General features: G+C 37.3%; 3 protein-coding genes across 4 annotated transcripts; 1 reads left to right on the forward strand and 2 right to left on the reverse strand.

Annotated features, from left to right (window-relative positions):
* Window positions 1-4,792: 4,792 nt before the first annotated feature.
* LOC139898069 (uncharacterized) lies at window positions 4,793-7,542 on the reverse strand. Its single transcript, XM_071880775.1, has 8 exons — window positions 7,508-7,542; window positions 7,317-7,365; window positions 6,633-6,784; window positions 6,048-6,196; window positions 5,795-5,903; window positions 5,575-5,667; window positions 5,306-5,454; window positions 4,793-5,124 (listed from the first exon to the last, which is right to left on the reverse strand). Exons 1-8 carry the CDS (start codon window positions 7,514-7,516, stop codon window positions 5,016-5,018), a joined length of 819 nt encoding a protein of 272 aa, XP_071736876.1. The 5' UTR covers window positions 7,517-7,542; the 3' UTR covers window positions 4,793-5,015.
* A 2,101-nt stretch (window positions 7,543-9,643) lies between these two features.
* Window positions 9,644-14,718, reverse strand: LOC139898070 (leucine--tRNA ligase, cytoplasmic-like). 2 transcript variants are annotated; one of them, XM_071880776.1, is made up of 4 exons: window positions 14,606-14,718; window positions 12,835-14,080; window positions 10,538-12,039; window positions 9,644-10,435 (listed from the first exon to the last, which is right to left on the reverse strand). In XM_071880776.1, the coding sequence occupies exons 2-4, from the start codon at window positions 14,056-14,058 to the stop codon at window positions 9,955-9,957; spliced, it is 3,207 nt and encodes a 1,068-aa protein (XP_071736877.1). In that variant the 5' UTR covers window positions 14,059-14,080; window positions 14,606-14,718; the 3' UTR covers window positions 9,644-9,954. The 2 variants fall into 2 exon arrangements, with proteins under 2 accessions (XP_071736877.1, XP_071736878.1); XM_071880777.1 differs by having other exon boundaries at window positions 12,835-14,065; window positions 14,606-14,703.
* A 13,996-nt stretch (window positions 14,719-28,714) lies between these two features.
* LOC139898071 (transmembrane emp24 domain-containing protein p24delta4-like) lies at window positions 28,715-32,570 on the forward strand. Its single transcript, XM_071880778.1, has 4 exons — window positions 28,715-29,057; window positions 30,152-30,361; window positions 31,847-31,923; window positions 32,250-32,570. Exons 1-4 carry the CDS (start codon window positions 28,851-28,853, stop codon window positions 32,392-32,394), a joined length of 639 nt encoding a protein of 212 aa, XP_071736879.1. The 5' UTR covers window positions 28,715-28,850; the 3' UTR covers window positions 32,395-32,570.
* Window positions 32,571-72,089: the final 39,519 nt, after the last annotated feature.

A 72,089-nucleotide genomic window follows, 5' to 3' on the forward strand; every position in this document is an offset into this window, starting at 1 on the left:
TTACCATAACATAAAAGCTTCTTACTTACTTTGCTTTTGCTCAACATTAACTCAGCATTAATCCATGATAAAATTACCATACAAGCTTCTTCTTATTTCTTTTTACTTCAAATTATTTTATTATTATTATTATTATTTTATATTTTATTTTTGGTTAATCTTACAAATAATCACAAGTACCAAGATCTTCTTAAAATTAGTAAACTAATCAGACTATAATAATTTTTTAAGAGTAAGATGACAGCATTAACCCTAGATAACAAGACTAAGTGACCAAAACTCAGTCACATACTATTATACTAGCACACTTACATAATAACATTACCTTGTAACAACTGTATAAAAATCACATAATAACAGTCACTGATTAAATTAAAAAACACACCGGTGGCAGTAGTATTCTTAACGGCCTCCGAAACCTTTTTGTTGACCTAATAAAATAGTTGAAAATTCGAGATAATATTAACATATGACATCGATTTGAACAGTGATAATTAAACAAATACAAGTGGGGATCAGATTAAAAGAATAATTGGAGTATTAAATGAATAAAACAAGAGAGAATTTACCTTTGACATTCCGAGAATTTGGATTTGTATTTGGGGAAAGTGACAAGTGTAAGGATTAGGACAGCGATATCATATTTTGTAGTTAAAGATACGGAGTACATAAACCCTAGAATTTAGTGAAACCGTATTGGACCAAGCCCACGATAGAATTTGGGCCTAACTTAATACGGAGTATAATATTTTAAAGGCCTTAAATTGCCGAAAGTTTCGACCGGAAGAAACATTAATTGTCAAAAGATAAATAAGACCAGTTATGTCATTTGTTGTATGAATTGGATTGATGTTTCCCGTATAAAGTTGGATATTGTTTCGACTTTTTCCTTTTTGTAACGACGTGTCTTGAAAAGCAAAGAATTTTTTCATATTTTTCATAACGTGGTTGCGACTTGCTTTGCCTAAGTATTGAGCATTACTTTAATAAGCAATTTTGTCAACGGTAATATTATTCTTCAACGCTATAAAAATAGTTCTAAGGATCTTTTTATTTTCTTTGGGGTTTTGAACCTACTTATAATCAAGACTGTAAAAGACACGGGACCTGGTCGAGACGGTAGGAACCTTGGAGCTTCTTGTCTAGGGGGATTTAAGGGTCATTTGAGTTTAACTCTCCAATTTGAAACACCGCGAATAACCCCGATACGAGATGATGATCTCTTAATTAAACGTCGACTCACCATCGTCAGGTTAGCCGGTAAGTGATGGCTCTAGGACAATACTAGGCTTTATGTTCGAGGAACGTTACCTATGATTAATTATGTAGCCCTAAGCTTCCGGTGGCGAGCGTGTAGCTTCAGGATTCCGGTGGCGCAATTATTGCTGAAAATAGTATATGTGTGTCCGGGGTGTTATACCTCTCCTTGAACTGGGAGCTCGAGACCTTATTTATAGACAAGCATCTTTGTATTTTAGTGACACGTGGAGGGACAAAAGGTACATCATCCTTTCTGAGTTATACTATCCTGCCTGTAAGGCCGCAAAAACAAAGATGGTCCTTGGTACGACCTGTCGGCTATCTGCACCACTAGCTAGCCTGAGGGTCGTGCCGACCATTTGCAGCTTATTCGGTGTAGGGGTCCGTTTGATCAAATTGTCTCCATGGCACGTCGTTTGTACAGTCGGGTCACTAGCTTTCACCTATCTAACTATCTTTGCCTACCTTTGGGTACCAAAATGAATAAGTCTCTCGTTTGGCAACTGGTAATTGACAAGTTCCAAAAACGTCTTTCGAAATGGAAAGCAAATCCATGCCCTTTGGTGGTCGTTTGACTCGTGTTAAATTGGTACTTAGTAGTTTGCCATTGTACCATTTCTCTCTTTTCCGGACTCCTTCGTGTGTGATCAAACTCTTTGAATCTGTAAGGTGCGCTTTCTTTTGGGGGGTTCGATTCGGGAAAAAACTTTGTTAGTTAAAATGGGAAAACATGTTGTTACCATACATGATAGGGGCTTTAAACATTGGCTCACTATTTGTTAAAAATCGTGCTCTCTTGAGCTAATGATGGTGTCGGTTTAAAAACGACCAAAATGCTTTATGTGTTAAGATTGTCACTAGCATCTATGGGGCGGGGGGTGATTTAGATATCACTGCTAACAATTTCAGGCTTCTCAAAGGCGGCTCAACATGGCCAGATATCATCAAGGCCGGGAACGTAATTGACAATATTGGTAATGGATTTTCAAATTCATTCATCAAAGATATTGGAAATGGCAGCAAGACCAAGTTCTGGAGTGATCAATGGCTTGGGACACATTGATTTAAAGATGATTTTGCACAATTGCAAGTCTCTATGATTTGGAAACAGAACAAGATGCTACAGTTAAGGAGAGATTCAAAGTCTGTGATGGTCGTTATACGTTCGAGGGGTGTTGGTCAAGACCTCATAGAGGTCGGTCACAAGGGGATCTCGAAAACTGAAGTACTTTGCTGTCTCAGGTGTTTTTATATGAAGAAAAAAGTGATGTGCAGAGATGGATTTTAGAACCAAATGGGACTCTTTACAACAAAAAATTTGTCTCTGCTCATTAACTCGGTCGTATGTCCTCTTTGTATCGATGAAATTGAAAGCGTAGATCACATTATAATCAATTGCAAATTCGCAATGGTGGTTTGGGCACTGTTTCTAAAATGGTGGGCGTTGGAAGACCATGTCCCATCTTCTTTGGAAGAAGCTATACAAGTACGTGAACTTGAATATTGCAAAATCCGAAGTTGGAAAGCGCATATGGCAAGGTACTAAATGGATTTGTAGCTACTCGGTTTGGAAGAGCAGATATAGCAAGCATTTCAAGAACCTGTTGTGGTGTGTTCCTCTACAATTCTAACATGCAGTCGTTGAGTTTTGCGTGTATTTCTAAACGTCTAGCGAAGGCTTCGATTGAATCGCAACAATGGTTGATAAATTCTAGTTATTATGTCACGGATATAAACAATCGAATGGGTATCGATTAATCAATGTCCCTGCTAAAGATTTTTCCCTTTTATATTTTGTTCATAGTTTGTAAATTTTCGGCTGCGAAAGGTCTGTAGCATTTGCTTCTATAGAAACATATACATGTACTATTTTTCCTTGTATAGCATAATTAGTACTCTGTTTTTTTTTTTTTTTTTTTTATATATTTTTTTTTTATGTATATGCATAAATGAATTTGAACACAGCTAAGCTTATCTATCATGACTCATGAGGTATGTGTATAAATTCTGTTAACTTTAATATAAGTAAGATTTAGGTATTTTGTGGCCTATTTTTGTATGGTATTACAATGTTTTGGACTTTCATAAACAAGATTATGTAACAATGTTAATTCTTATGAGATACATTCTGGATATATGTATGTTTTAGTATTGAGGTATATGTAAAATTGTTTATTAGTATCGGGTTATATTTATATACGTTTCTAAATATCTTAGTTGCTATGGCAGGTTAAATTTTTGTTTGATAAATGAGTAATTTCGATTTGACTGTAAACTCATAGTGGGGCAATTGCTCACATTACCACTGATGCTAAAGAAAACAACTGTAACCTTAGACTATTGAGCTCCATAATTGGTTTCAAGAACTACGACCCACAAATGGACAAGCGTCTCGGTTGAAGGTTTGTGTAATTGGAGATGCCCAACACGTTTAAGAGGTTTGTATTATTATTTCAACTTATCTATTAGCCTCATTAGAACTACATTATCGCCCATAAAAATCACAATACTTTTTGTAGATATGATTATAACGCTTTGACTTGAATTCAACTATTTTTAATTGCTTTTGCTAAAATAAAGTGTTCTTTATTTTATACAATGTTAACTGTTGGTTTTTCTTGATTTACAATGCTTTATGGAAAAACTATGTGCTTGCAAGAAGAGTTAGGAAGAATATTCTTATAAAAAAAAAAAAAGGTCACATATGAATAAAGAGAATAATATCAATGCCAACTAAAGCAAACCGGTAACTGGGACGGTACGATTACATATATAATAATCGTTACTTTACATAGCTACTTACAGTTAAATTCTAATTGTATGAACAATTGATTGGTATATTGTAATTGTGTTCATTAATAACGTTCATTAATAACGTTTACAATACTAATAATCTCAATACATAAGTGATTTTTCATTGTAATTGTATCTTAATCAATTTTAATACTAACGTTTTCGAATGTTATTATATAGAGCTGCCGTACAACGCACGGGCTCTTAAATCTAGTATATTATAAATAGGAAACAATATTAACATCTTACGCGTGTGAACTTTTAGCCAAAAACTATTCCAAGCTTGTTTAGTGGAAAAACTCACTTTATTATTCTCAACATTCATTCATTTGTGAGTTGTGACCCATAACACTCTGTTTCATGTTATCAGTCAAGTTGGGACTTTTTAATCTATGCAGCCTTGGAAACATATTAACTCAGTTTTCAGGCCACTGCCATTGATTTTGCACAATGTCAGCTACTTTCATCAATAAATAAAATGATCAGAATGATTAAAGTTATAGCTATACACTTTAAAAAAGAACAATTATAGTAATACATTTTAAGTTGTCATATTCTATATACGAACCTTTGGTGTTGTATTCTATATGCCTGCCATAATTTGACACAAGTATTTTATACAACACTGAGTTTGGCACATATGTAAAGAAGTTGTATCTATCAAGTGTTTCCTTGATAAAGACGCGACGAGAAGCAAAACAATCAAGTATTAGCCTGTAAAATATGCGGTAGACAAAAACCGGTATGGTTGACCGACTTGTCATAATCATACTCTAATTAGTTAGTTAACAAACAATTAAAGGTGAAATTTTAACCGACTTAATACAACAAAGTATCACTTAACTAGCTAGGGAGGGATGGGAACCAAACCAAATCCTCTTAAATCTTATAAACATTACACTAATTAAAATCCACCTGAACCTAATTAATAAGAAAGTAGCAATCCTTCTAAAACACCTTCACTACATCATTTTTTTCATAACATATGCCAACATCACCATCAGTACATCTTCCCGGTAATTAAGTGTTGCAACTTCAGTAGCTGTTTTCCCCTCCGAGTTTTTTAGTTCTCTGCAGAACCAAAAAAAGAGCAATCAAAACCAAACCAGATATTAAATATTTACCTAGGTGGCCGCCCAACACGCCTATAATAATGCCACCAAAGTTTTGACAGTAATGCTTTAGTTTGAACTTTTGTAGAATCGAGACACGTAGGGGAATGTATGATAATTAATATGGTTATAAAACTTACCCAATCAAAACATCACCGTATTCGAACAAAAGTGGAACACATTCTTTCCTACCATAAGCAGCAGCATAATGGAGGGCTGTGTTCTTGTTCTTATCTAAAGCATAAACATTGGCTCTTCCTGCCTCAAGAAGAACTTTAGCACATTCCACCTGTTGTTGGATTATTATAATTTATAATATTAGATAACCAAAAATTAATATATCCCGATTCACATGGCTAATAAGAAAATTTGAGAAAAAAGTTTATTAAAATACATAAAATCTTCTTACCTGCCCTTTTGCACATGCATAATGCAACGATGTCATCCCTGAAGAATCTTTTTTATTTACATCGGCACCGGAAGCTATTGCTTTCTTCAAACTCTATTCATTTAAAAAAGAAAAAAATATAAAAATTTAACTTGTTCCTTTGAACAGCATATGTAAGTATTATTATTTTCATAAGTGAATGAATGAATGGGTTAAGTATCACATGAAGATGATTAAGTACCTTGATTAAACCCAATCTAGCAGCATCATGAATAAAGCCGTCTTCGTTAACTTGAAGCACCCCAGACGCGTCAACAACTTTTGCAAATAAATCTTTGTCATTCAAGTACCTAAAGTTTAGTCAAACACAAGAAAATGCAAAATGTGAAGAACAGTTACCTATAAAAAACTGCAACAACAACATTCAAATTAGAATAAAATCGAACTGGACCAAATAAGCATACAAACAGTGATATAAAAAAGCTTATACCTACCTCTTTATCGCATCCCGACCACCTATTTTTAACTCTTGTAAAACAGGCTTTAGAGATGGTACTTGTCTGATGCGGTCCACTCCCTCTTTAAGCAGTTTCTTTTCATCTTTAGACAAACTCTTGACGATCTGATCATATACTGATGGATCCTGCCATTCATATTCATACATACACACAATAAAACATTCATTTAGCAGTCAGTTTTGTACTTGTAGCACATTATTATGTATTTATGTAATAAGATACTAGTCAACATGAGTTACCTAGGCAATTATATTATATATATATAAATAAATATGATAGCCAGACAGACAGGTAACATTAAAAGATAAACATTAGCTAAAAAGAAAAGAAAATAGGTTAAAAAAGGCTCGTAAATTATTTGTCATTCAAATGATACACTACTGATTATTTGATTTATACTTTTAAACAAGTAATAATGTCTTAGCAAAACACAACCCGTTTCGGATTGTACAAAAACATTATCCGTGTTAACCTGTTACAACTCAACTTCAACCATATAATAAGATACAGATATATGGATATAGATATATATGTTTGGCGAAGAAAGGGGAAGTACGATACATAGTCTTTGAGTGAACCAGCAAAGGCTGAAAAGTCAAAAGGATTCCCGGATAATCGTTCATATGGCTCAGTTGGTGTTGTTCCAGATGGACCACTTCCTGTCGATTTCGATTCAGAAGACGTTTTCTTAACAACTGGATCAGTCGTTTTTCCTGAATAATAGATTAAACATAGATATATGTAAGGAATTATTGAACAATCAAGATAGTGTAGTACTGTAAGTTATAGTGAAGATGCATCATGAATGATCAAAAAGTATCATACACAGCTACATAAATTTCTCAACATAATATTACCATAACATAAAAGCTTCTTACTTACTTTGCTTCTTTTCAGCATTAACTCAGAATTAATCCATGATAAAATAACCATACAAGCTTCTTCTTATTTCTTTTTTACTTCAAATTATTTTATTATTATACAAATTATTAATTATTAATTATTAATATTAATATTAATTATAATTATTATTTTATTTTTAGTTATTCTTACAGATAATCACAAGTACCAAGATCTTCTTAAAAATAGTAAACTAATCAAACTATAATACAGATTTACGAAGAACTTAGGATTAACCCTAGCTAGATAACAGGATTATGTGACCAAAATTCAGAGTCACATACTAACACACACATACATACATAATAACATAATACCAGTCGCTAATTAAATTAGAAAACACACCGGTGGTGGTAGTACTACTCTTGACGACCTCCGAAACCTTTTTGTTGACCTAAATTAGTTGAAAATTCGAGATAATATTAACATTAACATATGACATCGAGTTGAACAGTGATAATTAAATAAATAAAAGTGGGGATGAGATTGAAAGAATAAATTAGAGTATTAAATGATTGAAACAGTAGAGGATTTACCTTTGACATTCCGAGAATTTGGATTTTGGATTTGGGGAAAGTGACAAGTGGTGTTATGACAGTGAAATCTTATTTGTATATTACTGAGTGATACACAAACCCTAGATTCTAGTGAAAACGTATTGGACCAAGCCCACGTTAAATTTTTGGGCCAAACATAATAGTAATAGTATAATATATATAAGTTGAAGGCCTATGTTGCACACTGATCCGCAGTACACGTTCATTATCAAAAGATAAATAAAATCACTTAACGTTATTTGTTGTATGAATTAGACTTATATTCGTTTATAAAGTTGTATATTGTTTCGACTATATCCTTTTTGTAATGACGTTGCGGCATGCATAGCCTAAGAATTTTTTTCATAATGTAGTTGTGACTTGCTTTGTTTGAGTATTGAGCATTACTATAATAAACAATTTTTTCAACGATAATATTATTCTTCAACACTACAAAATAGTTTTGTGAATCTTTTTTTTCTTCGGGGCTTTAAACCTGCTTATAATCAAGGCTCTCGCGGAAGCGATCTCTGTATCATGAAGTAGAGATAGTGATGACTTTTTCTTCCCGTAAGTGGAAAATGATTTTCTCTACACGTGGATGGAAGAACGAGTTCTCTTTTATTATAGGGTAGATAAAAGATTGTTTACATTTCACTTCCCACATACCTCGCAAATGCGGGATTGAGTATTGTTGTTGTTTTTATATAATCAAGGTTGTAAAATACCCGAGACGGGGTCGAGTCGATTGTGACCTTGGAGCGTCACAACGGTCAAGACGGGTTCGAGACAAGTGTTGACCAACATTGACTTTTAATATGTATTTCAATTCAAACATAAACATTTTAAACGTAGATTTGTAAAATTATAAGCAAATATATATGTTTAATTTCAAATATTTGCCTTTAATTTGAAATCATGTTTATGTTTAAAATATATATTAAAAGTCATAGTTGGTCAAAATCCGTCTCAACACCGTCTCGGCCCCTTCTCAGCCGTTTTTTTTTAGTTTTTGACCTTTTTTTACCGTTGTTTAATCGTTGACTGTTTTTTACGTGTGTTTACATCCGTTGCTACAGTGCACAAGTAAATCAGTTGCGACGGCTGTTCCGGGGATTTTTCCAATACTACTTATGATAGATGACCCACCCACACCGATTAATAGTACAATATAAAATAACTAGAACAAAAATATGTAAAAATAAAGGACATTCCATGCCGCCACTCCTGAGTTTCGAATGTCCGGGCGTTTTTTTACAACACTGCTTATAATAGATGACCTACCCACACCGATTAATAGTACAATATAAAATAACTATAAACAAAATTACGTAAAAATAAATGACATATTTCATGTCGCCACTCCTGAGTTCCGATTTTCCGAGGTTTACCTGCTGTGGAGAGCCAATTCGTTACCAAAAAAAAGTAACCAATATTATGGTGAATGATTGTTACAAACGTCAAGTAAGTACTCTTGAAATATGATAAACAATGACCCTAAACCTTTAGTATTTCGTGTACAGTGTTTTTTGGTAAAATGGTAATGGATGTATAATATTGTCTCGAGGTTTTAGAATTACAAACAAGGAAAAAGTCATAACCATCTCGCGACCGCGAAATGATCCTCAAGGTCGCGAACCTCATAAAATCTTGCAGTGGCGACATTATTTCTCCCTTTGGAACTCAAGACAGAGCCGATATTGCGACCACAAAAGTGACCCTCGCTGTGTGAGGGATTATTGTTTGTACTTCGTGACGTGGACTCCATTGTAGTGGGTGTGAGACCTCGTTTTTAGATTCTCGCAATTGCGCCCCCTTCTTCGCATGCGTGAGATTGGAATTTTGTAAGCACCAAGTTTTTTTGTAGGTAAGGCTATCTTGATTTGGTTTTATGCCTAGAATTTTAGGCTCCGTTTCATAGTATGAAATATGTTACATAATTGAAATTGAAATTTTCCTGATTTCTCTTGAAACGAACATCGGCCTTGAAATACGTCCTGTTGGTTACAAGAAGCACGGTTACAGATAAGCAGAGGTTCAACCATTTTACACTATGATTTTTCGATCAAATAGCACTATAAAGATTAAGTTCAAAACATTTGTACGATACTCTAAACGTATAAAGAACTTGTCATATATGTTTATCCTTATTAATTTTGCAAGTACACACACATAAGGAGAGGTTCAACCATTTACATGTAAATGAACTGATGCACACCACGATTGGCATACGTAAAAGCACCCATATATCTAACACAAAAACATCGAAAAATGATAAACTTTAGTGATCAATGGGTAAATAAAATTAAAAAGGATCAAATTATGCTTTAACAAAATAATAATAACTAAACCTTCAACTCTATAGAAAACAAAAACTGGATAAAAGATGACAAGTTTCATCATTCATGCATTAAACTGTTTGACCCATCGCCCACCCATTTTGCCACCTATAAAAATATCGCAGTAGGAGATCCAGGTGAAGGTGGAGCTTGGTTCAACAAATTAGCATGGCGGCCAGCCTTAATGACAGCATCTGGATCGGTAACCGACAATATTTCAACCTTTTCAAGGCCCAACTGTTTCTTTATCAACTCTAGATTCTCCTGAAAAACCTCAATCTCACCAAACGGTAACCTTAGATCCAATGCTTGAACGCCAAGTGTCAACGTCTCGTCCTTCTTAAACTTCAAAAACGGCATGCATTTCTTCAGAGTCTGCTTAAAATTATTATTTTCTTTCTGGACTACTTCACTCTTCTGCAACACTTGTATCATCTCAGCATCAGATGCAAACTTACGGTTTTGAGTATCGAATTTATTTCTTAAAATGTTCAGACATTCTCTTTTCCAACCATCATATTGTTCATTCACATATATCAAACCTGTTGTTGGTTGGGACCCACCAGAAGCCTGCTTCTTAAGAAGCTTCCTGAAACAAGTTAATAACAAGACAAAAAAATCAAAGATTTATCATAAAACAGATAAACAAACAAAATAATAAAAATTTATCAAACATTGAATTGAGGTGAACCTGAAATTAGATATAGAGTCCTGCAAGTATCGATTGGCCTTTTGAAGGGTAACATCAGGGTTTTGAGCTTCAGGCCAACCAGCTTTAATAACAAACCCTTGTTTCTTTACAATCTTCCTCCATACATATTCAGAATAATGCGGGCAAATTGGAGCAATCAAACGTGTTTGAACATCCATAAACCGCAATACAAGATCACGATTCATCCCGCTCGTGTCACCACACGAAGACCTATACTCATCCCTAGCATTTTGTAAATCAAAAAACCCTGTTTTAAGAGCCTCACGAAACATATACTCACTGTAATTTTTCTCAGTGATTTTTACAGCAATGTTCATCTCATTATCAAACACACGATCAGCATAATTACAAGGCGGGCCCACTCTTAAACCTGCTGACTCAGCAGCAGCAACAACTTCCTCCATCCACCCTAACTCTTTAGTTAGCCTCAAAATTGCAGTATTAGCAGTTAGAGACACAAAATTAGCATCATCCATACCATCACCAGCATCAGCAAGTGAGAATCTAATGGCATCAGCTGAAAATTCATCAATCGCTTGTTTCAATGTCAAGAAATTCCCTTTTCCCTTTGCCATTTTTTCACCATTCAACATAATATGACCGTTGCATCTGAACCCGCGTGGCCAATATTTCTCAGGAAATAATGCAACGTGGTTATAAATACAAAACGTAAGATGGTTCTGTATTAGATCTTTACCAGAAACACGAAGATCAACCGGGTACCAGTATTCAAACTCGTTCTTCATCTTTTTCAAAAGTGACAGATCAATTTCTGAACATTTAGGTTCGGGCCCAGATATAAACATGTAATCCCAGACATCATCTGTCAAATGATCAGGTTTTATCAATTCCTTGTTGTTTTCTAACAAGTGACAGACCGTATAGTAAGCCATATAAATGGTGGAATCAGATAATGATTCAACAAGAAACTCGTTGTCCCATGGAATGCGGGTCCCGAGACCAAAGCTTCTAGAGCATGCCCATTGGTTCAACCAGCTCAATGTATGTTCAAACCCATGACGGGTCTCATCAGAGTACAAATTCATATCAGCTAAGCATTTTTCTGCAGCTTTTCGCCAGGTGGATTCACCGTATGTAATATACCATTGATCGGTTAAAGCAACTACACACTCGTCACCTGATCGTGACATGACTTTCTTCTCGGGTTCGCTGTACACGACAGCTTGACCCTGTTCTAATAAATTGTTTCGGATTATGTTTTTGACATCTTGAACCCGCATTCCTGTATATTCACCGGCAATCATTGTACCTTCATAGAAACCACCTTTGTAGATGACTTTTTTAGCTGCATCGAGCTTTTCTCTCTCGTTTTGGCTCTTGATTTTCATATCAGTGCATACTTTTTCAGCAGACTTGTCACCAAATTCGGGATGTTCGATAACTGGGATGATCTCAAAGGGTAATACCCATTCGTCTTTTACTCCGTACTTGGCCCTGAAAGGAGCTTTTGATTTCAAATCCTACAATTTTTATGTGAAAGGTGTTAGACTTGTAACAATATCAAAATCAAATTATAATCTTTCTTACTCCTATTCATACAAAGTTTCTAAATTTGGTTATATATGAGGAAAAGGACCTATTTGACCAAATTTTACTAATAACAATTCACATGTTTCCAATCTTCATTTTCCCCAATTAATTCTTGGTTTCTCATATTAATTTCATTTCTTCATACATAGTTTCTACCTTTAATAAAAAGATTACTTATGATCTGATCAAGGTTGTCAAAGTCGCTAGTCAGGGGTAACCGCTTGGGACCTTGTAGGAACTAAAGGGTGAAGTCAGGACTAACCGGCTTGGACCCATTTTGACCAAATAAGTCAGACTTCGGCATAGTAGTAAACTTTTGACCGATTTGGACCCGTTGACCATCGTTGACTGCGACTCTTGACCTAATTGGCCTAGTCATGCCGGTGAACTACAAAATCCCAATTAGTCTTATAAAGCCTAAGACAATTTGCACCACTTTGTGGTGAATAATCCTATTTTGTTGAGCTTATAAGCTAAAATGTGAGAAGATATGCTAGAAAATAACTAGGCTTCAATTTTTTAAACATATTATTAGGTTTATAAGTTATATATAAGCCATTAAAATCCAAAACATTTGCAAATACAAACACCCCATAAAACTCAAGAGGGCAAAAGTTAAGTTCCAACTGCAACATTAGTCAACTGTATGAAGCAAACAGCATTATTACACAGCAAACCATATATCATTATCATCTACTTACTATTATGTATGCAAGAATAAGTACCTGCAACGCCATAAAATCATCCGGTGAATCACTGGGGACGCTGGTAACAATCCCAGTACCTTTGTCAGTCATAACCGAGAGCATTGGAAGACAGTAAATAATTTCATTAAACGATAATGGTGATCGAACTGGTAACCCTATAAGATCTTGACAAGTCAACTCCACTACACGAGTAACCTTTTCATGAACAATAGATAAACGCTGATAAGCCAAATTACGTGCTGCACGTTCAGTCAAAATAAACACCTCATTCTCATTTATTTCAAACGCCCCATACTTCCCATCTGGTAACACCCAACAATTCGTCTGCCCATACATTGTCTCAGGTCTTAAGGTTGCTGCAGCTAGATAAACCTTCTTTTTTCCTTCTAAATGCGCAAACTTGGTAGGGTACGGTGGGACCACCTCCATTTTGATCAAAGTATACTCTTGAGGTATAACACCTTCACCTGATGAACGATCATGATCAGCACACGGTTGACCATCCAACGGTGAGTAAATCGTGTATCTTAAGTCTTTAACAATCTTCCCTAATTGTTTCAACTTCCTCATCTGCCACCTAACAAACTTGTCAAAAAAAGGGTTAACTTCTGTTGTAATAAATGACCTTCTCCAATCAGCACCCAATCCAAAAGCTTTTAGATCTTCAACTGCCAATGGAGGAAAAAACCTAAGCCACTGTTTGGGATCTTGAAATTTAGCAATCTCAGTGTCTGATAACTCGTAACCGCGCATTATCTCCCATTGATACTTTTCTCTACCAACTTTTGAAGCCGCCTTTGCTTTCTTCCCCTTGAACTTACTTGGTTCATTAGATTTGACTTCAGGTTGACTAACAACAATCTCCTCTTCATCCAAAAAAGGAGGAAAAACGGGGGGATTACCGAATTTTTCAATCTCCCGTTTGAGTTTATCGGCAGACGCTTTAATTGGCATCCCAGTACAATGGAAACCAAACGGTAAAAGCACATTAGCACCCCTAATTCTGTGATAAGCTGCAGCAAACTCCAGTTTCGAAAGAGAAAACGCATGCCCTAAATGCAAGTACCCGTTCATATAAGGAAACGGAAATGTCCCGAAAAACTTATCTCCTTCCTTAGGGAACTGTTCGCTAGCTTCTGCCTCGAAAACACGGCCTTCATCCCACCATTTTTGTACTTCGTGTTCCATCTCCAAAAGCTTGTCCCTCCTCTTGAAACTCCTCTCAATCTCAGTCTCTGCCATTTTATCACTGTTTGTACAAATACTGCATTACATAATATATACAAGGTCATAATATGGATAATAACACCAATATATGAATCACTACGTCAGAAACACAATATACACATTATAAAACGAATGACAACCTAATTGAGTATCTATGATTAGTTAAAAAACGACTTTATTTAAATTAAATTACTAAAACGTGAACATACAAGATCAGTATATATACATGTATAGCAATAAATCAAACGACTATAGGTAGTGAAATTAGCTGATATTAACTGGATGTGAAGAAATTAACCTCATGAATGTACATGTTGATAACGATTTAAAGTTGTGGATAAAACGCCACAATTGTTGTAGAATTAGGAATTTGGAATTAGGGTTTACTATGTGCGGTATATGGTTTATTTACTTCATTTATTTAAATATCGACAATAGACAATGTGAAAAAACTAAAACTGGCACGTCTAGGGTTTTAGAAGCATACGTAATCAGTTACCTAAACAAACGATTTCTTCATCGAATTATAGAGTAAAAGATAGAAGCATATGTAATCAGTTACCTTCAAATCTAAGATTGGAATTGTATTTGCATGCCCTCAATCAAACTGGTTGTAAGATGCAGTTCCGAATGAAATCCTTAAACCCTAAAAATTAAGATGATGTATTTATTTACTCCGTATTTATGTACGATATAGGATTAGGAGATCGAATAAGGGGTATATTTTGGTCACATGGCCTCCAAATAAATAAATATAAATATTTATTAGTAAACAAAATATATTAATGGATTGCGTTTTAAATATTCTTATTGAAATTCAATTTCAATTCTGTTTTGATTTTGAATTCAATTTTTAGTTTTGCTCTTAAAATTTTCAAAATTAAACAAACAAAATTGAAAAAAATCAAAAACTGAACCAATGAACACCCTTGATTCTAATACAAATAAAATAATGATCGAATTTTTCATTTGCATAATTCAGTCTTAACCATAAAAAACGAAAATCATGGCTTCATTATATCAAAAGAGGAGGAATTTTGATGGAACAAATACTAATGTACTATTTTTCAATTTTAAATAAAATGACAACCTCAAAGAGTAGACTAGTGGTTATACACTTGAAATCTTCAAAGGTGGTTAAAGTTTAATCTCACTAATTACTCTTTACGGGCTTTGTCTTTCAATTTTTACTTAATAACACGACTCAATTTTCATTGTGGTGTAATGATACCGCAACCCGCAGGCGCACCGCGAATGTATGCGGACAATCACTATTGTGCGTATGCGTGTTCTTGTGTGCGGTATGCGGCGTGCGTATGCCTTTGTTCCCGGTACGGCGGTTGCTTAGCTGTCAAGTAAATATCTTTTCCATAATTATATCCGTGATTCGGGGGAGTCAGTTATGGATGAGATTATCATGATCTGGGACGGTTCTAGAATTAGGGTTTGCCTATAAATACAAACCCTAATCATCGTTTACAGGACACAGCACATTACGTAACCATCGCATACGATACACATTACGTAAAACAGCATCATTCAGCATCTTTTCAAGGTTAACAGGTTAGTCTTTTGTAAGCTAGTACCTACGACCTTATTTGGGGCCTTCCGATCAGCGACCGCTATCGAAGGTGGACTTAATCACTTGGCCACCCCGCCGACATCATCATGTCGGCCAGGGTTATTCACGGTAGCCGGACCGGAGAGCCACGTTCTAAGATCCTTAAACCCCTCTTTACGTATTGAGCAGGCATATTAAACCCCACGGTTAAAATATGCATGATCAAGTGGTGCTTTCATTGAGAGTCGAATTAATTCAAGACTGTTTAATTGCTTTTTCTTTTAAGGTTTTGAATTGTATGACTCGTTATTTACAAAATTTTTGAATTTTTTCTTTAACAGTATCATGACTTCCGAGGAATCATCGGAACATACCCAAACAGATGTTCTGAACGCACCGTCTGGTAGTCAACATACACCGGTTATGACTACGGGGGCCGCTACTCAGGCGGGATACACGATATACCCTCCACCTATATCCGGCGAACCCTTTCAGAGGTACAAGCCGATATATTCGGACGGGGTCACACCGCCAAGAGCAAACTCACCAGTCACAACCACGCGGCTGGACTTTTCGTCAGTGGATCCAAGGGTCATCTTTGCAAGCACTGGCGGTGGAACAACGGGGCCGCATGTGGTTTGCTGCGGCCAGGTACCTATTTACAGTACCACTGTTTCAATACCTCTGCATACGCAGAGCATTCAGCAGAATTCGTCATTTACACCGTTGCAACCTTGGCAACCACCGCGCCCAGTTTCACAATTTTTAACTCCTGCAGATGCGCAGGCGTTACTTAATAGTTGGGGATTTGGGGTCATCCCAGATGCGAACTCTCATTGGGCGCCGATAACAGCGCAGCAGCAAAGCACAGCGCATACAGTTGGGCTTTTAAGTGTGTATCCTCAAGTTTCGCAGATATCTGCGCCACAGGTTTCGCTTCCTTTACAGCCACCTGTGTACTCTGCGTCTTCAAGTTATCCCTCTTTTCCATCGCAGCAGCCTTGGTTATATCCGCAGACGCAGGGTCAACCTTGGCAAAATGTTCAAGGGCAGGCAAATCTTGCAAGTCAATTCATGCAGGCCGCACCTCCCGATATGGTTCACTTATTTTCACAACCTGACTTTGTTCAGGACATGATGAAGCGTTTCTTTGCAAATTTGAAAGGGGATCCTGTTAAACCACCCTTCGAGCTACCGACTACCTTTGACAAGTTTCCTCCGCATATATCCGCATACCCGTTTCCATCAGCACCAAAGATACCTAGCACGTTGGGTACTTACAATGGCCTGACCGATCCAGATGATTTTTTACAGCGCTTTGAAGGCGCAATGCGCACTCAAGGCTGGGTGGATCCGGTTGCGTGTCAGATATTTCCTATGACACTACAGGGTATTGCTCGTGAGTGGTTTAATAAGTTGCCGGCGGGTAGTATTGCTGGGTTTATGGATCTGCGGACGAAGTTTTTACTGCAATATCAGAATCAGAGACCACGCAAGCGCACTCACATTGAATGCCATGACATCGTGCAGAAGCCCAAGGAATCTTTGGGCGAATTTCTCACAAGGTATACTAATGAGTGCCTGCGTATACCAGATCTCAAACCAGAGCAACAGATTTCCGGACTCATACATGGTATAAACTCAGAACGTCATCCAACACTGGTAAGGCGTCTGCGCCATACAGTCCCAACAACTTATGATGAGGCACTTAATGAATGCCACGACTATATGCGGAGTGGCGAAGATAATGACATTCCAACAGCTAGCTCACGCAACGAGAGAAAGGACGATGATGATCGTTCGCGCGATCAAAGTCGCGGTAACAACTCTCGTGGAAGGTATCCTAGCGGTGGTCCCATCAGGAATGATAAAGGGAAATCAAATGGCAATTATCGAAACAATAATCAGCGCGACATCAATAATCAGAACTATGCGCTACTCAAAAGTTTGTCCAAAACGCCCAAGGAAATTTTGGCAACGGAGCCAGTATGCGCGACCTTCGCGGTTCCAACTCCGCTTACAGAATTTGGAAAGCGGGACAAAACAAAGTATTGTGAATTTCATGACGATTATGGTCACGACACCAATCGGTGTAAAAATTTGATGGAACGGGTTCTGGAAGCGCTTCGCGCAGGCAAATTGGATCATCTAAAACCACCTAAAAAGGACAAGGGAAAGGCCGCAGAAGAGGCTCCGAAGTCTAAGACTTCCGCGTGGCAGAAAGTTGACAAAGCGAAAAATGCCGACTTAACCATTAACATGGTTGACGCAGAGAAAATCATCCATCGGAGAAAGTACAACGATCACCAGGATTGGGAGCTTCTCCCGATCACTTTCCCTCCTGTAATGTCAATTGATTCTATTAATGAGCCCATTATCATCAAGTGTCGCATCCCCGATTGCGGAATCCAGGTTAAGCGCATGCATGTTGACACTGGCAGCGGTGTCGATATTATGTATGAGCATTGTTATCGTTTCCTTCCGGCAGAAGTCAAAGCGCAGTTACGTCAGCCTGATATTACGCTATCAGGGTTTTTGGAGAAAACTCGTGGCCGCTAGGCCGAATAGAATTAATGATAGAGCTTGCGGATGACAGGAACCCGCAGATGATCAGGCGTGAATTGGTCGATTTTTATGTGGTTCGTTCAACTTCACGATATAACGCACTGCTAGGGAGAAACTTCATACGGCGTTTTAACATTATCCCATCGGTAGTGCATGGTTTGATTAAGTTTCCCACAGTAGGAGGCGTTGCCACAGTTGCGTCACATCAAGCAACCGAGCTGTGTGGCTCTGTCGCGTCTGTAAGCGCTCCTAGCGTAGGAGAGCAACTTGCAAACTGTGCAGTAATAGCAAATCGCTTGCATCCGGATAAGCGAATTAAAATCGGCGCAGGCTTGTCAGCCGAAACGAAGGGCAAGTTGCAGGGAATACTGTCAGCTAACGCAGATATTTTCGCATGGCACGAGTCAGACATGACAGGGGTTCCGCGGGATATTGCGGAACATAAGTTAAACGTTAATCCATCATTGACACCCGTTAGGCAAAAGAAGCGGCATATGGCCCTAGACCGCAGTGATTGGTTGTGCGCAGAGGTGGACAACCTTGTCAAAGCAGGCATTCTGCGGGAAGTGCGTTATCAGACATGGGTTGCAAATCCTGTATTGGTAAAAAAGGCTGACGGTAACTGGAGGATGTGCGTTGATTTCAAAGATATCAATAAGGCATGTCCCAAGGACAATTACCCTCTCCCGGAGATAGACTGGAAGGTAGAATCACTATCGGGATTTAGGTACAAGTGTTTTCTGGACGCGTACAAGGGTTATCACCAAATCTTAATGGCTGCGGAAGATGAGGACAAGACTGCTTTTCATACGCCGCAGGGTATTTATTGTTACACGAAGATGCCTTTCGGTTTAAAGAATGCTGGCGCGACCTATCAGCGTGTAATTGACGCAGCATTCAAGCACCAAATCGGTAGAAATCTTGAAGCGTACATCGACGACTTGGTAATTAAAAGTAACACCGAGGAAGACATGCTCGCGGACATCCTGGAAACGTTTGCATCTCTGCGCAGGATCAACATGAAGCTTAACCCGCTAAAATGTAGTTTTGGGGAAGAGGAAGGCAAGTTTTTAGGTCATGTGGTGACAGCGCGGGGTATCAAGGCCAATCCCAAAAAGATTGAAGCCATTGATAATTTGCCATCTCCGAAGACAAAGAAAGATGTGCAGAGTCTAACAGGGAAGCTTGCGGCTATCACACGGTTTCTGTCGAAAGCCGCAGAACGACAGTTGCCATTCTTCAATACTTTGAAAAATTGTTTGAAGAAAAAAGACTTCGTATGGACTCAGGAAGCGGAATCAGCCTTTCAGGAGATGAAAAAGGTGCTTGCAGAATTACCAACACTTACTGCGCCAGTATCAGGAGAAACGCTAACGCTGTACCTCGCGGCATCGAAGGAAGCTGTCAGCTCAGTCCTCATCGCGGATCGCGGAAAGGTAATCCATTAATTTACATGCTTTATTTATATCGCAGAAATTTAACGACTGAGGTTTTTCTCAGACACAAATGCCGGTCTACTTCGTAAGCAAAACGCTGACATCAAGCGAAGTAAACTATTCACCAATAGAAAAGCTTGTATATGCGCTGGTCCATACGGCGCGGCGTTTGCGCCGATATTTTCAAGCACATCCAATCGTGGTTCTAACTGATCAACCAATCAAACAGGTCGGTAAACGCCTACTTTGCGGCAATGACCGGGGTTACCGCATTGACTAACGCAATCATTTTTCTTTCAGGTGTTGTACAAGCCTGAGACTTCTGGCCGAATGGCTAAGTGGGCAGTTGAATTGGGTGAACATGAAATAAATTTTTCTTCGCGCAGTGCGGTTAAGGGTCAAATACTTGCTGATTACCTAGCAGAATTACCTGCGGAGGTCGAGGCATCAGCAGAACATCAGGATCCACCTGCACCAACTTTGTCACCATGGGAATTGTACACCGATGGTGCATGCAGCGCATCTGGTGCAGGTGCGGGTGTAATTTTAACAGGCCCGGATGGCGAAGAGCATACATACGCACTGCGGTTTAATTTTGCTGTTACAAACAACGAAGCAGAGTATGAGGCTCTGTTAGCAGGTATGTGCATTGCGCATAGATTAAATGTTAAAATTTTGCACGCTTATGTGGATTCAAAGCTAGTATGCAGTCAAGTCAGCGGAGATTTTGAAGCGCATGACATAGCCATGCAGCAATATCTATCGCTTGTTCACAACCTCGCTGACCAGTTTGAAGCTTTTCAAATCTCCCACATAATGCGGGGGCAAAATAAGAAAGCGGATGCGCTAAGCAAACTGGCTGCCTTGGCTTTTGATCATATGGGGAAAAAAGTTCTAATAGAAGAACTCAATGCGAAATCCATTGTTATGATGCCTTTAGTGGCACCAGTTGAGGAATCAAGCTCAACATGGATGACGCCCATCGTGGCTTTTCTGCGGGATGGCACTTCTCCTGCAGATTCCGCTGATGCAAAGAAAGTCCGCGTTAAGGCACCGCTGTATGCCCTTGAGGGTAACGTCCTATATCGAAAGAATTATTTGGGACCGCACTTAAGGTGCATTGGCCCGAAAGAGGCGGAGGAAGTTGTACGCGAGGTGCATGAGGGTGCATGCGCACTCCATTCGGGGCACAGGTCCATTGTGTCAAAAATAATGCGGCTAGGATATTATTGGCCCACCATGTACGCGGATACTGCGCGCATAGTTAAGCAATGTGAATCATGCCAAATACATGCACCTATTAGCAGAGCACCTGCGCATCCAATGATACCAGTCTCCTCACCGTGGCCATTCTGCAAATGGGCAATCGACATAGTCGGACCATTCCCAAAAGGCCGAGGTAATTTTATCATTTATTTTCTTAACATGTTACTCACATCAGTACCTTACGCACATTCTGCACACGCAGGAAACATCAAATTCTTGATTGTTGCAATCGACTATTTCACAAAGTGGGTCGAAGCGAGACCGCTGGCAGCAATCTCAGGAAAAAGGGTGCGAAATTTTGTGTGGGAAGACATCGTCTGTCGATTTGGTATACCAAACGAAATTGTTAGTGATAACGGTACGCAGTTCGCGGGTGACCCTTTCCGCAGCTGGTGCGCGGAGCTTAATATTAAGCAAACTTTTACATCTGTCGCGCATCCGCAGGCCAATGGCCAGTACGAAGTCACCAACCGGGATATAGTAGCTGGAATCAAAGCTAGGTTGGGTCATGGTCGCGTTGGTTGGGTGGATGAACTACCGAAGGTTTTATGGGCGCATAGAACAACACCCAAAGCAAGCACTGGTGAGACCCCGTTCAGTTTGGTCTATGGATCAGAAGCTGTTGTACCCGTAGAAATTGGGGTACCAACGTTCCGCATACAAAATTTTGATGAGCAAAATAACTCTGAAGTTTTGCGGGAAAATCTTAATTTGCTGGAAGAGCGCAGACTCTCTGCGGCTGTCAACGAAGCAAATAACAAGCAAAAAATCGCAAAGTACTATAATCAGCGTGTGCGTTCGCGCTCTTACAAGTGCGGTGACTTGGTTTGGCGTCAAAACGACGCAAGTCATACGGAGGATACTGGGAAACTGGGCCCCCGTTGGGAAGGTCCATACAGGGTAGCGAAGGCAAACAATACCGGGGCGTACCATCTCGAGACACTAGATGGAAAACCTGTGAAACGCACTTGGCATGCGACGTTATTGAAAAAATGTTATATGTAGCTAGGCGGACCTGATCACTCCAGTTTATTGTAGCACATTATTTTTTCTATGTATTTTTCGTCCGTTTGGATGTGTCGCGGTTGTAATTGTGATTAATGCCAATTAAATATTTACTCGCGCATACTTTTGTTGTTTAAATCTTTTTTTTTTTGTATGCGGTTCCTGCCTACTTAAGGGGTGTCCTCTAGCCCCCGTGCGGCAGAAGCCTGTTTGGTTACAAGGCTAGATGTTAACGGCAGGCAAAGGGAATTGGTTTTCCCCCAGCCAAGCGCCACGCAGACTAGATGGCTGCAAAGTCGACTTAAAAAATTACAAGCATTGGTTTGCTTGTCCGTAATTACTCTCGCATTGGTTTGCTTGAGGAACTCAAAGCATAAAAACATTGGCTTGTTTTTAGTTGCGTTGCTTACCATACAGCTATAGTGCACCTCTAGTACATGACAAAGCGATAACGCAGTAGCTTTCGAGTCTAAATTATTAAAGGGTAATTGTTTGGTTTATTTTACGCAGTAATACCCGCATACGCATGAGTTTTGGTTAACTATGCGCATGGGCATGCGGTTCATGTTTTGTTTTGATTCGCGATATATAAACAAATAAACACACTACGCATGCATATCAGGAATATATATACATCAAATTAAGTTGTTGCATAAGAGGTAATTGTTTGTAACGCCTGCCCAACACGGGACTTAGGGCTGCAAAAATACACATACCTGCCTAAGCATAGGACTTACGGCGCAATCCAACACTAATAATCCTCCTTTAAAAACCCAATGATCGATATGTTCAGGTCCGCAGCAAATGCGTTGATTAGGGGGATAGGGATGGACTTGATGGCTTCTTCCGCCTCCATTAACGCTGCAGCCGTTCCCTCTTTTAGCTTCTTTTGAACGATGTCGGGGAACGGCGGTGTTAGACCGCAAGCTTGGATTACCTCCTGCACAGCCTTGTTGATTTCATGGTCCCTGACCGCATCAACGTAGGCATTGAACTTGTCGGACACAGGCTTTGAGTCCATCACCTTTTGCGCAATGGTAGGGAGTGCGGTGCGCAGCTTCGCTAGATCCGCCTCTGCCAGCTCGCGGTTGGTTACCGCGTCATCCATTTCCCTCGTAACTTTCTCAAGCTCCGACTGCAAACGTTCTGCATCCCCCTTCGCCTGCTCAACCGCACCAACCAGCTCACGGCTCTTTTTTCTTTCCTCAATCAGCGCGGCTTTAGTTTCATTCGCGGTCGACTCAACCGCCTTACGCGCCTCCTCAGCAGCATCCCTATCCTTCTTGACCTGATCTACACCCGCCTGCAGAAGTCCTAGCTCTACCTCTTTGCGCAAAGCTAGCTGGTATATGCTGGAAGAGCGGTGGGCCTGATCCGCAAACATGCCGAAAAATACAAGGCCGTTCTGAATGAAGGCATTGTGTGCCTGGTTAAACGGTAGAGCGGCCAGTTGCTCGCGGAATTCGTCCGGAAAGATTTGCTGCAGGAAAGCAGACTGCTCTGCGGCATTTTCTGCGGAAGACTGTGTGAGTTGGCTGAGGTTGGCAATGCGGAAGCTACCTTGCGGAGGAGTTGGTGTGGAGTCGGAATCCACGTGTATTGTCTTATCCTTTGATGTGGCGGTAGCTTGGAGATCTGGGTTGACCCGCGGGGTGGACGGCTGCGTCTCCTCCACATGCTCTGCATATCAGTAAATAGTTATAACGTGAACTTTATTATGCGGTGAAGACGCAAGGAATGGACGCTTACCAGTGATGGGGGGAAGTAGTTCTGCGGAGCGTGGCTCGATTGGAACAAAGTTATCGTTCCGCATGTCCTCCCTTTGTTTGGGAGTCATCTTCTTCTTCTTCTTCTGCTGAGCCGCAGAGGTCTCAGCTGCTTTGCGTTTGTTTCCAGATGCCGCCGGCGATTGCTCCACGTTTTCGCTAGCTTTCTCCTGCTCTAGCTGTACGTTCACATCTTGCTTGCGGAAGGAGATTCCCGCAATCTCTTCCGCAGTCAGCACCTTCTTCATCCTCATTTCTGCAAAGATACGCGCATGCGTTAGATAATATTCATACAAAAACAGTTTAGTACGCGATTATACTATTCCTACCCTTTCCATCAGGTCCGACTATGGCTAGGCGCACATCCTCCCATGGCCAGTGTGCGGATATCTTCCCTAGCCGTAGCATTACGTTCCCATATGATCGATGCACTAGCTGTGCGTTTGCACACTCCGCTAATAGTTTCCTTTCATCCTCATCCAGGGCGGGGGTCTTGTTTACATCCTTCTCCACCTTCTCGAACCATATCAGCGTTTGCGGGAAGTTTGCACTCACCACAGTTTGGTCGACGAAAAAGAATGTCTCTTTCCAATTCCCCGCATTCGATTTTGGGGTCTTGGTGAAGTTTTGACGAGCGAAGAAGGTGAACCACGATTTGTGGTGGTGGGCTAGTCGGTATAAATGGCAAAACACCTTCACCAGGGGCACTTTCTTGAGTGCAACGCACCACATCTCGAACAAGACTATTTTTCCCATAGCGTAAGGGTGTAACTGACCTAATCCGACCTTAAAGTGATCTAGCACGCCCAGGAAGAAATCAGTGGGAGGGACCCTAAAGTTGCCATGCTTAAAAGCATGTTCGTAAATAGCCACCTTTTTCTCCGGTGGCTCGTGGGCTCGCTGATTGGGCAAAGGGGGCACCGGATTGTACTTGGCTAAGGGAGGATACTGTTTCACTAAGTAATCTATGTGCTTCTGCTCTATAACAGACTCTACGCTATCTACATACGTCTCGTTAGCTTTAGTCATTTTCTAGGAGTAATCAGATGAATACTAACCTTTAAATGGTGGCCGGAATGTTCGATTTTTGATCGGAATTCAAATTGGCAGCGTAACAAGGAAGCTTGAAGCAGGAAAGTGGAAATGAGCTGCGAAATGGAGTATTTATAGGGCAGATTGGATGGAGTGGTGTGATCGTGGCTGTACACGTGTTACGCAATCGACGGCCAGCACTTTATTTATGCGCGTGGATGCCAGTTGGGTATGATTACATGTACGCGCGTGGTTGGCACGCACCTGACACACTGCCACTTTATGTCATGTCCGCCGAATGGGCTTCTGCGATTGTGACAGGCATTTAATGGCATCGAGGCGCACGCGGAATATTAAATGCTAGCCGTTTTCTTGTTTTTTTCTTTCGCTTAATAGTTTGATATCATACGCCTCGCGCCATATAACATCAAACTGGGGGGACATAATGATACCGCAACCCGCAGGCGCACCGCGAATGTATGCGGACAATCACTATTGTGCGTATGCGTGTTCTTGTGTGCGGTATGCGGCGTGCGTATGCCTTTGTTCCAGGTACGGCGGTTGCTTAGCTGTCAAGTAAATATCTTTTCCATAATTATATCTGTGATTCGGGGGAGTCAGTTATGGATGAGATTATCATGATCTGGGACGGTTCTAGAATTAGGGTTTGCCTATAAATACAAACCCTAATCATCGTTTACCGGACACAGCACATTACGTAACCATCGCATACGATACACATTACGTAAAACAGCATCATTCAGCATCTTTTCAAGGTTAACAGGTTAGTCTTTTGTAAGCTAGTACCTACGACCTTATTTGGGGCCTTCCGATCAGCGACCGCTATCGAAGGTGGACTTAATCACTTGGCCACCCCGCCGACATCATCATGTCGGCCAGGGTTATTCACGGTAGCCGGACCGGAGAGCCACGTTCTAAGATCCTTAAACCCCTCTTTATGTATTGAGCAGGCATATTAAACCCCACGGTTAAAATATGCATGATCATGGTGTTTAATAATGTAATTGTAAATTTTCAGAATAAATAATCTAACTTTACCTTTGTACTGCTATTTATATCTTTATAAAAGTCAGTGCCTAAACTAAATATAAAGAACATTTGACAAAAAAATATTACTGATTTAAATTTGTGTGTCAGACACCAATAATGCATTTATTTTGTAATGGAGTGATCAACAAACTACATGTCTACAAGTTTTATCTAGTTTTACATGTTGGTTTATTTTGGCTAGTAGAAGATATGTTTATCCCACATTGGTGGGAGGAAGATGTGAGGGGTGAGTGACTTGGTTATATAAGAGGGGCTAAGTCTTCATTCCAAATTGCACCAATCAATACACTTTAAGTATTTGATTATTTCTTTCTTTCTTACCCTTGTTTGAGAGTTGTATTAGTTAAATATTTTGGAGAGTGTAGTTGGCTTAAGAGAGTCGTCTATATCATTGTAACAATTTGTGATATAGTGTATTTCTCTCTTTGGGGGCCGGTGGTTTTTCTCCTGTTTTGGAGTTTCCACGTTAAATCTTGTGTTGTGTATTGTTCTTATTTCTTTACTATTATTGTTGGGCTGGGTGGTGGGAATTAGTGAGGCCGTAATTTCCCAACAACTGGTATCAGAGCGTTAGGTTTGACGGGGGTCTCGGTTATAGGAGTCGGAGTATGCTCTGTGGTTGCCACGGAAGTGGATCGTCCACATCAGAAACGAGTTCTATTGATCGTATAGAGTATCTGGTTAGACAATATTTTTTCTGATTCGTAGTAATAGTTGGATTTGTTAGTGGCGAGTTGTGGATTTCCGATTTAAAGGGTCCTGGCTACCTGCTACATCTTTTGGCTATTCGAAACGTGAGCAAAATCAGAGAAAGTGTTGTTTATAGGATACAGATACGATGTCGAAGTTCAGTCCAATGAGGTTTGATGTAGAGAAATTTGATGGGATGATCAATTTTGGCTTATGGCAGGTTCAAGTCAAGGATGTGTTGATTCAGTCCGGTTTACACAAGGCTTTGAAGGGTAAACCCACCCTTGTTCCTGGCAGTGATTCTAGCAGTAAGTTCGATGAAGAAGAATGGGTTGATATGGATTTGAGGGCAGCAAGTGCGATTCGTTTGTGTCTTGCAAAGAACGTGCTTGCAAATGTGCACGGGTTATCAACGACAAAGGAGCTTTGGGTTAAACTAGAGAAGTTGTACCAGGGCAAGGGCATCTCAAATCGGTTGTGTCTTAAAGAACAATTTCATACTCTGCGTATGGATGGGGATGCAAGTTTTGTCTCTTGGGAGATAATGTCAACGGCATGAAGATGAGGATCTTGAAGTTGTCGTCGAGGAAGCGTCTACGTCGGTTATCTTCGCAATGTGGAAGTATGGTTATCTTCTTCTATCCAAAAGGTGGAGATTTGTTGGTTTATTTTGGCTAGTAGAAGATATGTGTATCCCACATAGGTGGGAGGAAGATGTGAGGGGTGAGTGACTTGGTTATATAAGAGGGGCTAAGTCTTCATTCCAAATTGCACCAATCAATACACTTTAAGTATTTGATTATTTTTTTCTTTCTTACCCTTGTTTGAGAGTTGTATTAGTTAAATATTTTGGAGAGTGTAGTTGGCTTAAGAGAGTCGTCTATATCATTGTAACAATTTGTGATATAGTGTATTTCTCTCTTTGGGGGCCGGTGGTTTTTCTCCTGTTTTGGAGTTTCCACGTTAAATCTTGTGTTGTGTATTGTTCTTATTTCTTTACTATTATTGTTGGGCTGGGTGGTGGAAATTAGTGAGCCGTAATTTCCCAACATTACACTATTTTGTAGTACTGTTTTTTCAGAAGGTTGAATCGATATCATTGTCTTTAGAAGGAATTGTGATAATACAAGGTCTTTTAATCAGTTTATTTTTTTTACTTTTTATCAACAACATTCAAGTCCTTCAATCCCTCTGATTAATAAACAAGCATTGACATACCATTTCACTTAAACTGTCCAGCTTACAAAAACATAAATAAATTCAACAACTTTAGCTCAGACATAACATATTGTAAAACACAAAGATCAGTATGCAAATGTTAATAGCCATCAATAGAAACTTAAACACTTGCTGATGGATTAGAAAGCAGTTCGGCAGATTTTTTAAGGTAGTCTACATTAATAAAAAAACATTATCAAATGCCAATGCTCCAACAACAAACCTAATTGCCTTATGTGCTTCTGCTACTTTCTCGAGGGCAAGCTGGCAGGTACTGTCATACTGATACGATTGTGCAGGTGCATGTACGGGTGTAGGTTCTGGGACTAAAACTTCATTTCCGGCACTTGGCTTATATTAACATGCATATAGATAATCAAAAGGTATAGTAGCGAAAGGACGGTAGGGTTGATCAGAGCCTCGGTAATATGATGTGGGATGATGGGGTAGCGTTTTTTGAAGGGTAGTTTGAAAAAACTTGGGTACAAATAAAAATTGGGAAAATTGAGCTATCTTGAGAATGGTAGTTTCGGGAAATTTGATGTTGTGGTTCTTGCGGATACAATGATGGATGATGATAGTTTTGAGAGTAAGCCGAATTAATAGGATGATGTTGCTGATAGTTATTGGATGGATAATCAACAGAAGGATGTTCGAACAAGGTCGCGTTTTAACCTAGTGCACGGGAGCGCAATTGAACTATTTCGAGACAGTGAAGTTTTTTTTGACACGTTCACTAGGTTCGGACATGGGTTTATTTGAATCATTTTCAAACCTATGGCGTATAATTGGAATTTTTCAATAAAAAGTGTATTTGGTCCAAAAATTTTGAAAAATGTAAATTTATCATAATCCCTAAAGTTATAGATTTTCATGACATCTGAAACCCGAAACAAACTTGGACATTAGCCCATATTTTAGGCCCAATAAAACAATCAACTAGTTGTAGTCTAATACCAATAAAACTCATTAAGCCCAAAATCGTAAATATGAAGTTTGCAAATTTTATTTCCAGACAAAGAAATCACAAATTAACATTTTTGAAAACCTTAACCAAAATCTTACCAAAACGCATGATCTACCATTAATGTGTTTGTTCATCTATTGAAGGCTTGAAGCACAGCACAGGCACGTAGAATTCGCCATTTTATATATTAGGAAAATAATTGAATAAATACACAAGCGCGCAGTGAAAACATGACGGAAAAATCTAGGTTATTAATTCCGATATTAGTATTGATGCTGCTAATTTTGGTACAAAATGGTGAATCTGTGTGGTTAAATTTACCTAAATCGGGAAATAAATGCGTTACGGAAGAAATTCACAATAACGTCGTCGTCGTCGGCGATTACGTCGTTATTTCCGATGATCATCTTCATCCTACTCCAACTATTTCTGCCAAGGTATAGATTGAAATTCAGAATATATACGTGTTATGTAACTATATATTTTTTTAATTTGATGAAGTTTTTATGTAATTGAATCTGAATTTTGTATGATTTTGAGGATCTTGCTTATGGATTGTGTTTAATTGTTTATTGCTTATGAAGATTTATAACTTTCCCCAATTATATGAATTCGTTTTATTTTAAATGGTTCACGATAGTTAGGGTTTTAATAGGTTGAATAATCATGTGCATTTTGCTACCGAAAAGAAATTACATTTAGACTACTTGATATAGAAACCAAATTATGATGCAAATTTATACTATTAGTTATTTGCATGATATACAATTGACTGTTTTCAGTGTGTAAGTATCGTTGTCTTATCGGTTGGCCTAAGGTTTGGTTTAAGTTTGTTTACTGTTGAACCATTAACAGAATCTTAACATGCAAAAGCACATCTTTTGTATTAAGATTAAGATGTATGTAGGGGCGGAAACAGTGTGCGGCGGGGTGGGGCGCCTGCCTCCATTGGATCTCAAATTTTCAGGCCTAAAATTTTGAATTTTCTTATTTTGCCCCCAAAGCCTCCATATTTTGCCCCAAATCCTTCATATTTTGCCGAAAAGCCTTTATATTTTGCCTAAAAACCTCCATATTTTGGCCAAATAAAGTTGCAGTGAATGTGAACGCTTTAAAAAAAATCGCCCGAAAAAAACTTCTAGTTCTGCCACTGGATGTAGATGCTTGTTCAAGTACACGTTTTTGAGAGTGCCTACGGGCAAGTGTCACGATCCAATTATGTATTGCTCACTTTGAATTGCAATGAGATTGCATGTAATTTTTCGTCTCTCGTGCAATCATGTGGATGCAAACCCTTGTATACCCACATATGTCATGCGTTATAAGATATGTTCTACACGATGTACATTCCAATTCTACTCATACCCTTTTCTGTCATATATTATTAACTGTAGTCATATACTCATATAATACTAGCCTTTTTATGTATGTTACTAAGATCATATGTATTGTGTTTATGTTTTTTTGCATTTGTATTATAACTGTAGTCATGCCCTTTTATGTTTTTTTACATATGTGAGCCCTTTTGCAGGTTACGTCACCTTATGGACACATCCTTCACCACAAGGAGAATGTCACGCATGGTCAGTTTGCATTCACGTCAAGCGAGGCCGGGTTTTATCTGACGTGTTTCTCACCGGACCGACCTGGTGAAGGTGGTGCCTTAAGTGTTAATATTGACTGGAAAATTGGAATTGCAGCAAAGGACTGGGATTCGGTTGCTAGAAAAGAAAAAATTGAGGTGCGAAATAGCTTTTTACATTATTTTGTCGTGCTTATCTTTAGTTCTTTTCTCCCACAGATTAAAATTATTCATACATAGATAAATAAGTACATCTTGAGCTTTTGATGATTGTGAACTTGACATGGGCAATTTCTGAAAGCAACAGAAGTTTTGCTCTGCACAGATTGTTAGTGTTGAATTAACGTAACATTTTTCTATATTGGTTATTGGTTAAAAATTTGAATATAGATACTGGAACAGAAGCCTACACTTTTATGATTCTTAATCTATTCTTATTTGAGACAATCTCATTTGACTAATTTAATCATTTAATTACAACTTATGATTACTTAGAAAACATAATCATGACAGAACTTTAGTAAACTCCAATACATCTCATTCTCTTCCATTTATCGGAACATATGAGGAATTGAGGTTCTTTGCATGAGATAAATGTGTAATTATTATTAAATTAGGGAAACCATCACTAAATAGCCCATTGGTTGGGGCCCTGAGTTCCTTGCAAGAGGTCTCAGGTTCGAACCCCGTATAAGGTGATTATTTAGTGGAGGCCAGGGATGAGTTGGAAACAGCCAGGGAATAATCCTGCTGGGCTGCGTACATCAGAGTATGGGGTCGGATTACTCACCCTACTGGGTAGCCCGAACAGGGAAAACCTTTTACCTTTTTATTACTAGATGTTGGGAAAATGAAAATGAGTGGGTTGGGTAACACATTAAACGAGTAGTATTATATGTGCTAAAATAGGTTGGATATGATTACAAAATTTGGTTTTTTACTACTAATCAAACTTTTCATAATCATGAATTAGGACGTTGTAATATGATAAAATACAATTTGGGCGAATTTGGACCCTTCCGACCTGTTTTAGGCATTTTGTTCCAAGTTATTTTCTGCCCATTAAACGTGAAACGTAGTCTGACTCGACCAATTAATATGGTTTGTCAAAGTTGCCACTTTACAATATGGATTATGTCGAAGTGGAATGTTCTTTAACTAAGTGTTTATTCATTAAAAGTTATAGCTACATGCATTATACCTATTTGTGGGATTCTAAATTTGGTTACAAGACATATGTATCCATTATGTGGGTTGTGATTACCCTGGCTTACAGAATACAACTGTATGTAAATGGTCAAAAGCTCATAGTGAATCTGTTCTTTTCTGTTAAGCAGAGTACTTATTTTGTTCCAAGACAGAATCACGCCACTTCATTTTTGGAACGTCCCGTTCAAACTTGCAACATTTCTTTCTTTGTATAGATTCCAAGTTTTAATTCTTATGTATTTTCATTACATTAAGATAACTGTATTGAATTTTCTAAAAGATTTTTTTTAACCTGTTAATATTAAAGGCTATTTTAGATGTTTGATAAATAATTACACATTCTAATAGCAGTTGTGTGGCTATATCTAGAATTTAGAAATTATATTCTTTTCACCTTTTATCTGCCTTGATATTTATGCTTATATGGCTTCATAGGGTGTTGAGCTCGAGCTGAGAAAGCTTGAAGGAGCTGTGGAGGCCATTCATGATAATTTGCTGTACCTCAAGAGCAGGTGAGTTTCTTCATGTTATGATGTTAATCTTTAGAGGTGGCAACATGGGTCTGAATGTATGTTAAATAGTAAATTATGATTACAAAAAAGCTAACAATATGAGAGGCTGTGTGCATCAAAACCATACTTTGAACGACTTTGATCCACTCCCCTTATAGCTATCTTTCTTATATAAACACAATCTCAAGTGGCCATATTTGTAAGTATTAACGGGCCGAATTCGAATCCGCCAACTCTATTAATATATCATGGTTGTTGTGTTATGTGTAGTGTATGCATGTATGTGTATTTGCTACTAATCTGTGTGGTTGTCTTGTTTTATGCAGAGAAGCAGAAATGAGAGGAGTGAGTGAGACTACGAATTCTCGAGTGGCCTGGTACAGTATCTTATCTTTGGGTATATGCATTTTGGCTTCATGCTTACAATTATGGTACTTAACGCGCTTCTTCCAAAAGAAGAAACTTATATAGATTGTTGTCACACCCTTGTGGTAATGTTATGAGTCAGGACTTAAATCGTAGAATCGTGGTTTTTTTTTTCTTGATTATGGTGGGTTCAAGATTCTTGACACCATTTGTAGAGATATATACTCCCTTCGTGTTCGCGTTTAGAAAACGAGAAATAGGTTATGACCATATCAGTTTTATTGCGGTTTATCTTTTACATGCTTATGTTGGATGGAGTCGATAAACATATTTTGAAAACCTTCATCAGTAATTCTGATTTGTGTACACCAAAACCTGGTGTTAGTGCACACATTAGGGATGATCTTAGATAGATAATACGAAGTAATATAAGGGCGCATTTGTTTACCTCTTTATTGGATGGTTTAACGCTGAATTCTGTACCATTCAGCATTCAACGTGTTTGTTTCTGACCTCTGAATGACATATGGTGCTGAATAGTCCAGCATTCAATGTTGAACCATTCAGCGATGAAACTATTTAACAATTAAATACCTAAATTTTATGTACTATGTTCTTTAAATTATATCAAGAATGCTTAATTAAATAAATCATATTGTAGTTTTATTCATGTCAAATGTTAATGATGATAATAATTTTACAACATTCACGATATCCGTTCATTATTGATTATCAGACGGGTTATTTTCATTCAATACTAAATGATTGTTCTAAAGCATAAATATAAATAAATACAATAAGTACAATAAATTTAAAATAACTGAAAATCTAGGATGATGCTTCATTAATTGAACCCAATAGGATGATGCTTCATTAATTGAACCCAGCTACAAATCTTAACCCCTCGTTCCTTTGATAATGTCGACATTAACATTTGAAACACGAGGGAGGAATATACTGTATGCTTTTCTTTTTTGACTCCATCTTATTCTTAATCTTAATCGTAATCTTAATCTTAGGGTATGTTTGGCAAAACTAGCTGGTAGCTGAAGCTGTTAGTTGTTAGCTGGTAGCGTTTAGCGGTTAGCGTTTAGCGGTTAGCGTTTAGCTGTTAGCTGGTAGCTGAAACTTTTTAGATATGTTTAGGTGTTTGGCAAAGTAGCTGAATGTGATGCCCCGTACAAAACCATCGTGTACGAATCATCAACAACAGGATTATTACAAGGTCAAACACTATATGCTATTTCAAAATACGTTTGCATTCATGATAAAAGGAGATGTCTTAACCAACATCAATGTTTAACAACCAAAGTATGCTTCAATGAATAGAAGCAAGGATAATAGTATGTGACCCATAGGTCGTTACAAATCATAGTTTCAAAAGTAATAATGTTTATGAATGCAAGATAACGTTCATGCGGTGACATCTCTAAAGCAGCGGGTGTCTACAACTAGTACACAGCGGAAGCAACCTTAAGCACCTGAGAAAAACATGCTTAAAAACGTCAACACAAAGGTTGGTGAGCTATAGTTTAAGTATAACAGTATGTAAGGTAGGCCACGAGATTTCAGTGCTACAAAGAGCGTTTCAAAACAGTATGATAAAGTATATGTTTAACCGTGGGCACTTGGTAACTAACTTAACGTTTATAACCCCCTGAAAGTACACTTGGCAAGTGCGTATGTTTACGAAGTATTAAACACCCGTTAAATGCTAGCGCTACTAGCCCGAGTGGGGATGTCAAACCCTATGGATCCATATCTAAGATTCGCGTTCACCGGTTCAAAAACCAATGACTAAACGTTACCGAGCTAAAGGGAATGTTTATGCCGTTGTATAACCCACACATATATAAAGTTTAAGTACTCGTGCCTAGTATGTAAAACGTAAAATGCGCATGTATTCTTAGTTCCCAAAATAGTTAAAGTAAAAAAGGGATGCTATAACTCACAGTGGTAAAGTAGTGGTAAAGTCGAGTCGAGAAGTATGCAAGTATGTAGGTCCGGAAAGTCCTCAACCTAAGTCAAATATTACTAAGTCAGTAAATCGTCCCAAAAAGTTTAAAAGTATGTAAATAAGGTCTTAAGGGTCATCATCATTCATCATCAAACAAAAGGTGTAAAGTAAGTTTCGTTCTAGAAAAGAGTTTAAAACAAAGGCCGACTTCGATCAGTCACCACGGCCTCTATACCTACTGAAATAAGGTGAGACCAGTGGCCATGGCTCCGTATATGAGTCCTCTAATTGTGGTAAAAATTCCAGAAGCAAACTCGTCTTCGTTTGACCGTGGCGACGGTCTAAGTGCGAGTAGGTCAGAATTTTCAGCACAACGTTAAAAGACATAGTGACACTCGGAGGGCCATAAATCCTAAAACGTAACTCGGATTAAGACGAGTCCTAAATGAAAAGTTATCTACTCGAACAGAGCTATCTGAAAATCATCTTTACAGTAGCCCAGGTCGTACTGATCAGACCAAGTAACAGTAAACAGTAGGTTTCTGGTGGGTTCTTGGCGCTCGATGCTTATCACGGTTCTCATCCTTGATGCATATAGCTTCAAGTGTACAACTCGTTGATGTGTTTACATCATCTTAACCAAGGTTTGACCATCATAACACTTGTGTAAGTCTAAGACATGTAGCACAACTCAATTAAGTGTTGTATGTAGTTTGATGAACCAAAGTTACATCAAAGTCTTAGATTTAACACATACATGAACTATAAAAGTAATATTTGAACTACAAACTTGAAAATAAACTAACTAATCAAGATCTTAAGATGTAGAACATAGTTCTTAGTTAGATCTTGAAGATCCAAGACCCAAAGGTCTAGATGTAAAGTTATTAAGTTAAATCTAACACAAGTGTATGAAGTTATAACTAAAAAGTTATACTTCCATGTTCTTGAACTTTTAACGTTAACTTTTGTTCAAGAAAAAATGAGATCAAAGTTAACTAGTAACACTTGACCAACAACAACATGAATCATGAAATTAAAAAGTGCAAGAGTGAAGTAATAAACTAAGTAAACAAGTGACTAGTTCATTGTTGTTCATACTTTAAAGATTCAAGCCAAAGTCTTGATCTTTAAGAAAGTAAACTTTAAGTTTACAAACATGAATTACAAGTATGGTTTTTACAACACATGGACTTTAATCTTTCAAACATTAAATGTAGAACATAAACTAGAGAGTTTAGTTCTTGTATGTTCTTGTTATGAGCAAGATAAATGAAGAACAAACTAAAGAGTTTGATTCTTGTTAACTAGTAAGTAACAACAACAACTACAAGTAGTCAAACAATAACAAGAAACAAGTAAACAAACAAGCAATTGATGATGATATTTGTGTAGCTAGGCTACGGTTTTTATGAGAAAAAAAGGAAGAAAAGAAGTCTTGTTACTTACAAGAATGGAGAGAAAGTTGAGAGGAAAATGCAAGTATTTTTTTGTGTGTGTGTAAAAGTGAGATGGAACTAGTGAAGAATGCAAGATATGTAATCAAAATTTGAAGCAAAAAACACACTCCAAGGCCATGAGGCCGTCGGTTTTGGGTTCCAAGGGGGGAGAAAAATGCCCACTAGTCTCATGCATGTAAAGGCTTTAAAAGTTGGTTAATAGAGGTGTTTGCATGGGAAATAACATGTAACAAGTCTTTCATTACTAACTAAGCTAGTTTTTAAACCTTAATGGACTAGTTGTAACAAAAGGCTCCTAGTTAATCCATTAATATAAGTAGTGGGCTTCTAAGTCCATCAACATTAATAAAAGCTCAAGTTCCATTAATTAACAAATTAATCTAACAAAAGCCCAAGTAATTAACTAGTAACCTTAGTTAATTAAAATGATTAATAAAATCAATCATGAATGTAAATAATACTTGAAAATATTATTCGTGAAAGTTTCGTGTGTCACAAAGACGTTTCGGGCATTCAAAGTTAATCGCGGTAACAAGTAAATGTATATAAACAATACATTCATTTAAACACAAGTATTAATAATAATTATTAATAAATAAACGTTGGAAAAATCCAGGGTCGTTACATTACCCACCTGTTAAAGAAAATTTCGTCCCGAAATTTTAAGCTGAGGTAGATGGAGGAGTCGGGAAAAGGTGAGGATACTTCTGCATCATTTGATCCTCTCGCTCCCAGGTAAACTCAGGTCCTCGTTTGGCATTCCATCGTACTCGTACAATCGGAATCTTGTTGCGCTTCAAAGTTTTGATCTCACGATCCATAATTTCAACAGGCTCTTCCACAAAGTGGAGTTTGTCATCAATTGTAAGTTCTTCCAGCGGTATGATAAGTTCAGGTGCAGCAAGACACTTCTTCAAGTTCGACACGTGAAAGGTAGGATGAACTGAGCTCAATTGAGTTGGAAGATCCAAACGGTAAGCAACGGGTCCAACACGTTCCAAAATTTCAAAAGGACCAATATATCGTGGGTTTAACTTTTCACGTTTTCCAAAACGTATCACACCTTTCCAAGGTGCAACCTTCAACATTACACGATCACCAACGTTGAATTCAAAGTCTTTACGTTTAAGATCGGCATAACTCTTTTGACGGTCACGAGCAGTCTTAAGTCTAGCTTGAATCTGAGCAATCTTCTCCGTTGTTTCATGGACTACCTCGGGTCCGGTGATTTGTTTTTCGCCTACTTCGGCCCTACAAATAGGAGATCGGCACTTGCGGCCATACAATGCTTCAAAAGGTGCGGCATTAATACTCGAGTGATAACTGTTGTTGTAAGAAAATTCGGCGAGTGGCAAATGCCTTTCTCAGGCCTTTCCGAAATCAATAACACATGCACGCAACATGTCTTCCAAGGTCTGAATCGTTCGTTCACTTTGCCCGTCGGTCTGTGGGTGATAAGCAGTACTCATGTCGAGACGGGTTCCCATGGCTTCTTGTAAAGAACGCTAAAATCTAGAAGCAAAACGGGGATCGCGATCTGAGATGATCGATAAAGGTACACCATGACGAGATACAACCTCTTTGATGTATAGTTGAGCAAGTCTTTCCATCGTATCTGTTTCCTTCATGGCCAAAAAGTGTGCAGATTTGGTAAGGCGGTCAACGATAACCCAGATGGTATCGTATCCGCCCACCGTCTTCGGTAGCTTGTGATGAAGTCCATCGTTATCCTTTCCCACTTCCATTGCGGGATTTCTGATTGCTGAAGTAATCCAGAGGGCCTCTGATGTTCGGCCTTAACTTTCGAACAAGTCAAACACTTACCAACATAAGTTGCAACGTCTTTCTTAAGATTCGGCCACCAATACTGTTCCTTAAGATCGTGGTACATTTTGCCCGCTCCGGGGTGAATCGAATATCTCGATTTGTGTGCTTCATCAAGTATAAGGTTCCGTAGATCTCCATAAAGAGGTACCCAAATTCTTCCGGCATAACATCGGAGTCCAGACTCCCTAACCTCGAATCGAGAGACGAGTATGTTCAAATGTTCATGAGATATATTCTCCTCCTTGAGAGCCTCATCTTGGGCTACTCTGATCTGGCTGTTGAGGTTTGAATGGATGCTGATGTTCAGAGACCGTACACGAAGAGGTGTCGTCCTCTCCTTTCGGCTTAAAGCGTCAGCTACAACATTGGCCTTGCCAGGGTGATAGCGAAGTTCACAATCGTAGTCGTTCAGCGTCTCGATCCATCGATGCTGTCTCATATTCAGTTGCTTCTGATCGAAGATGTGCTGGAGACTCTTGTGGTCCGTGAAGATAGTACTTTTAGTTCCATACAAATAGTGTCTCCATAATTTGAGCGCAAAGACAACGGCTCCAAGTTCAAGATCGTGAGTAGTGTAGTTCCGTTCGTGAATCTTCAGTTGACGAGAAGCATAGGCAATAACCTTTGATCTTTGCATCAGTACACAACCAAAACCACTTTTAAATGCATCACAATAAACGACAAAATCGTCACTGCCTTCAGGGAGTGATAAGATAGGTGCAGTGGTTAACTTCTTCTTCAAAGTTTGGAATGCTGATTCGTGTGCGGGTTCCCAAATTAACTTCTTCCCTTTGTGAGTCAGTGCGGTCAAAGGACGCGCAATCAGAGAAAATCCTTCAATAAACCTTCGGTAGTAACCGGCGAGACCTAGGAATTGGCGGATGTGAGTTGGAGTAGTGGGAGTTTCCCACTTGCTGATAGCTTCAATCTTGGCGGGATCAACTTTGATACCCTGGTCGCTCACAACATGACCCAGAAATTGGACATCCTTCAACCAAAATTCACACTTGGAGAATTTCGCATAGAGTTGTTCTTGTCTCAAAAGTTCGAGCACTAGTCGGAGGTGTTGCTCATGCTCTTCTTCGCTCTTAGAGTAGATGAGGATATATCATCTATGAAGACGATAACAAACTTATCCAAGTACGGCTTGCAGACACGATTCATGAGGTCCATAAATACGGCAGGTGCGTTGGTTAATCCGAATGGCATCACGAGAAACTCATAATAACCATAACGGGTTCTGAATGCAGTTTTCATCACATCGCTTTCTTTCACCCTCAACTGGTGATAACCGGATCGCAAATCGATCTTTGAGTAAACGCTCGATCCTTATAGTTGGTCGAAAAGATCGTCAATTCCGGGAAGAGGATACCGATTCTTGATCGTCAATTTGTTGAGTTCACGGTAGTCGATACACATACGGAACGATCCATCCTTCTTCTTCACAAATAAAACAGGTACACCCCAAGGCGAGAAACTGGGTTGGATAAATCCACGGTCTAGCAGTTCTTGTAATTGACTCTGTAATTCTTGCATCTCGGAAGGTGCGAGTCTATAAGGTGCGCGAGCTACAGGTGCAGCTCCTGGCACTAGATCAATCTGAAACTCTACTGCTCTCGGTGGAGGTAATCCAGACAATTCTTCAAGAAAGACATCAGAAAATTCGTTCACAATTCGAACATCGTCCACACTCTTCACCTCGGTTTCTACCGTTTTTACATGTGCTAGGACAGCAAGACGTCCCTTCTTCATGATCTTTTGCGCTTTCACGCAACTAATGAGGTTCAGCTTCGAGGTACATCTCTCTCCGTAAATGATCAGTGGCTCACCGTCTCCTTGTGGTATACGAAGAGCTTTATCTCCACAGATAATGTCAGCCTTTATCTTGGTCAACCAGTCCATACCGACGATCACGTCAAAACTTCCCAATTTGATAGGTATTAAGTCAATTTCGAATTCCGCACCAGCGATGTTGATAATAGCTCCTCGACTAATACGGTCAACTTTCTCAAGTTTTCCATTGGCGACCTCGACAAGCATACTCTCTTTTAAAGGGACTAACGACCAATTAATCTTATCGCAAAAATGCCTACATACATAACTTCTATCGGCATCAGTATCAAATAGGACAGAAGCTAAAAGATTGTTGATAGTGAATATACCTGTCACCAAGTCGGGATTCTCGCGTGCATCCCTTGCATTAACGTTGAAAGCTCTACCACGGGGTGGTCCGCCGTCTTTTCTTTTGTTGGGGCACGCATTTCTGAAATGGCCCGTTTGTCCGCATTCGTAGCACTTTTTAGGTCCATTGGTGTTCGGCTTCCCATTCAAAGTGGTGATCTTGCAATCCTTCCCGATATGTCCAGTCCGTTGGCACTTTTCACAAACAATGTTACAATACCCAGTATGGTGCTTGTAGCACCGCTTGCATTGTGGTAAGGTTCCCTTGTAGTTGGGGTTGGAGTTCCTACCGTTGTTGTTTCCTTTGAAACCCTCATGTCGTTTCGCCGGGTTTTGATCATAGGTCCTTCCCTTGTTGTTATCCCATTTGCGCTTCTCACTACTACCCGCTTCAGACTTAGCCTTCTCCGGTTCATCGACGATAATTTGATTCATTAAAGTATGCGCCATGCGCATCGCTTCTGGGACATTGGGTGGCTTGGACGAGGTGACGTTTCCCTTAATGCTCTTAGGAAGTCCCCAGAAGTACCTTTCCATTCGTTTAAACTCCGGGGTAACCATTGTCGGACACATCAGGGCTAATTCCAAAAATTTCCGATTGTAACTATCAAGGTCGTTCCCAACAGCCTTTAACTGCATAAATTCAATCTCCATCTTCTGGATCTCGGTCCTAGGGCAATATTCCTCAATCAGGGCCCCTTTGAACTCCTCCCATGGAGTAGCAAACGCCTCATCAATACATTTTGCTTGAGCCAACGTGTTCCACCACGTTAGTGCGCCATCAGACAGCGTGCATGAAGCAAACTTGGTTTTATTCTCCTCTGAACAGTTACTAACTCGAAACACAGATTCTAACTTCTCGAACCATCTAGTGAGACCAACTGGCCCCTCCGTTCCACTGAAGTTGTGGGGTTTGCAGCTTTGGAACTCTTTGTACGTGCACCCATTACGAATGGGCGGGATAACCGGTGGCGGTGGTGGTGGAGCTTGGAGGTTTCTTTATGCTAAAGCTGCGGTGACTCGCTCATTGATTATATCCTCTATTTGGGCTGCGGTAGGTGTTGATCGTCCGTTGGCCATGGTGTTCTAAACAAAAATTTTGACTCCAGTCAAAATCCAGTATGCAAATAGTAATAATACAGTATATGTAACCAACACGGAATCAACACCTCACATGTTTATTAAGTAATGCAACCAGGTACAAATACCACAGATTCATACAGTAACGTAAATAGAACATCGTACAAGAATTAAATAACGCAAAGTTCCATTCATTAATAATAAGTTGCATACATCTGTAAAGGTTCGTACAATACATAAGCGAAACATAAAACTACAACTAGATTACATAATGAAATCTACTACAAAAGCCCTACGGTGATGGTGGGTGTAGGATGTCCAATACGTGGGACATCTGGTCCTCGAGCTCAGTTACCCGAGCACGGAGGATCTCCACCTCCCTCATCAGTTCCTCGACAGAGGGAGTGGGTGGGGAAGGCGGTGCAGTCGGTACGGATGGTGCTGGTGGAGCTGGTGGTGCTGACGGTCCGGCTCCAGAAGTAGAGGCTGCGAGGCGGTAAGGCTTACGGATGAAGGGATCAGCAGGATACGACACAAGCCGCTTTCGGGCGGTAACCCTACGACGCCGACCATATACGTCAGTGAACGCTCGACCTCCGTTAATCCCTGGAATGACGGTACCATCGAAACGGTACCGCTTCTTTGGCGGGGTGGAGGGTGGCTGAACAGGTGCATCATCGGGGTCCTCCTCGTCGGAGTCATCGGTGGAATCCTCGCCACTAGAGTTGTCTGAGGATGTGTCGTCGGATGACGGGTCATCTGAATCATGTGGAGGTGGCTGCACGGGCGGCTATACTGGCTCTCCTCGGGCGGCCATCATCTGTCGGTATCTAAAAGGCGGGATCGGCACCAAACGTTCATCAGGAGCGCGTCGGCACCAATGACGATACTGATTAGGGAATGGACCTTCCCCAAATTCCGCGGGAATCACAACACCACCGGGATGGTGCTGTGGCTCCTGAGGTACCGGGGCAAGTGGAGCTGGAATCTCCGGGAGGTCCTGGGCTCCATCTGCAGTACCCACTGGGGCAGGCGCATGACTACTGGCACCAGAGGATGAAGCGCCTGGGTCACTAAAGTGTGTCGCTGACGGAATCGGGGGATCGGCAACAGTGGCAGGTGAAGTGGCTGAAGTGTCTGAATCGCTGCCCAAAATGATAGCAGGTGGAATATCCGACATCTGAACAAGGAAAAATAAATTTTCCATGTCAGTAAGTCATAAAGCAAACACGTATTAGGCCAAATAACTACGACAGTCTAGATGTAAAAGGTTTAAAAGTATGTAAATAAGGTCTTAAGGGTCATCATCAAACAAAAGGTGTAAAGTAAGTTTCGTTCTAGAAAAGAGTTTAAAACAAAGGCCGACTTCGATCAGTCACCACGGCCTCTATACCTACTGAAATAAGGTGAGACCAGTGGCCATGGCTCCGTATATGAGTCCTCTAATTGTGGTAAAAATTCCAGAAGCAAACTCGTCTTCGTTTGACCGTGGCGACGGTCTAAGTGCGAGTAGGTCAGAATTTTCAGCACAACGTTAAAAGACATAGTGACACTCGGAGGGCCATAAATCCTAAACCGTAACTCGGATTAAGACGAGTCCTAAATGAAAAGTTATCTACTCGAACAGAGCTATCTGAAAATCATCTTTACAGTAGCCCAGGTCGTACTGATCAGACCAAGTAACAGTAAACAGTAGGTTTCTGGTGGGTTCTTGGCGCTCGATGCTTATCACGGTTCTCATCCTTGATGCATATAGATTCAAGTGTACAACTCGTTGATGTGTTTGCATCATCTTAACCAAGGTTTGACCATCATAACACTTGTGTAAGTCTAAGACATGTAGCACAACTCAATTAAGTGTTGTATGTAGTTTGATGAACCAAAGTTACATCAAAGTCTTAGATTTAACACATACATGAACTATAAAAGTAATATTTGAACTACAAACTTGAAAGTAAACTAACTAATCAAGATCTTAAGATGTAGAACATAGTTCTTAGTTAGATCTTGAAGATCCAAGACCCAAAGGTCTAGATCTAAAGTTATTAAGTTAAATCTAACACAAGTGTATGAAGTTATAACTAAAAAGTTATACTTCCATGTTCTTGAACTTTTAAAGTTAACTTTTGTTCAAGAAAAAATGAGATCAAAGTTAACTAGTAACACTTGACCAACAACAACATGAATCATGAATTTAAAAAGTGAAAGAATGAAGTAATAAACTAAGTAAACAAGTAACTAGTTCATTGTTGTTCATACTTTAAAGATTCAAGCCAAAGTCTTGATCTTTAAGAAAGTAAACTTTAAGTTTACAAACATGAATTACAAGTATGGTTTTTACAACACATGAACTTTAATCTTTCAAACATTAAATGTAGAACATAAACTAGAGAGTTTAGTTCTTGTATGTTCTTGTTATGAGCAAGATAAATGAAGAACAAACTAAAGAGTTTGATTCTTGTTAACTAGTAAGTAACAACAACAACTACAAGTAGTCAAACAATAACAAGAAACAAGTAAACAAACAAGCAATTGATGATGATATTTGTGTAGCTAGGCTACAGTTTTTATGAGAAAAAAAGGAAGAAAAGAAGTCTTGTTACTTACAAGAATGGAGAGAAAGTTGAGAGGAAAATGCAAGTATTTTTTTGTGTGTGTGTAAAAGTGAGATGGAACTAGTGAAGAATGCAAGATATGTAATCAAAATTTGAAGCAAAAAACACACTCCAAGGCCATGAGGCCGTCGGTTTTGGGTTCCAAGGGGGGAGAAAAATGCCCACTAGTCTCATGCATGTAAAGGCTTTAAAAGTTGGTTAATAGAGGTGTTTGCATAGGAAGTAACATGTAACAAGTCTTTCATTACTAACTAAGCTAGTTTTAAAACCTTAATGGACTAGTTGTAACGAAAGGCTCCTAGTTAATCCATTAATATAAGTAGTGGGCTTCTAAGTCCATCAACATTAATAAAAGCTCAAGTTCCATTAATTAACAAATTAATCTAACAAAAGTCCAAGTAATTAACTAGTAACCTTAGTTAATTAAAATGATTAATAAAATCAATCATGAATGTAAATAATACTTGAAAATATTATTCGTGAAAGTTTCGTGTGTCACAAAGACGTTTCGGGCATTCAAAGTTAATCGCGGTAACAAGTAAATGTATATAAACAATACATTCATTTAAACACAAATATTAATAATAATTATTAATAAATAAACGTTGAAAAAATTCAGGGTCGTTACACTGAAGGTGTTAGAAAAAATGATAAAATGACAAATATTGACACGAAAAAAAAAACATATTTGCTTACAATTAGCATTTAAATATACCATTAGTATTTAAACACATATATACAAATATATTTGGTTTACGAACATGTAGCATTGTATACATATCATATTTTTTTATAAATGCAAATTAAAAAACATACATTACATGATTTTTACACGAATATATACATAATATCTATCAAAGAACTTGAATCTATGACATCAAAGTCAGAGAGACACTTCAATAGCGTATATGTATCATAATATTATCATTAATTTATATTTTATATAATCCGGAGTATATTTTTTTCGAACAGCCAATAAATAAAAGCTAGCAAAAGCTAGAAAAGAGTACAAGCAGAAAACTGACAAGCAGAAAACAAAGACATTAGAACAAGGAAACATACAGAAAGCATGAAAATAGAACTAGAAACCAAATTATATAGAATTAAGCGGATCTTGTAACCATTCCGTCCAGTTGATCTTGGACTTGTGATATCTCGAAAACAACCAATAGAATCCCGAAGAAACAATACTGTCAAACACTTGAGTTTTTTTATGCTTTCGGTCTTTGAAGATGATACCATTGCGTAAATTCCAAATGTTCCAAAAAGTTGAGAAAATAACAACTATAATAACATTTTTCTTTTTCTCGTCAATCGAAAAGGAAACCATCCAATCCCATACCTCTTCCACTGAGTTCCAAATCGGGATATTAACACCTAGCCAACGACCAACCTTACACCATAATTGGAACGAAGTGTCACACCTAACAAAAAGGTGATTATGCGATTCTTCCTAAACATCACATAAGGAACAACATGAATTCTCGAAAGATAAACCTTTAGACTCCAAGTTACGAAGAGTTGCAAGTCTATGCATTCGTAGACGCCAAATGAAGATGTTTATCTTGATCGGAACCAATTTACAACAAAACGTTGGAAATGAATAAGGTTCGTAATCAGAAGCTGCAATAAGTTTTCTAGCTTTTGCAACATAATAAACACCATCCAAAGAGAGATCCCACCACCAACAGTCAGGCCGGTCAGAAACATAAACTGAATCCAGCAGGGAGGATAGATGTGTCAGCTGAGATTGTTCAAGGCCTGATCTCGGAACCCGACGCCAATCCCATGACCAACCATCAACCGAAAAGTGAGCAGCAACCGAGCCGAATTTATCAGAAACAAGAGAGTAAATACGAGGGAAACGAACAAAAAGAGGGTCGTTACCTAACCATGGATCGTGCCAGAAATCAGTAGAAGCTCCATTGCCTATTTTAATTCTTAAGCTGTCGGAAGGCAAAGTGTTATCTCGATGAAGGTTATTTATAATCGAATTAATATCACGCCATAGACCAGAAGCATTTGACGAACAAGGAAGAGAATTACCCATGCTATTACCATGAATAGCAGAGATAACCTTGGACCAAAGAGCATTTTTATTAACGAAAAATCTCCATCTCCACTTATAGAGCAGAGCATGATTCAATGACTTCAGACAATTTACAGAAAGGCCCCCTTTTTCATAAGGATTTTGGATTAGACGCCAATTAACCCAGTGAATTTTCTTGTCGTGTTCTTTAGCGCCCCAAAAAAATTTGGAACGAAGAGATTCAATAGCTTGCAACACTTTTTGGGGAGCTTGAAAGAGAGACATGGTATAAGTACCAATAGCACCTAAAACGGATTTAATCAATGTCAGTCGACCACCACAAGAAATAAGGTCCGCTTTCCAAGAAGCTAACCTTTTCTTGACTTTTTCAATAACACCTTTCCAACCTTCCACTCTCTTCATATTTTGACCAACGGGGATACCAAGAAACGTGAAAGGCAAGGAGGCCGAAGCACAACCAAGTACAGTTGCAAGCCGGTTAACCTCGGGGGAACTCACACCCACGCCAAAGACCGAAGATTTATGAAGATTTATCTTTAAACCTGAAACAGCAAAGAAGCAGCTGAGGATTGTTACAAGATTACAAGCATTATAATCATCCCACTCACCAATAAATAAAACATCGTCCGCATAGGAACATAAGTTGATACGAATAGAAGAAAAACGATTAGAAATTCGCAATCCTGAATAAATAGAAGCGTCTGCCGCATCGCTAATAGCCGCATGGAGGCCTTCCATCCCTATAAGAAAAAGGAAAGGAGAGAGGGGATCTCCTTGACGAAGACCCCTCTCAATATCAAATTCAATCGAAGGACTACCATTTAAAAGCAAAGATGCTTTCGAAGAAATTAAACAAGCCTTAATCCATAGAACCCATTTCATATCAAAGCCCATAAATCGCATCATAGAGAAGATGTATGACCAGTGAATCGAATCAAAAGCCTTTTCGAAATCAACCTTAAATAACATGGCCTTTTTCTTTTTCTTTTTGCACCACTCTACTACTTCATTGACAATTAGAGGGCCGTCCAAAATTTGTCTTCCTTTGACGAAAGCTGATTGTTCCGGGCTAATAACATAATCAATGACCGAAGCCAGACGATATGCGAGTAGTTTAGCGATGATTTTGTATTGAACTCCGATCAGGCTAATAGGCCTATAATCATTAAACGACACCGGGCTGTCTTTCTTTGGAATAAGAGAGAAAAAAGAAGAGTTACAACCCTGCGGGATAACACATGACTCTGAAAAATTGCGTACCATGTCACTGATATCATCACACATTAAGTTCCAGAAATGTTTAATGAATTTAAACGAAAAACCATCGGGCCCGGGAGATTTATCTCCACTACAAGACCATACAACAGATTTGATTTCATCAATAGAGAATTCCTCTATTAGCGAAGTCGCTTGCAAAATAGACAGCTTTCGAATATGCCTGCTAGGAGAAGAGATGGCCATACAATCAGAGAATTTAAACTTGTTAATAAAAAAGTTTAGAAAGATATCTTTTACCGCAGTAGGGTGAGTGACCCAAATGCCATTAGAAAGAATACCAGGGATCTGTAACTTTCTGCGTTCTCGATTGATACTCGTATGGAAAAAAGCACTGTTTTCATCACCCAATTCATTGTACAGTTTGCGGTTTTTTTGTGCCAAGTTCGCAGCTTCCACATATTCAATTTTGGCAATATCTTTGAGAATTGTGACCCTATCCGCAGCTAAAGAATCATAAGGGATCCCACTGTCAATTTTAGCATCGATGTCTGCAAGTCTTGTTTGTAACAGCTTCTTGTTATGAATCTCAGCTAGACGAATATTTTTATGCCATGTTTTCAAAGCCTCTTTAACATGTTTCAATTTGTTCTTGAATCGAGATTGAGGATTATAAGAAAAAGAAGAATTGAAACTATTCCAAGCCTTAATAACGATGTCATCAAAACCTTCAATGTTAAACCAAGAATTGAAGAGTTTAAAAGGGAAAGGACCGTAATCAAGAACATCGTTTTTCATCAAGATTGGACAATGGTCTGACCAAATGTTAGAAAGAATTAAGCCCGATAACGAAGGGAAAACACGTAGAAGGCCATCTGAAACCAAAAACCTATCTAGTTTAGCCCTTTTAGAAAACGATTTATTGAATCTTGTAAATTCCCGACCCCCGAGAGGAATGTCAGTAAGATTACAAGAACCAATAAAGTTATTAAAATAATCCGCATCCGAGAAACTGAATTTGGACCCAAATCTTTCCTGTGGAGATCTAACCGAATTAAAATCTCCAAATATTATAAAATTCCCGGCATTAGAGGACATTAAAGAAATAATGTAGTTCCATAAGCATCTTTTTCTTATCTTTGTTTGAGGAGCATAAACATTGACAAGAAAACATGGGTCAGAACAATTTGCCAATGTACCCTCAACAATAAGAACATGGTTCTGTGATATCACCTTATTACAAGAAAAAATGGATGGATCCCACATAGTTAAGATACCACCCGAACGTCCCGTAGCACTTGAAGAAGCAAACTTAAAATTAAAATTTCCCCAAAAAGCTTTGAAAGCTGCATGATTTGGAGAGGTAAGCTTGGTTTCTTGCATACCTAGAATGGTAACAGCATGCTCGTTACACAAGTTACGGATCCATCTTTGCTTAGTGTTGTATAAATATAAATTCGAGACATACCGAATACGAGCGGCGGAAGCGAATAGGATCGACGTTTAGATCACCGGTCGGGAAAGCAATCACAAATGGAAAGCTTTCACAGTTTCACAGCCTATATTCCTTCGACGGTTCGCAATGTTCCACTTGAACAAGTATACTCACAAAATCTCAATAGAATTATATGTATGTTTTTCTCTACATTTTTTGTTCTATGTTTGTTAAGTGTTATATGTAGTGATTGTGCTCTTTAATGGGTTAACAACTCCCATTATATTAAACAAACATGTACTATGTGCCAAGAAGACATTAGTTGGTTCAACTACTCTTTCATTGTTTGTGGGTGATAAATAATCATTTTCTAACATCTCCCACTCGCACACAAACAATTTTGATATACTCATATATCTTGAAAAACATACCGTGTAGTACGCAAACCATTCATACTGGGAACTAGGCTGTGCGACCGGCATACTTTGAGAGCTCAATTGCTATACATCTGTTAGGAATATATAGCATCTCTATAATCTTGGAAAGAGTAGATTTAGTATGCAATGTCCTAGATCATTAATCATATTAGTAACTCGCATGATCTCAGTTTTACTTATAAAACCCTTTTGCATTCACAATTATCATTTATCACTAAGACTTGTCACTAAGACAAAAGATAATTGGTCGACCGGTGAATACAAGTTAATGTGAACTTCAAATGATCTTCCCTTTTCTTAGAATCCGTTGGCCTTAGGTCAACTTGCTTTTCTAAGAACGTCCAGCCAGGTTGAATTACTCATAACCCTTAAGCAACGCCTTAAGATAGCAAACATTAAACTAAGCTTCAAGAGACAAGAAAAAGTCATAAGGACATTAAATTGAGGTTACTAATACCTCAAGGGACTCACATAACATAGAAGTAGAGATCGTTTCTTCTATTTCCCTTATTGGTCGTCTTGATCACATGTGGTATGAATCACATGCTGCAACATTACTCCTTTCACAATGGAGGTATGTCTTTAAATTAATGTTGCACAGATGATAGTTCAAACATACTCAATGTTCAAAACTCGAGTTCACTTATCTACTCATAAAACTCTTAAGAACTCACATCTGGATACTCATGACAGATAAGGTGAATTGTGAAAATTCACATAATATTTATATACTTATGAATGTGGCGTCAAATTATCTCAATCTCGAGCTCTCAATTGTCACTAAAACAATGTGCTTAATATATACCACTTTTCCATTTGTCACATGAAATGGAATTGATTACCCATGTGAGTGGGCTAATCATGTATCTGTCCGACATACTTTTCTCGATTCGCAACACAAAGAGCGAACAATAAAACAAGGATTTAAAAGAAATTCATTGCATTGGATATAAACTTAAACTTATAAGTACATTTATTAAAATAGTACATTTATTAAAATCTACGCAATCCTAGAGACCTAACATGCTTAACAAATGCATCTCTAGGTATGGGTTTTGTCAAAGGATCTGCTACCATATCATGCGTAGATATGTACTCTATACTTACTTCTTTTCTTGCAACCTTGTCTTTCACAAAATTGTACTTTATGTCTATGTGCTTTGTCTTATAATGGAACTTGGGGTCTTTTGAATATGCAATGGCAGCCTCATTATCAGAGTATATCAATGCTCGATCAATGGTATTGCCAACAACCCCCAAATTACTCAAAAATCGATTAAGCCACACGGCTTCTTGTACAGCTGCTGAAAATGCCACAAATTCAGCTTCCATTGTAGACAATGCTATACATGATTGTTTCTTGCTACTCCAAGATATAGCACCTTTGTTTAACAGAAAAACAAAGCCAGAGGTAGATTTTCTTTCATCCATATCTCTTCCCCAATCAGCATCAGTATAGCCTCTCATTTGCAGATTATTTCCTTCGTAGCACAAAGAGTAATGACTAGTACCCTTAAGATACCTAAGAATCCTTTTCACGGCTTTCCAATGGGTTAAACCTGGATTGGATTGGTATCGGCTTACCATGCCAACAGCAAAGCAGATATCCGGTCTCGTACACATCATAGCATACATGAGACTTCCAACCGCACTAGCATAAGGAACATTTTTCATTTTATGTTTCTCTTGTGGAGTTTGCGGACACTCTCTAATGCTCAACGTATCACTAATCGCCATAGGAGTGTCTATGGGGTTAGATTTATGCATGTTAAAACGTTCAAGAATCTTGTTGATATAAGTCTCTTGCGAAAGAGCCAACAACTTCCTTGAGCGATCCCTTGAAATCTTAACTCCAAGGATATATTCAGCTTCACCCATATCCTTCATTTCAAAGTTAGATGATAACCATCTTTTAACCTCGAAAACATACTCCTTATCATTTCCAGCAATCAATATATCATCAACATATAATGACAATATGACTATTTTTCCTTTAGACCTTTTGATATAAACACAATTATCTTCATTGACCACAGTGAAGCCATGTGACATGATCACATTGTGAAAATGTATATACCATTGTCTTGATGACTGCTTGAGGCCATATATTGATTTAAGCAATCTACAAACCTTATGTTCGTGGCCTTCTTTAATGAAACCCGTCGGCTGTTCCATATAGATTTCTTCATCTAAATTTCCATTGAGGAAAGCAGTCTTTACATCCATTTGATGTAATTCAAGGTTCATACTTGCTACTATTGCTAGAATCAAACGAATTGATGTGAGTCTTACAACAGGTGAAAATGTTTCCTCATAGTCAATCCCTTCCTGTTGATTGTAGCCTTTTGCCACAAGTCGAGCTTTGTATCTTTCAATACTATCATCAGCTTTACGCTTTATTTTGAGAATCCACTTACTCCCAATGGCTTTTCTTTCTTTTGGAAGATCAACCAATTCCCAAACGTTGTTGGATCTCATAGACTCCATCTCTTCTTCCATTGCTTTGAACCATTCATCCTTTGCAGGACAAGTGAGAGCTTCATTTATATCTCTTGGTTCATCCTCTTCTAGTTGAACCATAAAAGTATAACCATCTTCGATCTCATACCGAAGTGGAGGTTTACTTTGACGACTACTTCGTCGTGGTTGGTTATCCAGTGAAACAGATTCTTGGTTTACCAAATTGCTCCCACTTGGATCAGAATTATGCTCGGTAGCAACGGGTTGAGGTTCTTCGGAAACATGTTCTTGATTTGCCATATTGCTCCCACTCGGATAAGAATTATCTTCATTCGCAATAGGTTGAGGAGTTGTATCCAAAGAAACAAATTCTTCGTCTTCACTCCTCAAATCTCTCCCACTCGAATGAGGTAATTCTGTAGTCTCAAATAAAGACCAATCTTTATCAAGGTCTCCTTGTTTTGGAAACTCATTTTCCAAGAATGTAACATCTCGAGATTCAAATTCAGTTATGCTCCCACTTTCGTGTTCACCTAAAAACACATAACCTTTTGATTGTTCAGAGTATCTAATGAAAACACATTTCTTTCCTCTTGGACCTAATTTTCCATATTTGTGCGAGGAATCCAAAGTATACGCTGCACAACCCCAAGGTCTTAACACATTCAAGTCAGGTTTGCGACCTGTCCATAACTCATATGGTGTGGAAGTTACTGATTTTGAAGGCACACGATTAAGTACAAATGTGGCAGTTAATAAAGCATCACCCCAAAAAGTGATAGGTAAATTTGCTTGTGCCATCATTGACCTAACCATTTCAAGAAGCGTTCTATTCCGCCTTTCTGCAACACCATTTTGTTGCGGAGTCCTGGGAGTAGTTAATTGACGTTGAATACCTTTAGCATCACATAGAGCTTTGAACGAATCAGATAGGTATTCACGTCCTCGATCGGTTCTTAATGCTTTAATCTTACGTTCTAATTGATTCTCAACAAAATTCATATAACTTTGAAAACAATCCAATGCTTCGGATTTGTGAGAGATCAAGTAGACGTAACCGAATCGAGAATAATCATCAATGAATGTGATGAAATAATACGCTCCATGCCTTGCTCGAACATTCATAGGACCACATATATCCGAATGTATTAGTTGCAATGGATAATCGGCACGAGTTCCTTTTCCAAATGGTTTTCTCGCAGTTTTTCCTGCCAGACAGTGCTCACAAGTAGACAATTCCACTTTATCAATATTAGCTAGTAAACCATCTCTAGCTAATCTATTCATTCTTTGTTGGCCAATATGACCAAGTCTAGCATGCCAGTTGTTTACATCATTATCAAATTTATTAGAAGATGCAACTAAGGAAAAACATGGTTTATTATTAAGATAATCAACATCCATCACGATAAAACCGTTAAGAACATAACCAAAACCATAAGAGTTTGTTCCCAAAGACAACTCAACAACATTATCACGAAAGTACAAATGAAAACCAAGTCTTAACAAAACCAAAACAGAAATCAAATTTCGACGAATTTGAGGAGCATATAAAACATCATGTAGGATTAGGGTTCGTCCTTCACGCATGACTAACTTGCATGACCCGATCCCTTCAACTGGAACTCTTGAGTTATTTCCCACATAAATCCACATAGCTCCATGAGAAACTCGTCGAAATTCTACAAAGGCGTCTTTGTCCTTAGCTACATGGTCTGTTGCTCCTGAGTCTACAATCCACAAAGGTTGATATTCAGTTAAGAAAACAGAACTAGCAACACAAAGTTTGCTAACATAAGCATCGTAAGAGTATACCTTTTTAGGCTCAGGACAATCACGAGCAAAATGCCCTTTATTGCTACAATTGTAGCATTTTACCTTTGCAATGTTTACTTTCTTGGAGGGACGTGTTCCCTTGCCACGATGATTGGTGTTTAGCCTTTTGTTGGACTTATAAGTTTCTTTACCCTTATGGTGATGAAACTTGCGCTTATGCCCAAAAGCATTTTTAGAGCTTGTCGCCATATTCACCTCAGTGATTGACTTACCGGCCTCAATCCGATCTTCTTCTAGCTCTAAATGGCGTGCACAGTCCTCAAAAGTCTTGATATTCTCATTGTGTGTGAGATGCATTTTCATTTGCTCCCAACTTTGAGGCAAGGAACGGATCATAGCTTGAACCTGTTGTTCATCAGTAAGAACATGACCTGCGTTTCTCAATTCACTTATCATGTTTGACATTTGTCTGACATGCTTTTTCATGGTATGATCAGACTTCTTTTTATATTGGTCAAACTTGATAGTGAGAGATCTCAGTTTGGTCACCGAGGTTGCACCAAACTTGTCAGCCAATGTTTTCCACATATCTTTTGCTAGTTCATACTTGCAAAAATCACGCATGATGTCATCATCCATGCTGCTCAGCAACGTAATGCGAGCAATGGTGTTCTTACGTTTCCAAGTGATGTACACTTCAGCATCCCTTTTATGTTGTTCCGTATCACCCACCTCGGGTACTTCCATTGATTGAGTAAGAGCAACAAGAGCCTCTTGCTCTTCCAACACATATTCGAGTTTCATGCTCCATATTTCGTAGTTATCACCATTCAACTTAACACCCTTGTTAAGTTCAGCAACAATGTTTTTTGATGCGGAAGCCATGATTGAACACAAAATTCTATATAAAAGACAATTATGCAAGATTAGTTATATCCATCTAAATATGCAATCATCTTGCAACTATATTATTTTATTAATAATAGGTCATCATAGGCTATAGAGAAAAAGGTCACTACGTTTCCAATTATCATCTATAAAACCTATTATGAAACTATTATTAACACAATAATATACAAGATTATAAGTTCTTATAAATCCGAATTGGCACGACCATGTGTCAAAAACTTGAAACCGTTTAGGTGCTATATTATAAAGTTTTATATTTCACATAGAAATATAATCTCAAACAATAAATATGTACTTAACGTTTCGGTTACTGAAACCAAAGGTTAATTGACTATATTAATCACGAATTAATATACATGAATTTAATGTTTCGGTTATAAAAAAAACAAAAAAAATTCAAATATACAAGCTAGGAGTTAATTACACATGAATATACACTTCCTAACGTACGAGATTGTTCATACAACCTTATTGCTATAGGGTAATTAATATATTGTACAAAATACATAATTTGCATAAGTTAAAATAAATTCCATGAGTATGCTATTCGAATGCTATAGACGAACAGACGCACATAAAATTAAACAATTTTTTTTTTTTTTTTTTTTTTTTTTTGTCCAAGAAATTTATATGGAATAATTATAAATAAATAAGCCACGTAAGATAACTAACAACAACTTTAATTATTTGGTAACGAATAAAGAAAAATTAAGCAAATATTTTGGATAGGTTAATCGAATTTCTTACGGGGATGAAATCGGGTCGATATGTGTATGAAGGATTAAGAAAGTAAGCAGCAAGATACAAAGGATGACTAAGAGACGAATTCCAATATTGTCTATTATACTCCAAACGTTAACAACTACACATTACTTTTCTAGTCTTCTACACATATTCCGAATAACTCAATAAAATATTATTTGATGTTCATATTCATACCAATATTTATCAGTAACTAACAACGCGAATAATCAAAAGTCATTTCAAAACACCTCGTCAGTTTCACATGTAATAATTATATGACACCATCTTTATTTATTTAAACATATATCATATTATGTGTGTCATATACAGGTTACATATTTATATACTTAAAAACAAATATTGAAATTACATGTAAACAAGATCATCAACATTTTATGATTATTGATCAGAATACTTTGAACTATTATAAGATATAAACGTTGATCATATAAGACGATTGCATCAAAGTTATATCATGCCTTCATTTAAATCATGTTATCAAACAAAAACATGAAAAACTAACAACTCATGCACTTCAACTATAATGAAGAAAATATAGTATATAACCGGGAAATAAACATCATAGCTCTTGATGCCATTGTTGTATAAATATAAATTCGAGACATACCGAATACGAGCGGCGGAAGCGAATAGGATCGACGTTTAGATCACCGGTCGGGAAAGCAATCACAAATGGAAAGCTTTCACAGTTTCACAGCCTATATTCCTTCGACGGTTCGCAATGTTCCACTTGAACAAGTATACTCACAAAATCTCAATAGAATTATATGTATGTTTTTCTCTACATTTTTTGTTCTATGTTTGTTAAGTGTTATATGTAGTGATTGTGCTCTTTAATGGGTTAACAACTCCCATTATATTAAACAAACATGTACTATGTGCCAAGAAGACATTAGTTGGTTCAACTACTCTTTCATTGTTTGTGGGTGATAAATAATCATTTTCTAACACTTAGAATCGAAATTCACCCCTCCTCCAATATTAATGGACATAATATTCATCATATTGTGTTAAAACCACGCATACTTAAGACAACTTTTTTCAAATCCTCAGAACAGTTCTTAACATCGTAACCAAGTAAAGAACCAATATCCGGAGTATATAATATCACAATATCCGATATATAAAAATACATCATTTGTATTAAATATTGATAAATTAATTATAATATCAATAGCTTTGTTATCGATATACATCTCTGTATATAAAAAAGTACATCGCTCATATCATCATATTGATTAAATAAATTAAATATTGGTATATCTGATATCTCTATATCTTAAAGTAATAATTAGAAACTGGATGCTCCAATAGCAATTGAATTTACATGATAGAGTTTGAAGGGTATTTAGGTACGTGGATACAAAAAAGCTCATATAATTTTTTAAACGCTAGTGGCCTTAGCGTTTCCTGAAGTAGCTTCTTGGAGCTTTTCACAACCCAACAAAAGCTTTAAGCTTTTATTACCAAACGAAACTTTTGGTTGAATACAAACTTTTTCATAAAAGCTAAAAGTTAAAAGCTCGAAAAAGCTCCAAAAAGCTTGTTGACAAACATACCCTTAATCTAACCAATGAATAAATTCAAGCTTTTGGTACATTTAACAAAAGTAATCTCTAATTCAAAGGGATAACCCGGTGATTGAAAGCTTAGAAATCTCTAGTACCGATCCAAGTTGAATACATGAGTTTCAACTTTGAGAACTTGTTTTTCTTAAAAAAAAAAAAAATGTGTGTTTCATATTTCTCCAAATTTGGTACCTTCTATATAAGCTACCCATTTCCGAGTTAAAAAATTATACATGTTTCAATAAACTAAAAACAATTGAAAATATTAGATTTGTTCGGGTATACTTATAAGATGTGTTCGGGTATACTTAACAATTGGTACCTTCTATATAAGCTACCCTGCCCTGCCTACCCATACCCGAGTTAACAAATGTGTTTGTCATAAGATGATTTTCGGAATTTAATTTCTCAAATGTTACTTTCTCACGAGTTGTTTTCTATACAAATTTTTTTTGAACAGCTATTTCGACGTCGAATGTTTTCATTTGTCAATCACACACGCAGTAGGAGCAAACTCTTCACACATCATCGACGCATTGGATGCCTAGTGCGTTTTGGATTTTACTGAGTGGCTTAGGGCATACACCTTTATTCACCACAACAGAATACTTGAGAAAACCTCTCCCTGGATTCGAACCTGCGTCAACTAGGACTCAGATCTAATCCGAAGCTTATACCACTCAGAGAATGCCTCTCTGGTGTTTTCTATACAAATATGGTTAATATAAAAATAAACATATGATGATAAAGACATGTCCAACAAATATAATTAAATCAATTTAAATTAAACATTTATTTATTCTAATCAAGTCTAAAATGCTTCAAGGTGTTATTAAAACATAAAACCAATGTCCGGTATTTACGTTACGTTTTAATAAATCCTGAATTTAATCGCTAGTATTTATTCCAACGCCTTTTTAACATTTCAATTGATAATTGAAGTGTGATGGGCACGTCCGTTAATTGTAATAATAATCTAGAAATTAAATCAAGTGTGCATACCGAGTTGGCCACTACGGAGTATAAACTAACCTTTCACAATATGGGAGTAATTGGTACACTAGAATAGTCACTGTATACAAATAATCACCCATTGTAATAATTTCATTATTTGTTCCTCGATGTAGTAAAGACAATTTCAAGATAACCTCATTTGGATATATATATATATATATATATATATATATATATATATATATATATATATATATATATATATATATATATATATATATATATATATATTTTTTTTTTTTTTTTTTTTTGCGAAAAAACTAAAACTCGATGCATAAAAAACTTTCTGTTATAATTCAGTAGGCTTATAACTACCTTTAATGGTTATAAGAACAAAGAGAGAAAAAGAGAGAAGAAGGAGAGAAGAAATATTGATATTGATATTTCAAGAGAAATGGTGCACCTTAAATGGTTACCATACATGTCTATTTATAGTATAAAATATTACTATGCAAGAAATATAATAATAATAAAATTAACATCCAATCTAGATATTTTATAACACAATCTAGATATTTTATAACACTCCCCCTTAGATGACAATTTTATTAGAGAATAACTAGTACTGCCTCGTTAAAAACCTTGCTAAAGAAAACTCATTGGGATAAAACTTTAGCTAAGGGAAAAAGAGTGCAGCATAAAGTTGACTCCCCCTCAAGTAGGCAACGCCTGAGTTGTTACATCTTCTGAACATGCCTCATGCCAATATTATGAACGTGTGTTCTGAAAATAGCAGTTAGCAGTGCTTTGGTATAAAGATCAGCAGAGTTGTTGATTGAACGTATCTCATTTTAATCTGGTTGTCTTTTACGATATCTTGAGTATATGAGAAAAATCTGAGGTTTTCATCTGAAACTGTATCATCTAAATCTTTTATGTACAAGTTTGGCCCTCGTGATTTGTCTACAGTCTCCTTCATGGTTTGTTCAAACCGTTGTTTCAGTTCCTATTCCCTTTCAGTCTTTTTCTGAGCCTTACCAATATACCATTCTTTTCCATCAAACTTATGACCGTTAAGACCGTTTATAGCTTTAGCGCCTCGTCAGCATTTATGTTTTGTTCTGTCATTTTTGATACTCTTCTTTCATTTGTATTATGTAAGATGTATTATCTTCATAGATAGTTGTTACGCTTTTATAGCGTTCTAGTCCACAAGAATCAATAATGATTTGTATCATTGATCTTAACTAAAATCATTCCCGAGTAGCTTCATGTAATGCAATCACTTCGGCATGATTTGATGATGTTGCAACAAGTGTTTGTTTTGAGAACGTCATGATATTGCGGTGCCTCCATTTAGGAATACATATCCAGTTTGAGATTTAGCTTTATGTAGATCGGATAAATAATCTGCATCTGTATAACCAAACAAATCTTGTTTCGAGTTGTTAGAATAAAATAATTATAAATCAGTAGTTCCCCGAAGGTATCAAACTATTTGTTTGATCCCATTCCAATGTCTTTTGGTAGGGGCTGAGCTGAACCTTGTCAACAAATTAACTGCAAAAGAAATGTCAGATCTTGTATAATCTATAAGATACATAAGAACCTCAATTGCACTAAAATATAGAACTTCCGATCTGTTAAAATTTTCATGATCTTCGCAGGAATGAAATAGATCAGTGTCAATATTGAGTGATCTAACAACAATGAGTTTGTCTTTAAAAAAAAATGTTTTAAAATCTTTTCGGTATAAGTTGTTTGATGTACAAGTAAACCATTAGGCATATGCTCAATTTGCAATCCAAGGTAATACTTGGTTTTTTCAAGATCTTTCAATTCAAAATAATTCTTTAGAAGTTGAATGATTTCATAGATCTCTTTATTTGTTCATATGATGTTAAGAACATTGACATAAACAACTACGATCTCATATCCGAACATTGTTTTTATAAAACATACGTGCAAAATAAGTTTATATTTATACCCTTTTTTTTATCAAGTAGTCATTTAATCGGTTATACTACATACGTCCCGTTTGTATAAACCCACTTAGAAATCTTTGTGATTTAATGGAATATATTCCCTTGGGTTTTACATTAGATGCTTATGATACCTTAACCCTTTAGGTATATTCATATATATCACTATTAAGTGATCCATACAGATAAGTAGTAACAACATTCATGAGATGCATTTAAATAACTACCAGGTTTATTAAGTATCTAATAAGTAATTGTATCCATTACAGGAGGATAATTTTTCCTCCTAATTCATTTCTGGTCTTTGTGGGAAATATTGAGTTACAAGTCTAGTTTTGCCTTGTAACTTCATTTGCACATTTCTTTTCGGATAAAAATTCATTTGTATCCCATACGTTTCACATCTTTAAAAGTGATAACGATTGATCCGAAAACTTTTCTTTTATCGAGCGATTCTAATTCAGCTCTTATTGCTCCTTTCCATTGAGCTCAATCATGTCCATTTTGTATATTCAATGACAGATTTTAGTTCCAGATCATCATCTTTATTCATGATGTCATTGTAACATTATATGAAAATATCTCATAGAGATTTTAGTTTCATTTCGGTTCCATAATATTGCATGCAATTTTAGTATTTACATTTATCAATATCCTCTGCAGAAGGAATATTGATTTGTGGTTCTTCTTGAACACTTTCTCTTACCTCATTATCAGCTGATTTTCTTTTTCGAGGATTTTTATCTTCGGAACCAATTGATCTTCCACGTTTGATGCGTGGCAAAGACTCAACAGTGACATTATTGCCAGCTTTTGGAATTTCAGTTCGAGCTGGAGCATTTATCGCTGGTATATATGATTTAGTCACTTTTTTATATCTGTAAATGCATAAAGTAATTAATTTGCAAGTTCTTGCATATGCATTATTTTTGAACTTTCGTTTCACATTCTTTTGTGCGAGTTCAATATACCTTAATTGATGTTCACATCATGAAGCATCATTTTATTTTTTATTTTTATTTCTCCCCCTAATCTAGGGAACAATGTTTTATTAAAATGACAATCAGCAAAACGTGCTGTAAAAACATCACCCATCATGGGTTCAATATATCTTATGATTGAAGATGTTTTATATCCAAAATATATTATCATCTTTCTTTGAAGAACCATTTTATTGTGTTGTGGTGATACAATTGGAACATACACTGCACAACCAATGTTTTAAGGTAGAAAATATTTGACTCTTGGCCAAAATCAAGTATTAAGTGAAAATATTTACGACTTCCACATGGTATAATGCGAATTATTGTCGCAGCATGTAAATTTACATATCCACATATAAATATTGAGAGATTTGTACTCATTATCAATTGTCTAGTTATTAGCTGTAAGCGTTTATCTATTGATTCAGCTAAACCAATTTTGTGTATGCACATGAGCAACTGGATGTTCAACAACAATCCCTGTAGATATATAATGATCATTAAATGCTTGAGATGTTAACTCACCAGCATTATCAAGTCTCATCCTTTTAATGGTGTAATCAGAATAATGTGTTCTCAATTTAATAATTTGTGCAAGAAACTTTGAAAATGCCATATTACGGCTTGATAACATACAAATATGAGACCATCCGCTAGATGCGTCTATTAGAACCATGAAATATCAAAATGGTTCACATGATGGATGAATTGGCTCATATATCTTACCTTGAATTCTTTCAAGAAACATTTGTGATTCTTTTTCACAATATACTTTTCATTAATCACCATATATGCTTTCCATTAATCACCATATGTGTTTTTTTTTTTTTTATAAATCACCATATGTGTTTTTTTTTTATCATATATCCTTTTCACCATATACGCTTTTAATCATATGCGCTGTGTTTTTCACCATATGCGCTTTTAATCATATGCGATTTTCATCATATGCGTTGTGCTTTTCATCATATTCGCTTTTTATCATATGCACTTATCATATGCGATGCGCTTTTTATCATATGCGCTTTTTTATGTGAATAGTAAATTAATTAATTTTATTTTACTATTCATATGAATTAATTTAGATTTACTATTTTGTTAATTGAGTAATATATATATACATCATATACTTGTGACTCCGAAAGCTCAAATGAATTTGACCATATAGTTATACGTTGTACCTTGCAGATTAATTTTCAGTAGAAGCTTTAGATGCATATTATTTTCAGTAGAAGCTTTAGATGCACTTTTTTTTTTAATCACCAAATACCACAAACACTTTGTTTGCGTTTGTTCATAGTCATCAATGAAAACCATTTTCTTTAATTTTATTTTATACAATAAAATTAACGCATCATTATTCTTTTCAAAAACAATAATCTATTGTTATTGTTCACTTGTGCCATGTTTAACAACAAAAGTCAACAACCTCTGTCTTGTTTGTTGTGGCAACCAAAAACAACCTTTGCTTTTGTTACCGAGAATCCAAGACCAAAAAACAATTAATTTTTAATTAATCTTTTATCAAAACCATAAATGATTTTATTGATCTACGTTGATATGGCCATAAAGAATTGACGGCTGACCTACTTTTGTAAGTGTATTTCGGCTATCATCCCGAAAACGCACAACGACTTTTTTTTTTTTTTTATGAACTATTTGTTTCATATCTAGCTTAGGCAATTATTGTGAACATTTGGTCCCTATAAGAGCATTTATTTTTTAGACTTTTAGTTGATTTGTACTTGTCACAATTAGGGATAGCACCCGCGGGTCGAGGATGCGGATCCATTGGATCCATCACCCGTACCCGCGGATTTTTTTAAGAGACATCCAATTGAACCCTTGTTCGTTGAAACAATTTGACTATATTTTTACTCCCCATTATTAAACGGGCCATTTTGATGCACACTCTTAAAAAAATAATTTGTTTTTTAAGTTTTTTTATTCAACCTCCTTTTTTCAACGGTCACGTTTTTAACAAAACATTTGACAAGTTTGAAAAAAAGTTTTTTATTGATTATCATCAAAAGTTTTCTATTGTCACTCTACTGGATGGAATTATGGCATACAACCAAAATTGCAACCCAACACTACATAAGAACAAAAAGGTTGTTTTTAATTAACATATGTATATGTGTTAAACTCGGAATAATAATAACTTATTTTAGAAAATTAACATAAGACATGTTGAAATATTTTTGTCACATTTAGCTCATCAAGTCTAATACTTATCATTGATAGATTTTATCACGTCTAGGAGATGTTTACTTTTTTCTTGTATTAAGTCCTACTTTCATTTACCTTTGTTTGGAAAAAAGTTTTTTTTTTACTTTGCTTTCCCCCTTTCTGTAAAACTCATTTAAACACTTTCTTTGTTTTTTTTTTTTTTTAAAAACTTCCTTTTTTTTACGTTACCCGTAAATTATAAATATATAAAAAAAACTTTTTGTTTAAATTTTTTTTTCTAGTTTTTAAAAGGCCACTTGACCAATTTTTTAATTCTTTCACAACACCTGATATCGTGATCGTGACCTTTCACCAAAGCAAGAGATATTCTTGATAAACTAAACACGGACTCGTGTTTGAAATTGTCGGCCACAAAAAAATTCATTTGATAAAAGTATATATATATATTTTTTTTGTTATAGAAGGAGACCACTTCATTTTCAATACTTCATTTTTGACAAAAAACTATTCCATTTTACCATCCCCTTTTTTTTCTTACTTTAACTTTTAAGATATACTTTTAATAAAAATACAAATTACTTTTTCTTATTTTAACTTTTAAGATTTACTTTTAATAAAAATACAAACTATTTTTTGTATTTTAACTTTTAAGATTTACTTTTAATAAAAGTACAAACTACTTTTTCTTATTTTTAACTTTTAAGATTTACTTTTAATAAAAATACAAACTATTTTTTTTATTTTAACTTTTAAAATTATAAATTTAAGAATAAACATTAGTATGCATGAAATAAATAATGATTAATTGCATAAGTAATCATAAATGTTAGATAACATATAAAGACCCCGTCGTATTCGTATTGATCGGAATTAATCTCGACCCATGGTACTGTGTTGTCAAATGACGTGTTGCGTACATAAAGTACCGTGTTGTCAAATGACGTGTTGCGTACAATCATGAGGTCTTATTAACATAAATATAAATGTTAGTGAAGTTAATAAGAGTTAGATTACAGAAAATATAATTCAGGTGGTATAACCGACCATATATAACTTAAATAATATAAATATAAATGTTAGTGAAGTTAGTAAAAGTTAGATTACAGAAATATAATTCAGGTGGTATAACCGACCATATATAACTTAAATAACATAAATATAAATGTTAGTGAAGTTAGTAAAAGTTAGATTACAGAAATATAATTCAGGTGGTATAACCGACCATATATAACTTAAATAACATAAATATAAATGTTAGTAGTCCAAAATTTGATATATTCGAGTCTGAAAATTATTAATAATTTCATACCTTGATTGGTGATTCGTGATCGTTTGAGATATCTTTTAATTACATTAAGCTTTTCGTGCTGATAACGTGTTATAATTCAGTAGGCTTATAACTACCTTTAATGGTTATAAGAACAAAGAGAGAAAAAGAGAGAAGAAGGAGAGAAGAAATATTGATATTGATATTTCAAGAGAAATGGTGCACCTTAAATGGTTATCATACATGTCTATTTATAGTATAAAATATTACTATGCAAGAAATATAATAATAATAAAATTAACATCCAATCTAGATATTTTATAACACAATCTAGATATTTTATAACACTTTCCAAATTTAAGAGACATATTCCACCTTTTACGCTTTGACTTCATGTTTGGGTTATTGGCTTTATTATACAATTAGTTAGTGGGGCAAAGTATAGAGGATGTCTTTTGACCTATACAAAGTTGATAACTTAGATCCGCCCCCTTAGCGAGATCACTTACGGGACTTAATCACTCACTCGTTCATCTCTCGTAGTTGCATAATTCACCACCTAACTGCTGTCCAGGAGGAAATCCAGATCAATCTGAGTGTGTGGGCTGTATAACCACCATTTCCCACTGCCCCGCAATGCGATGTGCAGAAGGCACCTTTGGATGAAATTCAAATGTAAAGAGGTAATCTTGTGTGCAATGTTGCACCCCACGAGAGTCGAACTCCTGACCTCTCGCTAAGAGAGGCATGTCATTACCACATGAACTACAGCACAAGGTTAGCTTATATCACTTGTAGGGGACTTTTTTTCACTGTGAGCGGTGGAGTGGAATAGCTTACGGTGACATGGTAAATGTGATAGAATGAAGGTGAGTAGTAGGTTGCGTGATGTGGTGATGTGTCAAATTAGGATTAAAAGTTGGGTGTTAAATGAGTATAGAAAGTATATAAGAAAAAGACAAATAAAAAATTGGCCACATCATCGTCACACCAAGAACTTGTCTCGTGCATGAGCTCAGCACACCAGGGTGATGTGCCACCAACACGCCGCATTATGGTGTTGCTTGGTGACGTGTTGGGTCAAAAATGGGCTCTACCACACTGGTCTTATAAAAAGTTTAAATCTATTCTTTTAAAATTTTAAACTAATGCTATTAGCCGTGTTTGGATGACAAAATCTCTATAATTCATAAAAAATACAGTACACTTTATAAAAATATGATAAGAAAATCTTAAAGTAACAAAAACAGAATGCGTAATGTAATTATAATTGTCTTATCATGCTAATTTGTGCATCATTGACACACTCGTTAAGATCTGCAACACTAAAATCCACATGCGATATGGTAGGCGGTTATTCTTATACCCGAGAATAAATGGAGTAATTTTTCTAGTTAAAACTGATACAAAGATCCCTCAATCAAAAGATAGAAAGATTGCTTCACACTCATTACAATTCCCTACACTAATATTCGAAGCGACTCGCATATAACTTGATTATAGTCGCATCCTCCAACGTCACACACTAAATTTGATCAGTTGTGAACTATTCGTTCCTTTCATTAAAAATCTTAAGTTTAAAGATTCACATAAAAACATATGAGTCGACATAGCAAGAGTTAAGAAACAGCTATATTAACAGTTCGTTAGATTGTTTACATCTAAATAAAAAAGAAACATTCTCACAAAACAATTTAATCATAGAAAAACCTCACCTCACATTAAACTATTTGTTCCTTTTTAAGTTCAACATATTCGCAATCGCAATGAGAAATGGATCACGATTTGATATTGTAGAATGAAAAAGAGCTATCGTACATTTTAAAATGATAATCCGTCACAGTAATGAATTAACAAAGTCTTTAATTATAATGGGATTGGGAATCCATGTACGATTTAATTCACTAATCACTAATTCACTAGATCTGGAATTAGGGCTTTTATCCTCAACGGCGAATTTGACGATTCAATTTCTCCAACTTCCGACCGATTACCAGCGAGATCAAACGCTGTGTAATCCTCTCCTTTCATCATGTCTCATCGAGAAGATCACATCAATACTGCAAAAATTGCTACATCGATTTTTATTACGAATTTTCCTCCAACTTTCGGCATCAATGATCTACGAGGAATCTGCAAGGACCATGGTACTTTATTGGACATCTATATTGCCCGCAAATTGTCTAAACAAGGTAATAGATTCGCTTTCGCTCGTTTTTTGAATGTTGACTCGATTAACGCTCTTGAAAGGGGGTTATCAAGTGTGTGGGTTGATGATTACCATTTGTTCGCGGCAAAGGCCCGCTTTGATCGGGATGATATACGAAAAAAAACTGGTAACAAGCAGGGTGTTTTTTACCCAGTTCATCCCTCTAGAGTCCCAAACTTTGAAGATTTCCCTTCACTTGTCAAAGGTACTTATATATCGGCTGTAAATGGAAATTCATTCCCTACTCCAGTGGTGATTAAGACAGGATTGAAATACATAAGCATTCCAGATGATGAACTAATCCAAGGGGAACTGATGCTCCTCTGTTACTATTTGTGAAGGTAAAAAACACTACTTTAATTCTACATATCAAACGCATTTGGCATGTTGAGGGGTTTCAAAATCTGGATATTCATCATATTGGTGGATCATGGGTTGATGTAACATTCCCAAATGAAAAATCCTTAGACACGTTTAAATGCAACGAAAAGATTATCTCTTACATTGAAGAATTCAAAGAGTTTGACGAAAATTTTGTGGTTAACGAAAGAGCAGTCTGGATTGATATTACTGGACTGCCAGCATGTGCCTGGAAAGACGGAATTTATAAGAGCATTGCAAGCTCCTTTGGCAATAAATCGTTCATTGCTACCATAAATGGGAAAGCGGGGTGCGGTAAATTGGGTATTATTACCACCAGGATGGATTATATTCATGATATGATCTCGGTAGTGATCAAGAAAAAGACATACAAGGTTCTAGTTCGAGAAACATCTAACTGGAATGTGAATGTGCTTGATCTGGAAGATGAAGAATCATCGGATGATGATGATGCGTATTCGGAGGATTCATCGATAAACTCGGACAAAGTGCAAGTTGATCAACCCCATTGGAACTATGTTTGAGCAAAATGTTTCTCCTGCAAAAGAGAACACTATATCAGAAACAAAGTTGGCAGATCAGGTGGAAAAGTCTCAGAGTTCAACCGAAGGAACTTTTGTTGCGGATAGCATTCCTTCACAGCCTGCTACTTCTGCAAAAAACAATATGGTGTTACAAGATTCGGGTTCCTCTTCCTTGTCCAAGCCTCCAGGCCTCAACGGTGTCCGTTTTCATTCCCTTGTCGTTAGTTCAACTAATTCTTCAGGTGGCACTCACAATGTATTTAGATCCAAAATGTTAAAGATGGGTAAAACTCTTGGATACAACTTGAATTCTTCTTCTTTTGATCTCAACAAGGTGGTAATTAGTATGAGAGGTTTCAATACCATCTCATGAATTTAATGTCGTTAAACATTGGTGGAGGGATGCAACTCAAAATGAAACAAAGATGGGTGAGTAGGCTATGTGTTGAACATGGTATTAATATTTTAGGTATCTAAGAGACCAAACTTAAAAACCTGTGTCACTTTGCCGTTAAAGCAATGTGGGGCAATTTTTATTTTAAGGTTGCTTCCGCATCAGCTAGTGGGAGATCGGGTGGCATTATCACCGTATGGGACCCAAGATTTTTTGTTAGTAGACGTGTCATTTCCTTTGATAATATGCTTATTGTGGAAGGAGTGTTTGTGGGGAATTCTACTTCGATTTTCCTTATCAACATTTATGCTCCACAACCTAGGCAAAGAAAGCTGAGATTGTGGGACTATATCCGCAATTTTGTTTCTATTAATTCAGGGGAATTCATTGTTTTTGGGGATTTTAATTCAGTTCGGTTTCCCCATGAAAGATATGGATCGAGATTTAATCACCTGGAAGCAAACGACTTCAATTGCTTTATTCAGGACTGTAATTTAATCGATATAAATTTGGGCGGAAGATCATTCACACGTTTCAACAAATCGTTCACGCAACGCTCCTTGATTGATAGATTCTTCGTCTCGGATGGTATTTTGGGTTTGTTTCCTTCTCTTACGGGAAGTATTCTATCAAATTTGTGGTCAGATCATTGCCCGATCCTTCTCCGCAACGTAACGATTGATTATGGCCCGACCCCGTTCAAACTATTTCACTCCTGGTTGTTCTTGATGGTTTTGATGAGGTGGTCAGTAAGGTGTGGAATGACCATTTTATGTTAAGAAGTAGCAATCCCCAACTTCGCTTCAAAGACAAATTAAAGCAAGTAAAATCTGCCCTCAAGACTTGGTACAACAAGCTGAGCCAAATCGGAGAAAGAACTAAATTAATGCAGGAAATTGAAGACATCGATATGAGCTTAAATGGGGCTGCTGACCCTTTTCAGCTTGCAACCAAAAGATGCGAAAATATTATTGCTGTGGAGAACCTAGACTCATTGGAAGCAAGAAATAAGGCGCAAAAATATAAGAAGCTTGCGCACTCGTTGGGAGATGAAAACACTTCTTTTTTCCACACAGCGATTAACCGAAAAAGAAAGAAACTTCAAATAGAAGGTGTAATGTCAGATGGCATTTGGATCACCAATCCGGTACAAGTTAAAGAAACATTTTTTTTCTTTTTTTGTTGACAAATTCAAGTGTGTGCAGCATGCTTCTTTGGTGCAACCAAGTGCCCATATTCGTACACTGCCTTCTGATCTAAGTGATGCAATCAGTAGTGACTTTACAGAAGAAATCAAGATAGCGATTTGGTCGTGCGGGAATGATAAATCTCCTGGTCCCGACGGTTTCACCTTCAAATTTGTGAAGTATTTCTGGGATCTCATCAAATCGGACACTCTGAACATGGTTTTTGACTTTATGTCCAATGCTTTTATTCCAGGAGGTTGCAATAGTTCTTTCTTTTCCCTCATCCCAAAAAAAGAGAACCCGATTCATGTTCAAGATTTTAGACCGATTAGTCTAATTGGAATCCAATATAAGATAATTGCAAAGATTTTGGCAAATAGACTAGCCTCGGTCATTGATGCTGTTATAGGTCCAAATCAGACGGCTTTCTTAAAAGGTAGGCAAATTTTGGATGGTCCCCTTATGATTAATGAAGCTATCACGTGGTGTAAGAAACGAAAGAAGAAAACTATGATGTTCAAAATTGATTTCGAAAAGGCTTTTGACACCATTCACTGGGACTATATTTTCACGATGATGCAATTCATGGGATTTGGTGATCGATGGATTTCTTGGATTCGGGCTTGCCTCATCTCTTCGAAAGCTTCATTACTACTACATGGTAGTCCGTCTTTGGAATTCCGGATTGGTAGAGGACTTCGTCAAGGTGACCCTTTATCACTGTTTCTCTTCATAATTGGAATGGAGGGCCTTCAAGTGGCTTTAAAAGATGCTATTGACGCTTCATTGTTCAAACCACTTAGATTTGGTAACGAACACTGTTTCTATGATTTATCGTCGTGCATGTATGCAGATGATGTCATTTTCGTAGGCGAGTGGTTGGATTCAAACCTTGAAAATTTGGTTATCATGCTCGCATGCTTTTACTCTGTCTCGGGTTTAAAACTTAATCCCCTTAAATCATCACTATACGGGATACAGGTTCCCCCTTTTTTGGTTTCGGAAGCAGCAAGTGCTATTGGTTGCCAAGCATCTTCTCTCCCTTTTGTCCATTTGGGCCTTCCTGTAGTCCGGAATATGCATAAGGTGGAGAGTTGGGAGCCTGTTATTGAAAAAGCAAATAAACGTCTTGCATCTTGGAAATCCAACCTTATTTCAGTGGGAGGTCGACTTACGCTCATAAAATCCGTGCTAGGTTCGGTTGGCACATATTATTTTTCCATGTTTAGAGCTCCAAAGAAAGTCATAAACAAACTTGAATCAATGAGAGCCGCCTTTTTTTGGGGTGGAAAAGAAAATACTCGTAAAATTCATTGGGTAAAATGGCGTTTAATACTTAATTCCTTGGAGCAAGGAGGCCTTGGCGTCCCTAGCCTAAATTCTCTCAATTTAGCGCTTATTTACAAGTGGAGATGGAGGCTTATCACGAGTAAAAACTCAAGCTGGGCTAATCTAATCACGTTGATACATGGACAGTCACAAGGTGGTATGGTCCCTTGTACTCCATACGCTTCTGGAACATGGGCGACTATCTCTAAAACCATTGATATGCTTCACAATGATTACTCTTTTGATGCAGGTCTCCTTCGGTTGAATCTGGGCAATGGGGCAAATGCAAAATTCTGGTTCGACCCATGGTACAATGGTACAACCCTTGCTACCCGCTTTCCGCGCTTGCTTTCCTTGGATTCTGATCAGCGAGCTACTGTTGCATCCCGATACCTTAACCATTCATGGTTACTTTCATGGAGAAGAGATCCTAGATATGGAGTGGAGGTGGAAAATTTGCAAGAGCTCAAAGATATTCTTAATTCTACAATCTTATCTAGTGACAAGGATCGATGGACTTGGAATGGCGATTTATTTTCAGTCTCAAAAGCTCGCAAGCTGATAGATGCTCATGATGCAGCCCCTTTTGTCAACAGTTCTACATGGTGTAATTATGCTCCCATCAAAGCCAACATTTTCTTGTGGCGCCTGAAGCTATCTAGGCTTGCTACAAAGGTTAATCTTTTTTCTCGTGGCATTGATCTCGAACATGCAGGTTGCAGTTTATGTGACGATCCAATCGAAGATGAAAATCATCTATTCCTACGGTGCGAAATCAGTCAGCAAATATGGTCAAAAATTGCTCAATGGTCCAACATCACGTTTCCTAATTGGTCATCGTTATCTAATTTGTGGGCTTGGATAGATGGTGTTCCCATTCACAATAACAAGCGCCTCATTGTCAACATCATTATCATTGCAACTTTATGGAATATATGGAGATTGCGCAACAGTTACATTTTCAAGGAAAAAAACTTTCGGAAGTGCCACGTGATTGACTGTATTGTGGCGACAAGCTTCAATTGGATCTTTGCTAGATTCCGAAAAAAGGCTTGTAATTGGAATCAATGGATGGAGTCTCCCTTACTTTCCTTGTAAATATTTGTTTTTGTTGTTCCTTTTTCTTTCCTTTTGCTTATTTAATAAAATTGCAGCCGTTCGAGAAAAAAAAATTCACTAATCACTACTAATTAGTTCAATTCGATTTGATTGATGCAAACAATTCACATATAAAGACTTATCAAAGCATTTTTATTACTTCATGGACGTCAAATAAGCAATTAGCTTTAATGAAGTAAAAAACATTTTTCAATCATTAATCGAAACGCGAAAGGTGTGTGCTATTAATTCTACTTGTGGTAGAAATAGTCTTGAAGTTTAATCAACGATAATATTTCATATGTTAATTAAGGCATGAAATTCTTGTCCTATCAATTGGTACATTAGTTTGGAGATGTTTCCATTACGGCTCTCTTTAGTGAGATACAAGTCAAAAGTTATGATTAGATTGCGAAGAAATGCAAAGTGAAGAATCTCGAGTGGCACAATTGGCTACATAACCCGGATACTTATTTCTCTTAGTCATGTTGAGTTGCTACCTTAGCACTTTAACTTTATTTGTCAAATTGCATGTTTGTATTTATTCTTGCGCGGTTGGAATTTTGAGATTGTAATCTTCGTTTGAGTTCTTAATAAAATTATTGATTTAAAAAAAAAAAATTACCGCTCTCTTTAGGTCCTTTTTGTTTGTTTGTGTTTGGGAGGTTTAGTTTGGCTAGTTTGCTTTATTGTCGTTTTTTTTTTTTTTTTTGTCTTTGTCTTGGTTGTTTGGGTTCCGATGTGTTGGGAGGCGAGGCTCGAGGATATATTGCTTTTTGTGGATAGGCTCGTTTTGTTGATTTGTTCTTTGTTATTTGTTTTGTGCTTTAGCTTCGAGGCTTGCTAGTTTCCCTTTTGTTGTAATCGTTTGGACTATTGTAATCGTTTAGATTTTACATATTTCATGAAAGTTTTGTTATGTTATCGTACTTTTTTTGCCAATAAAATAAAATGAAAAATTCCTACGTTAATTAATATTTAAATAGCACAAGTGATAATAATACAAAATTAACGTTAGTGTGAAATTTAAAACTTAACCTATTTCACCAAGTAAATTTTGAACAATTATTTCCCATTGCTTAGTCATATTTACTAATGTCATAATGGAAATTATCTTAACATTACTAATGTCATAATGGAAATTATCTTAACGAAATGTTAAGACCACGAGGGGTTCGCGTTCAGTTTTCAGTGACCGTTTTAAATTTTCAAATAGATATCGAAATTGACTTTTAGTGACATTCGTGGAGGTGTCTATTTTTCCCACTGTCCATTTTTCAAAAACAAAAGCACCGACGGTCCATTTTTTTATGTCATCTATTGCTCGACGATGACGACCGACGACGAGATCGACGCCGGCCCAGTGTCGAACTGACGGTCGATTAAGGCAGTGGCAGAAGCATGAATTTTTTTTTTCACCAGGAGCGAAAAAAATTCAAAAGTGTAGCAACTATTTTTGAGCAAAATGGAGGCTTTTGGACAAAATACGAAGACTTTTGGTAAAATATGGAAGCTTTAGGTCATAATACGGAAATTTTTGACAAAATAAAAATTCACACAAGGCAAA

The sequence above is a fragment of the Rutidosis leptorrhynchoides genome, chromosome 3 (assembly GCF_046630445.1).
Source record: "Rutidosis leptorrhynchoides isolate AG116_Rl617_1_P2 chromosome 3, CSIRO_AGI_Rlap_v1, whole genome shotgun sequence".
NCBI classification, from domain to species: Eukaryota; Viridiplantae; Streptophyta; class Magnoliopsida; order Asterales; family Asteraceae; genus Rutidosis; species Rutidosis leptorrhynchoides.

Coding starts and splice junctions, on each gene's coding strand:
- LOC139898069 (XM_071880775.1), bottom strand. Junction 5,904..6,047: donor GGTCGGGATGCGATAAAGAG/GTAGGTATAAGC, acceptor ACTAAACTTTAG/GTACTTGAATGACAAAGATT. Junction 5,455..5,574: donor ATGCATGTGCAAAAGGGCAG/GTAAGAAGATTT, acceptor ATCCAACAACAG/GTGGAATGTGCTAAAGTTCT.
- LOC139898070 (XM_071880776.1), bottom strand. CDS start 14,058: ATGGCAGAGACTGAGATTGAGAGGAGTTTCAAGAGGAGGGACAAGCTT. Junction 12,040..12,834: donor ATGATTTTATGGCGTTGCAG/GTACTTATTCTT, acceptor TAAAAATTGTAG/GATTTGAAATCAAAAGCTCC. Junction 10,436..10,537: donor GACTCTATATCTAATTTCAG/GTTCACCTCAAT, acceptor AACTTGTTTCAG/GAAGCTTCTTAAGAAGCAGG.
- LOC139898071 (XM_071880778.1), top strand. CDS start 28,851: ATGACGGAAAAATCTAGGTTATTAATTCCGATATTAGTATTGATGCTG. Junction 29,058..30,151: donor CTCCAACTATTTCTGCCAAG/GTATAGATTGAA, acceptor GCCCTTTTGCAG/GTTACGTCACCTTATGGACA. Junction 31,924..32,249: donor TTGCTGTACCTCAAGAGCAG/GTGAGTTTCTTC, acceptor TGTTTTATGCAG/AGAAGCAGAAATGAGAGGAG.